This window comes from Apium graveolens, chromosome 2 (assembly GCF_009905375.1).
Source record: "Apium graveolens cultivar Ventura chromosome 2, ASM990537v1, whole genome shotgun sequence".
Classification (NCBI taxonomy): Eukaryota; Viridiplantae; Streptophyta; class Magnoliopsida; order Apiales; family Apiaceae; genus Apium; species Apium graveolens.
Genome location: NC_133648.1, coordinates 240710334 through 240782422, shown reverse-complemented (window position 1 = coordinate 240782422; position 72089 = coordinate 240710334). Strand labels below are relative to the sequence as shown.

At 35.4% G+C, this 72089-nt stretch overlaps 1 protein-coding gene across 1 annotated transcript; it reads left to right on the top strand.

The window, feature by feature from the left end:
* The first annotated feature begins 42245 nt into the window (after positions 1–42245).
* On the top strand, positions 42246–45626 carry LOC141698292 (uncharacterized). The gene is made up of 3 exons (XM_074502967.1): positions 42246–44692; positions 44802–44907; positions 44991–45626. The coding sequence occupies exons 1-3, from the start codon at positions 42246–42248 to the stop codon at positions 45624–45626; spliced, it is 3189 nt and encodes a 1062-aa protein (XP_074359068.1).
* The last annotated feature ends 26463 nt before the right edge of the window (positions 45627–72089 follow it).

Here is a 72089-nt window from a genome sequence, read left to right as displayed (position 1 = left end):
GTGGAGCCGAGGGTACTCGAGTGACTTAAGAGAATCAGTAAGCGCAAAACGAGCGTTAGAGTCTGAGTTGGTTAGAGTATAGATTTACAAGTGACTTTGGTTTAATTCTAACTTACTTGTTGTTTATAGGTTACCAGACTCGTCCCGAGCCATTCGTAACCCCCAGTCGCTCAGGCAAGTTTTCTACCCGATATACTGTTGTTGTGATGTAAATATATGTATATGCATTATCTTGTGATAGTGCATGATCGTTATTAGCAAATTTTGCGATATATTGGAGCATGCTGATATGGTATATATGCATGCCTGTTTCGCATTCTTTCCATATATATATCTGTTGATTCAGTTGATAATACCTATGTTAGAGGATAGCGGTAATTTGCATATACCCTTAGTATAGGGACCCAAAGGTGAAAATATTTCTAAAACCGGGAGTCGAGGATCCCGAGTAGATTTTGTATATATGGATATAAATATATATATATATATATTTATACTTATATATATATATGGTCATAGTTTTCAAAACTATTAATCGAATAAGGTTTATTCGATAACTTTAACTTTATTTTATTATTGAATATTATTTTGAATATTCATCCGAGGACTTATGACTCCTTTATTTTATTATTGAATATTATTTCGAATATTCATTCGAGGACTTATGACTCCTTTTATTTTATATTAAATGAATATTATTTTGAATATTCATTCGAGGGCTTATGACTCAGTTTATATTGTTTAATGAATATTTTGAATATTCATTTGAGGATCTATGACTCCGATTATTTGCTGAGATTTGTTCTTTATTTTATTAAAGAATAAGGTGTAAATAATCAAACTTATTTTCGATTATTTAAATAAAGATATTACTTTCGTATAAGTATATCTTTGATTATTTGCTATTCATTTCAAGTATAAGTTTTAATACTTCTACTTCAATTATTTTATAAAGATTATTCTTTATGGGAATATTATTTAAATAATAATATTCAGATATTTTCTAAATATTCTGGGGACTGATTTACTTCATTAAATCAGCTTCACTCCAAACATTCTTAAAAATGTTTTGCGAGTCTTCAAAATGATTTTTTTAAAAGTTAGAGCGGATCCCAAAACTCATTTTTTTAAGATCCTCCTTTCGAAGGGGATTTAAATACTCGCTCAAAACCTGAGGAATCCGGCTCTGTGGTGTGTTTTATATTCGCAACAAGGTTGCTATTTTGATAAATGAATTGATTACTTACCCAACACTCGGGAAGTAAAATTCTTGGAACAAGTTAATCCATTAACAGGCATCGCCTGGGAAATATCGGTGAGTTCTCCTTTCCAAATAGATACGACTTCTTGGTGGAGCCGTATCAACAAGTTTCTACTTGGGGAAAGTGGGGACAAGCTTTACGTTTCAGAGTCATGGATTTCATCTGAACTAGGAGTGGCGTAAGTGGCCGAGTAGCGCCGGCCCAGCCTTATTATATTGGCCCAAATGGCCTGGAAGTTCCGCTAAGGCGGTCCATTCCTTAGGAGTTCAGTGTTCGGTTGACAAGTAAATCCGACAGATTCTCCTCTACATGTAGAAAATGGTGGGGTTGTACTACTACGACTGATCATCGTAAGTGGTCTTCCTGGCGCGGCAAACTCCCGTAATGAGTTCATCATCCAATTGGATAATTTCTGCAACACTACCCAGAGCACTTCGATAGAAAGGCTACGGTTGGGCGATTGTTGAGTGTTGGCAGGGTCAAGTTTTCAAAATGATGTTTACATCAAATGAAGTATCTCGTAACTTCATTTTATTTTGATAATATTTTAAAGATTTAATCTATTCAAATCTTGCCTTATAGTCTCATCTATGTGATGAACTTTTGAAGCTAATTATAACTTGAACGGTGGTAGTTCAAGTAGTATTTGGGAAAGATATAAGTATATTGGGGTATCTTGTAACTTCATCTTTTAAACTTATATCTAATTAATAATTGTCTTATGAATGACAAAGATTTTCAGAAAAACGTTGAGACAAGGTTAGATATATGAGATCACCTTGCAACGATATTTTTTTTTATACAGTTATACACTGGGACTTCGTGTATATTGTGCATGGAAGAGGACTTCCAATATTTTGAAAAGTATATATGTATATATATATATAATGAATATTTTGCGACTTCATCGCATTAAGATATCAACTTGGTTCATTTTTTTGACCAAGACTTTCATGAGTACTATGAGAAGGCTCATATATTGTTAATCATTATACATATTATTTTGGTGGGCTTGCTGCTCACCCTTGCTTTCTTCTTTCATCACACAACATCAGATAGACAAGATGAACCGGACCAAGCTCCCGATTCGCAAGAGGTTAGGAGACGTTCCGCAGTTTTCTAGAAGCACTGATGCCGCCATAGCTGAGGTAGGAACTACCAATAGGCTAGGCTTTCAACTTTTGATGTATCAGATTATGTATATTTATGAATTGTAATAATGGCAAAGAAATGTAAATTTATTCAGAAACCTTTTAAGGTGTATTGGCAGATAATTGTGGAATATAAGGACTTGTGATTATTTTTTTTTTGGATGTTCATCTCTGAGACTATAACGTGTGGTGTGTGTGTTTATTGTGGGGTCACAGTGCAGAGTAGTTGAGTAATTATTAAGATTGGATGTTATTAAGGGAAATGGAACTCGTGACGACCCGGATCCCCGACCTCGGATCTGAGGGTGTTACAACAGGGCTATTACCTTTGGAAGAAGAGGCTGTCCTTAGGGGTATCTGGGCTTTTAGGGGGTCAAGTACCTTCACTTCAGAGCGAGTTCGGCCACCTACGGTAGAGGCTGAATATAGGAAGGCTTGGGATAAGTTGACAGGAACAAGGGCATCACTAGCTGTATTTTCAGAAGAGGAGAATACACCGCCCATGGCTGAACCCTTAGAGTTGCTGGAAGCCCTAGAGGTAGACATCTGCGAAAGAAAAAATAGAGTAAGTTATCCACTCTAAGATTTCTTACACAACGTGAAGAAGGGGCTTCCGTGTGACTAATGAGGGAAGGATATAGGGGTATCAAGATTGGTAAGGACCCAAGAAGGCAGACATGCATAATGGATATAGACTATAGGGTCCTAGGGGCCTAAAAAGGTATTCAAATACACCCCAATTATGGGGCATTAAGGAAGCTGGTCTAACCTCAGGAGGGGTATACCCCTAATCACGCCCTGAGCAAGGGACCTAGAAGTCTATGAGCCAAATATCAATATAGGGTATGGAGATTGGTTACGAATATACGGGATATGAAATAGTTGATTATGAGATCACAAACACAATCAATAGTCGATTTGCTCATGTATGTAAAAAAAAAAGATATGTATACATATACTAAGGGATAGGGGCGGAGGAAAGTGAATAGTCACCGGAGAATAGGGGCAATTCCGGCCAATGTCCACTACATCAAAACACGCGGTGAAGCAAATAACGACCTTACAGATTCAAACATGCACATCAAGTTTGGCAACAAATCGATACTAAGCATGTTAGGCGTTACGATTTTAGTCAAGCTAGGCGAGTACATAGATATATACATACGCATATATATATATATATATATATATATATATATATATGCATAAGGGTGTATATATGAATCAAAAATAGGGACATGAAGGGTTTGTACCTTTCAAACGGATAAGAAGGAGAGCTTGATTAGGGTTTTGAGGCTTCGAACGGAGATCGGCCTTCTTGTCTCTACACCCTCTCTCTCTCTCCTGCGTTGCTTTTGTGTTTGTGAAAGAAAAAGGAGGAGGGGGACGAGTGGGTTATATATATATGAGAAGGTGGAAAAGTTAGCAAGAGTGGGGGAAATAACCACTTAAATAAATTGATTAATGGATTACGAAAATCTAGATGGGTTTTTGATTTTTAATTTAGCTATTTCCAAGGAAAAAGAGTGGGATTAGGAATTGTTTAGTATATTTTTGAATTTTAAAATCAGGAATTTAAATGTTACAAGGACTCCAAATTGAAAGGGATTATGGGTTAATAAGGATGCAAATTCCAGTTTTGTAGTAAAATCAAGGGAACATCGTGGAATTATCGAGACTAAGTTATGTGATTGGCACGAAAACTAGTGCATAGAGAATAAAGGGGAATTGTCCCGAAACCTCTTAGCCTAAGGTGTATAAGGTTATACGCAGAATACCCTAAAGCCTATAACATGATAGGAAATTGTAAAGAGGTTAGGTAGGGCTAATTTAAGTTTCTTATCAAGGATATGGTCATGGGCTCGTGAGGGAGATCCTATGAGGCTGCATACAGTGAATCCCACAAGATCTTATGAAAAATAGGGCTGAGCAATGAGAAATATTAAGGTTCCCCAAGCATGCAATGACTATGGGGAACCGGGGGGTAGCTGTTGTGCCTAAAATCAGCCATGGGCCGGATTTATGACCCATAGAAAGAACTGGGCCTTGCGGATGGCAGAACAGGGGGTATTAGACGCGTATGGATTATTATTGTAGGGGTATAGGGAATATGGTGATTGCCTATCTGAAGGGGTGTTAGTGAAGGAAGGCTAGAAGCACACTTTGAGGATGCCAAATACCCTAGGGTTTCTGAGGTGTGCCGAGACACCGGGGTCTTCAGGGCATGCTGCTTAGCTGGGGCTATTCTAACAGTAGCAAGAGGCCTGCAGAAGTAGTGTCCTGGTCGAATACGAACTCTACAATGGGACAACAAGAAGGAAACGACTCCTAGTGACTTACAACTACTTACAAACGGATTTATTTGATGCATGTATGGAATATACATATATATAGTTGATAAATGCAATAATTACATGGATAAGTAAAGGTTAGTGGTGTATTAGTAGTAGGACTCTCTTATCCTAGCCTAAATCTAGCGGGATAAGGATCAAGAACAGCCCTAAGCTCGGGCAAAAACGTGGTTGGCAAATCTGATGAGGAGTCCTACAACAACTAGAACTACATGCGGACTTGATTCCTATAAATATAGGATATGTAGGCCATTTGCGGGGTTACACACATACACATTTCTCTACTAATAATTGAGTAGAAGCATTCTGTGAGATCTCTCGAGTACGTCTATGACTGAATAGGAATTATTCAGTCACCATATCTCGGGAACCTTGCAAATTCAATCCAAACACAGCTTTGCTCGCCACCAGATTCCGGCAAGCCGGGCGTATATAGCTGTCACGAATAGGCCGTCGATTAGGCCTAAATCCAGGCGTGCTTCCCATTATTTCAGCGATTTCCTCCAAAAAGTGTTGTACCATTTTCCTCTCACAACAAATAACAAGTAGATAATTCTAAATCCTTATTGTACAATTAAAAATAGTGCAATTTCACCATCAAAAGACAAATAACATTTTCTGATTTCCATAACATTTATCTATTGAGAATTAACATTAAGTTTTTGTGGGTTAACATTGTAACATTGTATAATTGTGATTCCAATTAGCGGAAAGTATGCCGAATGTCTATGTTTGTATATGGAAATAGAAATTAGAAATCTATACAATGCTGATTCTAGAGGATTTGGAAAAAGTGTATTATCTTTATACGATATTGTAAATCTAGTTTTTTGTTGGAAAATTTTGTTATCTTAACCTACATTTTAGAATTTTGAACTCGATATGAACACTCATTATTTTGAATCCTTTTTTGTTGTTCATGGTGAGGTTTAGTCTCTTTTTAGCGTGTTCTGCAAGTCCTAGTGTTTAATACCTATGTTGCGGACCAAGATCCTTGTACATTATATTTAAATTGGTCATGAAAGCGCTCATGCATGTGTTATGCAGAGCAATGTATGTTAACTTCTATATTTCTCCTTGTTTCCACTTTTTCTACTGGTTCAGATTGGTAGGCTGGAAGCTGGATATTGCTTGCTGTTTTATCATTTAATGAAAAAAAGAGAGGAAATTAAATTAAAACCTATTGTTCTATCAAATTGTGTGTTAACTTCAAGTCGGGAGTTTAAACGGTATTAAATTAAAACCTATTGATATTAATGAAGTTAATGACCGAGACCCGTAAACTTTGATCCTTTTAAACGGTTCTGATAATTTTATATGTAATTCACTTGAATACTTCAGTCATGATGCTTGTACTAGATATGCACTGTGTTCGATATTTGTTATGCCAAATTATCACCCCTTTAAACTTCTTATTCTTCGCATTTTCGATGGAGGACTTGCATTTTCTATAAACACATTTATAAAAAACATGAAATGAGTTTTAAGAAGAGTAGCCACAGAAACTCTTGTCACATTCGACTAGCAAAATTTAAGATTTAATGTATAAAGATCCAACAATTTCATACAAAATATGTATTTTTCATGTCTAAACGAGCGGATATTCATCTCAGTTATCCTGGTTTTGCTAACACGAGTAACATGTTTATCAAAATTTGGATTGTAGTTGAAGCTAAATTTTTTATATGTTTAGCTTAAAAAAATATAGCATTTTTGTTTGAAACTCTAAATCTTGGGTTAGTGTATGTGTTATTTAAATATTGGTCATAATCTTAACAAAAGTGACTAGTGACTTCTTTGAAGAAATTGTTGATTATTAGGAAATAGGCACAATCGCTGAAACCAACAACTTCTAATCCCGCGAGAACTTTACTTCAAGATACCAGTGACAAAGGTGAAAAATGCTTAAACTGGACTGAACAAATGTGTGACGGCCTCAACCCCGGGGTCAGGAGTTGATGTCATCAACAACAACCATAAGATAAACAATTCAATAATAAAATATAACTACGACCCCTTTCCCAAGATCTTTTCTAGGTTTAAGTATAATTTAGGTTACAACTAATTACAACACCAACTTACATAAGCCATACTGACACCACTAACTTAATACAGCAACTCGATAGACCATCTTTGGTCCAACACAACTATCTCAGAGGAGCCTGACATGGAAGGAACTGGAACTCTGCCTGACTATCGCGAAAGAATCTCCTAGGCATCTGCAATACAAATATAAAACAGTCTGCAAGGGTGAGCAATTAATTGCTCAGCAATACCTCTATGTGAATAAAAAGTAAAACAATTTATGATAAAACAATGATAGGATCAGAAATTATAGCTCATGTACAAAAGCAGAGTAAACATTCATACTCTGGATATTCAAAACTAGCATGATCCGAAAAATAACAATATCAGTCGTGTGTTGTGTATAATTACCAGAATCAAAGCTTAGCATGCTACTTCATTTTCAAATCATCTGTCTCAACAAGTTGAGTTGTTAATCAATTTCAAAACTGAATCAATCAAATCTATTGGACGTTCAACGGGTGAAGATAGCTGATCAGTCTACCCTCACCGGACAGTGAGTAACGGCCATCCAGAATAAAGAATATGTTCTGGAACTTGAGAAAAGACTAGCTAGGTCTTTCCCCCAATGCTGGACTAATCGGTTAAACAGAGCGTCCAACCGAATTAGCCTCTTACGCCACCACCTGCTGGGCCGTTACCGAATAACGGCCTCTTACGCAACTCCAATAGATTAACTGAATTCCTTATTTTTTGCCTCTTTCCAAAAATTCTACGACACAGGTGGATCAAAACATTCCACGACATAGGTGGATCAAAACCTTCCACGACATAGGTGGATTAAAACCTTCTCTTTTTATCCAATTTCCAAAATCACCATCACCTATCTCTTTTTAAAATCATTCTATCACAGCACACTATTCAAAACTTCTTTTCATTTAAATCATGCATAGAGATAGGTGCTTTCAGAAGTTACTTTTCACAAAAACATTTTAAACAACATTTTTAAATACAGGGGATACGTAACTTAAAATATTTCTGTTTCATTACGAGATTAAAACATTAGCTATTCACATATACTGAACCATAAAAGAATGGTCAGGGGTACTTGCCTTGCAGAGCTTTACGACTATCACTGACTGATTTTTGATAGACTCGGACGTTCGGGCTTTATCACTTAGTTAGCAGACTATCCTGGATCCGACCTCAATGCTCAGGTCCTTCGCTTGGAACCTCGCTGCGCTTGTCGACTGATCACTAGGTTATCCTAACTAGATATCAATTCTTGAGTCCTTCGACTAGAACCTATAGAGCCAAAATACCCTACGTTAGACGTCTAAGTATGCTTGACATATCCTCAATAACACATCTACCCTTCGATACCAAATCCCGACTCGTACTTATATACAATATTACAATACACGCATCAATTTAGGGTTCACATTCTCAAAAATCGGTTCGGTGTTTGTTTCCAGAAAATACGTATACTAGTTATTTTACGAAATTAGGGTTATTGGTTTTGGCAAAACAATTTACTACTACATACAATAAGGTTCCACACAACATATATGAATATACTTATTTATACTCACTCAACGTTCCGATAATTACAGGGTATGTCCCGCATTTTTGAATTTAATTTCCAAAAATTCAGGCAGCACCTCCTTTGTTTATCGGCCTACCCGTCGAACAACTCGACGTCAAATCACAAACACAACCAATCAATCCCACAATCCAAAATTCCATGAATTCCAAATGCCAACTTATATCAACTAATTATTATTATTCGTATTTTTATATTTATTTATTTTAAAATATTAGGACTCAGAACAAATCATCACAGTCCACCTTCAGCTCATCGAAATTCATCGCTGACGGCAGCAAAATTAACGGGTACCCATTTACTTCGGGTTTCCAGCGTGAATTTCGCCGATTAAATTAATAATTCCTGCACAATAACTTTTTATTTCACGAAACTATTCAATTAATTTCTGCAGAAACAAAAGAATTTCAAGACACCCAATTCGGAAAGAACAGAACAAGCAATCAGCGGACAAAGTAACAACCGGAAAACTAAAATCAACATCAAGGACACAGGGCACAAACGCGCCGCGCGCGTATACTAACAGGTTCACCACCATCTCGTCGGAATTCGGTGAGAGGCGGCAGAAAATGCACAGAAAACCATTCCCCGAACATATACATACCTATAGGTGTAAGTATATACATGAATATAAGCAAAACTGAACCCACGACTGGAACAACCGCGGCCAACTAGAGTCCGACGGCGACGGAAGTGACTTACCTGAGGAACCAGGCAGCGATCGGAGCAAAGAAAGGGGAGAGAGAAGCGGGTGAGGGGAGAGAACAGAGGGAAAGGATGACTGCAAAAGAGAGAGAGCCGAGAGATGTAGAGAGATTGATGTTGATGAAGAAACAAGGATGGGGGTTGATTGATTTTGATTTTTTTTCCTGAATAAATTGTTGTCCACGCCCTACATAACACGTGTATTCTAATTCATAAGAACTAGACACGTGTAATTGGACTGATAACAATTCCCGCGAAGACCGGTTTCGCTTACACTACGCTATTTTAACGACTGAATACACGGGTAGCGAAAGCCCGCAAAATTACCAAAATACTCTTAAAATTTTATAAACATCCCGAACTTTATAAAAACATAATTTTCAAGATTTTAAAATAATTTCTAAAATGCACTTTATACCCGTTTTTAACAATTAAACTAATCGACGTGCGGGTGAAATTAATCCCGAAAATTCCCAAAATAATTTTAAAATTCGCGGAATATTTCAAACTTAAATAAATATGAGTTTCATAATTTTTAGAAAATTCAGGAATTAAATACATATTGTACAAGTAAATGCAATTAGAAAATCATACAGGGTTAAATAATTGATTAAATATTAATTTCTAAATTTTATAAAATCCCAAAAATAATTATTATAATTATAAAACCATAAAAATAATTTTAGAGACATTCCAAATATTTATGCAGATAAATTTACGTTAAATTTACTTTTAAAGGTGAAAACAATTCAACACAACTCCATAATGAATTACACGATTAACCCGGTACCCCATAAATCACACATATATAATAATAAAACAACACCGAGCTGACAAAAGCTACACACATATTTTATTTATTTAATAATTCCATAATTACACATTTAAATAATACAAAATACACTAGTCGTTATATCCTTCCTCCCTTAAAAGGATTATGTCCTCAGAATCTGATCTAACTAAATAAGTGAGAATATTTGTCAAGCATATCTGACTTTAACTTTTAAGTAGATCCTTCTGCTCAGGCATTCTTTCAAAACATACTCATTATAGGAATAAACTTATTCCTGAGGTCTCGCTTCCTATGATCTAGTATATAGATTGGGTCATACACCTTGCTTTAATTAAATAAAGAATACACTACCTTGACACAAAGAGCCAAAATACTCTAGGAGTGTGCTGCCACTATGGAAACAACTCTAGCTCATAGACAACTTACAATATCTCACACGATCCCGAATTTCTAGGGCTTAGCTTACTTTGATGCTTAAATCTTACTATTCCTTTTCAAGGCAAAACTTCCAGCGATATCAACATTCCAACTTTTATCTTTATATCCTTCCGACACGAATCTGCATTCTCCATTGGTATACCATGAGTTAATTTTAATCTTTCTCAATCAATATTCCGTATTCATAATTTAGTGAACTGGTTCAGGATTCGATGATTCCTTTAACTCTTCAATCAATTTAGACTGAGGATGAACTTCATACAGAGGCTTCCTTTTTCACCTTCGATTGTTCAAACTTCAACCCTCACTCTTTACAATTCTTTTGTTAACTCCTCAGGGATCTTAATCACATATACTATTGCATGAGTGATTGTTAATAGGATACCATAATCTTTTGGTAATCTCAATCATAATTCATACCTTGAAATCTTAATATACAGTTGCTCCCTTTTCAACCTACATAGGGAAATTCTTGGGCGTTATATATGGATTCCCTAGAGTATAAATAGCTGAGGATGTTATCAATAAATACAATTACACTTATATAAGTACTCCTTATACACTTTGTTTAATAAACCTTCAAATGCGACTAGTGTATTTGTTAATCAGAATAATATCTTCAGAACTCATAATGTATATACTTCATTCCAGACACAATCTTTAGTATGACCTCATGCTTACCTTTAACTGTCGGTAACCTGATCTTAGGTCTTCCTCCAAGACCCGACACATTCTTTGTATTGAATCCTATAGATACTCAATCCTATGCAGGGATTACTTATTTCTTTTCATCAACTTCTCCAACTTCTGATAATCAGCACGTAACATCACACATCCATTCTTCTTTTTTATAAACCACATCAGTTTACAACACAGATTATACCTTGTTTCATTAGTCCTTCATCTCACAATCCTGAAGTTTCCCTTAATCGATTACTTGATTCCTATTGGGTCATCCGATACAGCTTTTGACACCAGTTCCAGTATCTTATACTCCAAGATTATTCTGGTAAGTCATTCGATAAAACCTTTGGGACCTCACTTGCTATCTGGATTCTTTCCAACTTAGGCGCTTCCTTCTTATAATACCTTGCATGCGCTAACCACGCCTTATATACCTGCTTATGCCCTTGGATACTCATCCTATTATTAGCTTTCGTAGATATTACTATTCGCTTCTTCTGGCAATCAATCATTGCTCTGGTTCTTTATGAGGGTTTTGAGCAGTTGATCCTTTACTCTTATTATAAGTCTTGGCCTTGGGTGCACTAAACGTCAACCCTTTTAATGCACTACCTCTCATGCTATCTCGGGAAACGCTTCTATAGTTCTTGGCAACATGCCCCACCTTTCCACAATTGTAACATGTGTCTCCTGGGTTTTCCACCTTACATTCTGACGCATAGTGTCCTTTGTCCACACCTGAAATATTCAGTATTTTCCTTACACTTTCCACTGTGCCTTTTACCACATTGCTTACACTCCGAGATAGGCGACTTGACCTATTTGGCTTGATTATAGCTGGCTGAGGTGTTACTAATCCTATTTAAAGAAATACTTTTCCCTCTAAATTCTTCATTCTTACTCCTTCCAACCTTTTTCTGAAACTTCTGGCTGGATCCTTCTTGACCTGATGCTTCTTCTATAATATTTATCTTTCGCTTCTTATATTCTTTTTCTTTAACGGCTAACTTCTGATTAAATTCAATTACTAAGGCGGCTTGAACTACGGAAGAATACGTCTTGAGTTGTAATGCCACCACTACCACTCCACTACGAATTTCAGGCTTCAATCCTTGTTGGAACTTCCTTGCCTTCTGAGCTTTAGAGCATACATAATCTGGTACAAATCTAGCCAACTCTGTAAACTTAGCTTCATACTCACCTACACTTCTGTCACCTTGCTTCAATTCCAAAAACTCAATTTCCATTTAATTCCGCACACAATCTGGGAAATACTTTTCCAAAAACAATTCAGTAAACTTAGCCCATGGAATAGTGCCTTCTTCTTCTAACGCCCTGGTTGACTCCCACCAATAATTCGCTTCATTTTTCAAGAAATAGCTTGCATAAATAGTCTTAAGATTCTCACTTACTTGAACAAGATTGAAAGTTTTCTCCATCTCTTTTAACCATGCTCCAGCAGCTACTGGATTAGGTTCACCTTTAAACTCAGGAGGGTTAACATTCTGAAAGGATTTGAAATTAGCACTTTGGTTCACTCCTTGATGTTGCTGCTGCTGAACCTGTTGGATTAACTGCAACTGTTGTTGCTGCTGCTGACGCAACAAATCTAGAATTTCATTTATAGTTGGATCATCCGCACCACTACTACTATTTTCTTTAGACTGGGTAGCTTTCTTGGGTGGCATCTTCCTGAAATATATAAATGAGTTTATTCAAAACAGAACAATATTATTTGACAAAAGGTATCACCGTTTAAACGGTGCACCGGTATCGGGAAAATGTTGCCCAATCACAGTACCCTGGTCTTTAATATCGGGGTCCGTTTATAAAAGAAATCTAGATTAACAACACTAGAAATCACAACAACAATGACAGTAGCAGAATCAACAACAGTTCAGGGAGACTAAAATACAAAGAAACTAAACACTGTTGCACGACTCCTTAATATAACAGCAACTGACTAACTCCCCGTCACTACTCAGTTACAACACCCACTTTAATATACTACAAGACTTGGCTGGCTATATCAACCACTAATTACATTGAACAAACTGATAGATCAAGTCAATTAAAAAAATGTTGGGCTCTTCTAGGCACCAAATTTCAACCACTGATTTACTTTTTCCGAAGCTATAATTCCCTCATTGGATCCTGAACTCTCGCGGTTACCATTATTCTTAAATGACACTCAGATATAGAGATTTTATTCTTCAAAACAATCAACTTTTGTTTGCTTCCAGTAACGGGGACCATCGAATCACAGAAATTCATTATCATAAAATATCATATAAAATTTCAAAATCAAGAGAATCGAATAGGAAAGAAGTGAAGAAAATGTAGGTATGACTGAGGGCAACCATACGAGTACATAAGATGGCCAATCTTAGTACCGCATAGCTCACAACACATACTTCGGTGGCATCCCACCAGACCCTTTTGTCACACAGACAAATGGTCAACTCATATGCATCATTTTCCCCAATCAACCGATAGAATCTCTGAGAAAAGAAACAATGTTTAAATAGAGATTTACAAATAAGGAGAGAGAAAATCTGATTTATAACTGAACCAACAGAACCCTAAGTGGCTTACTCCGAGTTCTCAATTTTCTCACAGGAAAAGTAAGCAACTTATAGGATAAGAAACAATGACTCTGGAAACAAAATACGTTTCAAGGAAGAAGTATAAAGGTTCAAAGATACCACCTCCCGTTCTGATCCACATTCACTATAAAACTTGGTCGTCATAGTGGCCACTGACTATTATCATACTATCTGAACTCACCAAGGTCACACAATCAGGCCAATAACATTCTTTGACATAGAAAAGGTAATATTTAGAAATAACATTGGCGTCTTCTCAACTGACACAAAAAGGGCCCGCTCAACGCTGAATCCTCGCAATCAGACTCGTTTTCTCGAGGGAAAACTAGAAATCTCTATCGAACATTACTAATAATACATATGCGAAGGAAACGTACTCTAGGTTAGGGAAATTCCAGTCAATCCTCAATAAACGTCAGGGTTACACTTCTGAAACCCTTGACTAAACTCATAGACTTGCTCCTCTGATTGAGTTGCTGACTCACATCTATATATAAACCTTCCTATACTCTTTTGACTCTACTCCTAACCTAAATCAGGGACTCAAACCTGTAGCTCTGATACCAACTGTGACGGCATCAACAACCGGGGTCAGGAGTTGACGTCATCAACAACAACCATAAGATAAACAATTCAATAATAGAATATAACTACGACCCCTTTACTAAGATCTTTCCCAGGTTTAAGTATAATTTAGGTTACAACTAATTACAACACCAACTTACATAAGCCATACTGACACCACTAACTTAATACAGCAACTTAATAGACCATCTTTGGTCCAACACAACTACCTCAGAGGAGCCTGACATGGAAGGAATTGGAACTCTTCCCTGACTATCGCGAAAGAATCTCCTAGGCATCTGCAATACAAATATAAAACAGTCTGCAAGGGTGAGCAATGAATTGCTCAGCAATACCTCTATGTGAATAACAATTAAAACAATTTATGATAAAACAGTGATAGGATCAGAAATTATAGCTCGTGTATAAAAGCAGAGTAAACATTCATAAACTGGATATTCAAAACTAGCATGCTCCGAAAAATAACAATATCAGTGTGTGCTGTGTATAATTACCAGAATAAAAGCTTAGCATGCTATTTCATTTTCAAATCATCTGTCTCAACAAGTTGAGTTGTTAATCAATTTCAAAACTGAATTAATCAAATCTATTGGACGTTCAACGGGTGAAGATAGCTGATCAGTCTACCCTCACCGGAAAGCGACTAACGGCCATCTAGAATAAAGAATGTGTTCCGGAACTTGGGAAAAGACTAGCTAGGTCTTTCCCCCAACGCTGGACTAATCGGTTAAACAGAGCGTCCAACTGAATTAGCCTCTTACGCCACCACCTGCTGGGCCGTTTGTGGCGCCCTCCAAACCCGGGTCAGAAGTTTGGGGTCCACACACACACCTTAATTATAATTTGCTTATAACAAAAATAAAGATAATAATAATATATACAGTAACCCTACTTATCAACCACCACGGACCGCGACAGGTTAAAGTATACACACAAGCCAACACACTAATATATTACAAACTGTTCAAATCCCAACTATTTCAAACTCACACTGAGTATCAAACATTATTACAAACTTTTACAAACTTAAATTATCCCAAAAGAAGCCTACTAGCTCAACTTCCTCAACCTGAACCCCTAGCTCTCGCGCTGGACTGGGGATCCTCGTTACCAACTGGTTCCTTTTTAACTGGAAAGAATATAAACAACATTGCACAAATGAGCTAACTAGCTCAGCAAGTCATAATAACAAAACTGAGAATAATGATCATCAGGTGACTATGATTATGATATCAAGTGAATATTGGATTATGATTTAGAATTGGATAATATACTTTTAATTTAAAAACCAAGGTTAGGCTGCTGATCAGTCACGCACTAACCCCGAGCAAGGCACACAGCATTGCTCTAACTACTGGATCCAAGGCACACATTGGCCTAACTTGACCATTATATGGTCTGACCACGAATCTGGTCTACAATTTTATAAAAACAATCCAATTCTAACATAATAACAGAATATGCAATAATTAACAATAACCAGAATCATTAACAACAATGAGTGTTTAGCAATGAAAGGGTTTCAATCTTTGTAAGGATCAATAAAGTAGTTTAAAAGCTTGAATGCTGGGTAATGAAAGAATTGGATAACAAAAGAATCAATATTTTAGGGTTTCAAAGATTTGGGCTCTCAAAGCATAGGATACAGTGGTTGAATGTACAAGTAATTCAGTTCAGTGTTTGGGATTTTGTTTGCATGTATTTATATAATAGTATCGTATATTTAAGGTTCGAGTTTGGGTTTATAATAATCAATGGTTTAGAAAGAATATGGTTCATGGCTCAAGAACAATAACTGAAATCAGGGTTTCGGTTTCCGTACTTCAAAGCACTTGCAATGTCAACAAGACTATCAAGATTTACAATATCTTGAGAAAGTTCAGAACACTTGCCTGGAATTAGCTTACTACTCTGTACTCGCTTCTAATCACAATCGTCTTACTCCTCAACTATCTGTTTCCCTTTCCTACGCCTTGCCTCTTCTGCTCACATATCATAAGCATCTATCAATTATCGACTCACAAGATTCTATTCAACGCACACTTCTATCTACCCTTCGTTTTACCCAAATCCGATTAACGGATTGAAATCTATGTAATAACCAAGTAAATGTCGAGTATATAGACTGATAGTCAAACACCCAGTCACGTATAACACATAATACATCACGTAATCAAAGACATATCATTTATAAAGAGGTCTCGGTCATAAATGGGCTTTCTGGTATTTTAAAATAATTTTTAAAATATTTTTCGGAATTAAAACGGGTCGTTGGATCAATTTCGGGTTAATAAACAGGGTTCGGTTGGCCAATTCTGGCTCCGAAACAATTTTAGAATAATTATCGAGCCTTGAAAATAATTTAGAATAATATTTTAAAGCTCGAAACTATTTTTCAGAATTTTTAAATCATTTTTTTAATAATTAAATCTAATTAAATAATTAATTAAAAATCAATTAATAATTAATTAAATCAATTAATCAATTAATTTTCGAATTAATTGACTAATTAATCAATTAAAAATTAACTGAAATTAATTAAATAATTAATTCAGATTTATTTGTGAATTAAAAATAATTTTCAAAATTAAAATAATAATTTTTAGAATTTTCAGAAATTAAAAACGAATTTTTATAATAAAAATAAATGAGAAATATGATTTTTAAATAATTTATAAACAGGAATCCAAAATATGCAAACTCGGGAAACCTGAGGGACTAAACTGTTTCTTCCCCAAAAGTCCAGGGGCCTGTTTGCAATTTTGCAAACCCCCGCCGTCGACTCGCCGGAGTGTGGCCGGAGAACACGATTCCGGCCACCTCAGGCCACCAAACTGTCCAGATCACAACTACACCTCACCAGGAACAAATTCATGCAATCAAATCATTATAATCATTCCTGAGTTGGCCGGAATTTGGCCAAGAACATCGCCGGTTTCCGGCGAACATCGAAAACTTTCAAAACACAACTCCCTTCTCTACAGACCTCGTTGATTCATGAAACTTATACGACTAGATTGCTAATTTTACAGAGAACACAACCCACTATAACACAACATCAATCTATCACAGAATAAGAAACCCCCAAATTTCAATTAAGAACATTCATACGGGTTATAAACCCTAATTTTAAAATTCGAAAATTAAACCCACTTTTGAGCATGTTATTGAACTCCAAATCAGACGTATGACATATGAAAATCATCAGGAAAACAAGCTCTACAACATGCAATCATCAAATCATACAAACAATCATCCGAACAAAAATTCATATTTTTAATAAATTTAATTCGAAAATAAATAAATTTCCAGAAAATAAACCTTTGATTCTGCAGTGAAACAAAGCTCAGAATCTGATAGAACACTTCAAATCCTTCGTTTTGGTTACTCAAGCTTTGAAAACAGAGATCGGTAACGCCTTCGTTTTGCTCTTTGATTCTTAGAACAGTTTATGAATATAAGATTTTTCTCTGTAAAATTATATATTTATCTGTCTGCAAATGATTTTGATACGAAATAAAATACGGTAAAAGGCTATTTATAATTACGGAAAATTAGTATCCCGTTGGATCATTCCGGATATAAAATGGTACGTTTATTTATAAAAACTGATCCAAACGGTATCGGTTTTCGGGATAGTTATCCAAATCAGTACAATTTGTACTGCGGTCTTGGTCTCAGCACCCAGTTACACGTACTACGAAGTGATAATTGGGATAGTTTAATAAAAAGCTCCCGTTTATCGAAAATACGGGTTTTATTAATTTACCGAAACGAATATTGTATCGAAAATGTTGTGCCGGGACCCGCGCAGGACAAACCGTACGCCGGATCGAAAAAGTCGAAACATGGAAAATGCTCGGAATATTACAATTAGGTTAGGAAGGAGTTCTCGGTAGAGTTTCGGGTTCCAAAAACGTAACAACGGTTGACATCGGTTGGTTCCCGTTTTTATAAAATAGATTTTAATTACCCGGAAAAATATTTTAAAAATTTCATATGATTCTTATAAATCTATAAATCAACATAAAAATAATTAGAAAGATATAACAATTATCTATATTTTATTTTGGACATATAAAAATTAAAATATTCAATTAACATTATTTTTGAATATTCAAGTACATATATCACTTAACAATTAACTCACAGAATAGGTACTGAACACACATATTAATTATTTAATAGTAAAAATAATTACACGTTATATCCCGGATATTACATCCTTCCCCCCTTAAAAGGATTCTGTCCTCAGAATCTCCTAAGAAAACAAATGAGGGTACTTTTCTCTCATATCACTTTCTAATTCCCAGGTTGACTCTTCAACCTTTGGGTTTCTCCACAATACTCTTACTAACTTTATCACTTTATTTCTCAATATTTTCTCTCTTTCCTCTAAAATCTCTATTGGATTCTCTACATATGATAAGTCTGCCTGAAGCTTTATTGGCTCATATTCTATTACATGCCTGGAGTCTGGATTATATTTCTTGAGCATCGATACATGAAAAACATTGTGAATGTGCTCCATGTGCGGAGGTAACGCCAATTCGTAAGCGACTTTGCCAACGCTCTTTAGGATCTCAAAAGGTCCGACATATCTTGGGCTTAGCTTCCCTTTCTTCCCAAACCTCGTTAGTCCTTTCCACGGTGATACTTTCAATAATACCAAGCTCCCTTCTTCAAATTCCATGTCTTTCCTTGACTGGTCTGCATACCTCCTCTGACGATTTTGTGCGGCTATTAATCTTTTCTGGATAAGTTCAACAACTTCCTTTGTCTGCTGTACCAATTCAGGTCCGAGTATTTTGCGTTCTCCTACTTCGTCCCAATATAATGGAGATCTACATTTGCGTCCATAAAGGGCTTCATAAGGTGGCATCCCAATACTGGCGTGATAACTGTTGTTATAAGCAAATTCTACCAGGGGTAAATGCTCGTCCCAACTTCCTTTGAAATCAATAGCACAAACACGTAGCATGTCCTCGATTGTCTGGATTGTTCTTTCACTTTGGCCGTCCGTCTGCGGGTCATAGGCCGTACTCATATTCAATTTTGTTCCCAAACATTCTTGAAAACTCTTCCAAAATCTTGAATTAAACCTTGGATCTCGATCAGATACGATAGATACTGGAACTCCATGACGAACTACAATTTCTTTTAGGTACATATGGACTAGCTTGTCGAGCGAAAATCTTTCATTTATAGGCAGAAAATGAGCTGACTTGGTAAGTCTATCCACTATAACCCAAATGGCATCATGATTAGCCCTTGTCCTTGGTAATCCAACTATGAAATCCATGGTAATATGTTCCCACTTCCATTCTGGAATCTCCAATGGCTGTAGCAATCCGCTTGGTCTCTGATGCTCCGCTTTAACTCTCTGACAAGTATAACATTTGCTAACCCATTCCGCAATTTCCCTCTTCATATTTGGCCACCAATAATTCTTCTGTAAATCTCTGTACATTTTGGTACTCCCTGGATGGATGGAATATCTTGAGCTATGTGCCTCTTGTAAAATTTCATTCTTTAACTCCGTCACTGGTGGAATCCAAACTCTTGAAGAAAACCTAAGAATACCTTGATCATCTTGTTGCGTGCATAATTCCTCACCTACCAAACTATTTATATCTTGATCCATTACCTCTTTCTGGCATTTCTTTATTTTCTCCAATAACTCCGGTTGGAAAATCATACTGTATACTTTTGCTTCCTCAGGTTTGCAAATTCTAACCTCCAATTCTAATTTCTGAAATTCTTTATATATTTCTTCAGGTACAGATAACACATTTAACCTTTCCTTCCGACTTAACGATCCTGCTACAACGTTCGCCTTACCGGGATGATAATTAATCGAGCAATCATAATCCTTGATCAATTCTAACCATCTCCTTTGCCTCATATTAAGTTCCTTCTGGGTAAATATATATTTCAAACTTTTGTGATCCGTGAAAATCTCACACTTTTCTCCATACAAATAATGTCTCCAAATTTTTAAAGCAAAAACTATGGCTGCTAACTCCAAATCATGAGTAGGGTATTTCTGTTCGTGTGGTTTTAATTGTCTTGACGCATAAGTAATCACCTTGTCGTGCTGCATAAGAACACATCCTAGTCCCTTATGAGAAGCATCGCTATAAATTACGAAATTCCCTTGATCGTTCGGAAGTGATAAAACAGGTGCCGTGATTAATCTCTGCTTCAATTCTTGAAAACTTTCTTCGCACTTGTCGTTCCATATAAACTTTTCATTCTTTCGTGTAAGCTTTGTTAATGATGTGGCAATCCTTGAGAAATTCTGAACAAATCGACGATAATATCCCGCCAATCCTAGGAAACTTCTTACCTCAGTGGGTGTTCTCGGTCTCTCCCAATTCGTAATTGCTTCGATCTTTGCCGGGTCCACTTTGATCCCTTCATTACTGACTATGTGTCCTAAGAACTGAACTTCCTGTAGCCAAAACTCACACTTCGACAATTTAGCATATAACTTCTTCTTCCTTAAAATCTCCAAAGCCGTTCTCACATGTTCCGCATGATCCTCTTTTGTCTTGGAATAGATTAAAATATCGTCTATAAACACAATAACAAACTTATCCAAATACTCTTTGAAAATTTTATTCATCAGGTCCATAAACGCTGCTGGGGCGTTGGTCAATCCAAAAGACATCACTAAAAATTCATAATGTCCATACCTTGTTCTGAAAGTTGTCTTTGGTATATCTTCTGGCTTGATCTTTAGTTGATGATATCCCGATCTTAAATCAATTTTGGAGAAATACTTGGCTCCCTTCAATTGGTCAAACAAATCATCGATTCTGGGTAACGGATACTTGTTCTTGATTGTTAGCTTATTGAGTTCCCTATAATCAATGCACAGTCTCATGCTTCCATCTTTCTTCTTGACAAATAATACCGGGGCTCCCCACGGGGATACGCTGGGTCTAATTACTCCTTTCTCTAACAATTCTTGCAATTGCCTTGCTAGCTCTTTCATCTCTACAGGCGCCATTCTGTACGGGGCTTTGGACACGGGTTCTGTTCCAGGTTCTAAGTCGATCGCAAATTCAATTTCTCTATCTGGAGGAAGTCCTGGTAATTCGTCGGGAAATACGTCTGGAAATTCATTCACTACTGGAATATCTTCAAGTTTTGCTGGCTCCTGACTCCTGTCGATTACATATGCTACGAAATGCTCACATCCTCGCCGTAATAACTTCTTGGCTTGAATCATTGTTAAGAACTTCTTTACTTGTTTCTGACCTTTGAACGTTACTATTCTTTCGTCTGGCGTTTTCACCATTACTTTCTTATTCCGACAATCTATCTGAGCATCATGCTTAGATAACCAATCCATCCCTAATATTACATCAAATTCTCCTAACTTAAATGATATCAAATCTACACAAAACTTACTATCAGAAATCTCAACCTCACAATTTTCACAAACTTGGTTCACAGTTACACGTTCTTGATTTGCTAATTCCACAGTCATTATTTCATTTAAGCATTCAACTGGACAATTTAATTTACTAACAAAGTCTTTTGAAACAAATGATCGAGTTGCTCCCGAATCTATTAACACTTTGGCACATAAAGAATTCACATTAAGCGTACCTGCCACGACATCTGTATCCTGGATAGCATCCTTCACTGACATATCGAAAACTCTAGCCCTTGGATTCTCATTCACTGTTGGGGTAGATCCCATAATCCTCAATGCATTACTGACTGGGGCTGGTGTCTTGCAATCCCTGGCCATATGTCCTGGCTTCCCACATTTAAAGCATGTAAATCCAATGGCTGAAACCTTTACTGCTGGATTCCGGATAGGCTGATCCTTATTTGCTGGCTGATTTCGGCACTCCCTTGAATAGTGCCCTTTCTGGTTGCATTTAAAACATACCACATTCAACTTGTTACAAACTCCTACATGCTTCTTTCCACAAATTTGACAATCTGGAAAAGTTAATCTCAACTGATTCGGCTGATTTACATTAGCTGGACGATTGCTCTGGCCTCCGTCTCCTGCATTTTGTCTCCTAAAATTAAAATTTCTCCCTGGCTGAAACTTGCCCTTCTTGAAGTTTGGAAACTTCCCTGTTTGTGACTGACCCTCACTTCCCTCAACTTTCCTTTTCTTGCTTTCCTTATCTTTCTGGAACATCTCACTCTCTGTCTCTGCGATCATAGCTTTCTGTACAACCCCGGCATAGGTATCCAATTCAAAAATAGCTACCTTCCCTCTGATCCATGGCTTCAAGCCTTGCTGGAATCTCTTAGCTTTCTTTCTATCAGTATCAACATACGACGGCACATACCTTGACAATTCCTCAAACTTCCCCTCATAATCTGTTACCGACATATTCCCTTGCTTTAACTCTAAAAACTTCAACTCCATTTGATCCTGAACAAACTGAGGAAAATACTTTTCTAGAAACAATTCCTTAAACCTTTCCCAAGTAATAACATCCGTACCTTCCAATGTCTTCACCATCTCCCACCAATAGGTGGCTTCATTCTTCAGATAATAACTTGCAAACTCAACCTTCTGTTCCTCCTTCACTTTCACTAAGGCAAATGCCTTCTCTATTTCCTTTAACCAAACATTTGCTTCAATTGGCTCTAAGGAACCCTTGAATTCTGGTGGGTTTATTGCCTGAAAAGTTTTGAAGGTTACCTGGGGATTGGTCTGTCTTTGTTGTTGTTGTGCTAGGTGAACTGTTTGTTGAGCCAAGATTTGAAGAATCCGGGCTACTGCTGGGTCCATAGGTCCTGGGTTCACATTTGGGTTTATATCATCTTGATTGTTGTTGTTGTTGTTGGTTTCTTCATTTCTGGTGTTGGTGCGGGTATTTCTTTTAGGAGGCATTTTCTGTAAAGAATCAATCAATTTATTTAGCTTTTAAATCAAATATTTGCATAAAAGAAAAGTTTTGTAAAACAGGAATATCTCTTTTTTTTTAAAACAGTTGTAACTAAGTAAATTGCATGCTTCTTTACAGAATATAAACAGTTATGGAAAACAGGGTACATGGTATCACAGGGTATAACTGGTGCAATAAATAAGATAAGGTAAAACAGGTGCAATAAAATAAATGACAGTGCTGGAAAGGAAAAAGGTACTGATATATATAGATCAAAAGTTTTAGGGTAGTAAAAGCGTAAAGACGCTTCGAAAGTAAAAACAAAAAGGGTACAACAACCTACTCACTAGTCAGCATAGCTAGTCTATAATTACAACTCAAAAGTGTACTGATACACACTACACACTACTGTACATACTACATAACCATAACAACACTTCTCAGCATCTCCATCTCTGAATCTCTGACTCAGCTCCAAGGAAACTCTGGTCCTGCCAGCCTCTCAAAGTCCTCCATCACCTCAGTCGCCCAGCCCATCAGTGCATCAGGGCCTCTGCCAGGTAGTGTAGCTCCATGTAGCCTAGCCTCAAGAATCCTCCGTGTCACATGAATCTCCTCTCGAAGCTCCCTCACACCACGATCAACATCTGTAGTCCTGATGATATGCTGTAACTCTCTGATCTGGGCCAACAAGGAATCACGCTCCAACAGAAGGGCCTCATATCGGTAATAAGGAACTGGGGGCAATGTAGACTGGAATGGGGCACTCGCTACTGAATGCCCAGTGGAATCTGAATCAGCTGGTGGGGGTCCTCTGATAGGTGGCCTCACGCCTGGAGGTGGAATAGCCTGCAGTGGTACGGGCTGCAACACCGGTGGAGGTAGAATAGCCAATGCTAGTGGAACAACAGGACGTGGATCCGAAAACGGCACTCCAACTGAAGGCTCTGAATGATCAGCTGATACAGGAATAAAAGAGTCGGCCATCTCTGCTATCTGAAATCATATCGTAATATAAGAATCTCGCAAACTATACTAATACCTGATATACAGAAACACTCACCCTCTCATCGTTCTCTCATCCTATGCCTTAATTCTAATCTTAACCCTCTACCCATTCCCGTTAACCTAGGCTTGTGTCAGTGACTTATAACCTGTAGCTCTGATACCAACCTGTGGTGCCCTCCAAACCCGGGTCAGAAATTTTGGGGTCCACACACACACCTTAATTATAACCTGCTTATAACAAAAATAAAGATAATAATAATATATGCAGTAACCCTACTTATCAACCACCACGGACCGCGACAGGTTAAAGTATGCACACAAGCCAACACACTAATATATTACAAACTGTTCAAATCCCAACTATTTCAAACTCACACTGAGTATCAAACATTATTACAAACTTTTACAAACTTAAATTATCCCAAAAGAAGCCTACTAGCTCAACTTCCTCAACCTGAACCCCTAGCTCTCGCGCTGGACTGGGGATCCTCGTTACCAACTGGTTCCTTTTTTAACTGGAAAGAATATAAACAACATCGCACAAATGAGCTAACTAGCTCAGCAAGTCATAATAACAAAACTGAGAATAATGATCATCAGGTGACTATGATTATGATATCAAGTGAATATTGGATTATGATTTAGAATTGGATAATATACTTTTAATTTAAAAACCAAGGTTAGGCTGCTGATCAGTCACGCACTAACCCCGAGCAAGGCACACATCATTGCTCTAACTACTGGATCCAAGGCACACATTGGCCTAACTTGACCATTATATGGTCTGACCACGAATCTGGTCTACAATTTTATAAAAACAATCCAATTCTAACATAATAACAGAATATGCAATAATTAACAATAACCAGAATCATTAACAACAATGAGTGTTTAGCAATGAAAGGGTTTCAATCTTTGTAAGGATCAATAAAGTAGTTTAAAAGCTTGAATGCTGGGTAATGAAAGAATTGGATAACAAAAGAATCAATATTTCAGGGTTTCAAAGATTTGGGCTCTCAAAGCATAGGATACAGTGGTTGAATGTACAAGTAATTCAGTTCAGTGTTTGGGATTTTGTTTGCATGTATTTATGTAATAGTATCGTATATTTAAGGTTCGAGTTTGAGTTTACAATAATCAATGGTTTAGAAAGAATATGGTTCATGGCTCAAGAACAATAACTGAAATCAGGGTTTCGGTTTCCGTGCTTCAAAGCACTTGCAATGTCAACAAGACTATCAAGATTTACAATATCTCGAGAAAGTTCAGAACACTTGCCTGGAATTAGCTTACTACTCTGTACTCGCTTCCAATCACAATCGTCTTACTCCTCAACTATCTGTTTCCCTTTCCTACGCCTTGCCTCTTCTGCTCACATATCATAAGCATCTATCAATTATCGACTCACAAGATTCTATTCAACGCACACTTCTATCTACCCTTCGTTTTACCCAAATCCGATTAACGGATTGAAATCTATGCAATAACCAAGTAAATGTCGAGTATATAGACTGATAGTCAAACACCCAGTCACGTATAACACATAATACATCACGTAATCAAAGACATATCATTTATAAAGAGGTCTCGGTCATAAATGGGCTTTCTGGTATTTTAAAATAATTTTTAAAATATTTTTCGGAATTAAAATGGGTCGTTGGATCAATTTCGGGTTAATAAACAGGGTTCGGTTGGCCAATTCTGGCTCCGAAACAATTTTAGAATAATTATCGAGCCTTGAAAATAATTTAGAATAATATTTTAAAGCTCGAAACTATTTTTCAGAATTTTTAAATCATTTTTTTAATAATTAAATCTAATTAAATAATTAATTAAAAATCAATTAATAATTAATTAAATCAATTAATCAATTAATTTTCGAATTAATTGACTAATTAATCAATTAAAAATTAACTGAAATTAATTAAATAATTAATTCAGATTTATTTGTGAATTAAAAATAATTTTCGAAATTAAAATAATAATTTTTAGAATTTTCAGAAATTAAAAACGAATTTTTATAATAAAAATAAATGAGAAATATGATTTTTAAATAATTTATAAACAGGAATCCAAAATATGCAAACTCGGGAAACCTGAGGGACTAAACTGTTTCTTCCCCAAAAGTCCAGGGGCCTGTTTGCAATTTTGCAAACCCCCGCCGTCGACTCGCCGGAGTGTGGCCGGAGAACACGATTCCGGCCACCTCAGGCCACCAAACTGTCCAGATCACAACTACACCTCACCAGGAACAAATTCATGCAATCAAATCATTATAATCATTCCTGAGTTGGCCGGAATTTGGCCAAGAACATCGCCGGTTTCCGGCGAACATCGAAAACTTTCAAAACACAACTCCCTTCTCTACAGACCTCGTTGATTCATGAAACTTATACGACTAGATTGCTAATTTTACAGAGAACACAACCCACTATAACACAACATCAATCTATCACAGAATAAGAAACCCCCAAATTTCAATTAAGAACATTCATACGGGTTATAAACCCTAATTTTAAAATTCGAAAATTAAACCCACTTTTGAGCATGTTATTGAACTCCAAATCAGACGTATGACATATGAAAATCATCAGGAAAACAAGCTCTACAACATGCAATCATCAAATCATACAAACAATCATCCGAACAAAAATTCATATTTTTAATAAATTTAATTCGAAAATAAATAAATTTCCAGAAAATAAACCTTTGATTCTGCAGTGAAACAAAGCTCAGAATCTGATAGAACACTTCAAATCCTTCGTTTTGGTTACTCAAGCTTTGAAAACAGAGATCGGTAACGCCTTCGTTTTGCTCTTTGATTCTTAGAACAGTTTATGAATATAAGATTTTTCTCTGTAAAATTATATATTTATCTGTCTGCAAATGATTTTGATACGAAATAAAATACGGTAAAAGGCTATTTATAATTACGGAAAATTAGTATCCCGTTGGATCATTCCGGATATAAAATGGTACGTTTATTTATAAAAACTGATCCAAACGGTATCGGTTTTCGGGATAGTTATCCAAATCAGTACAATTTGTACTGCGGTCTTGGTCTCAGCACCCAGTTACACGTACTACGAAGTGATAATTGGGATAGTTTAATAAAAAGCTCCCGTTTATCGAAAATACGGGTTTTATTAATTTACCGAAACGAATATTGTATCGAAAATGTTGTGCCGGGACCCGCGCAGGACAAACCGTACGCCGGATCGAAAAAGTCGAAACATGGAAAATGCTCGGAATATTACAATTAGGTTAGGAAGGAGTTCTCGGTAGAGTTTCGGGTTCCAAAAACGTAACAACGGTTGACATCGGTTGGTTCCCGTTTTTATAAAATAGATTTTAATTACCCGGAAAAATATTTTAAAAATTTCATATGATTCTTATAAATCTATAAATCAACATAAAAATAATTAGGAAGATATAACAATTATCTATATTTTATTTTGGACATATAAAAATTAAAATATTCAATTAACATTATTTTTGAATATTCAAGTACATATATCACTTAACAATTAACTCACAGAATAGGTACTAAACACACATATTAATTATTTAATAGTAAAAATAATTACACGTTATATCCCGGATATTACACCGTTACCGAATAACGAGCCCCTTACGCAACTCCAATAGATTAACTGAATTCCTTTTTTTTGCCTCTTTCCAAAAATTCCACGACACGGGTGGATCAAAACATTTCACGACATAGGTGGATCAAAACCTTCCACGACATAGGTGGATCAAAACCTTCTCTTTTTATCCAGTTTCCAAAATCACTATCACCTATCTCTTTTTAAAATCATTCTATCACAGCACACTATTCAAAACTTCTTTTCATTTAAATCACGCTTAGAGATAGGTGCTTTCAGAAGTTACTTTTCCCCAAAAATATTGTAAACAACATTTTCAAATACAGGGGATACGTAACTTAAAACGTTTCTGTTTCATTACAAAATTAAAACATTAGCTATTCACATATACTGAACCATAAAAGAATGGTCAGGGGTACTTGCCTTGTAGAGCTTTATGACTATCACTGACTGATTTTTGATAGACTCGGACGTTCGGGCTTTATCACTTAGTTAGCAGACTATCCTGGATCTGACCTCAACGCTCAAGTCCTTCGCTTGGAACCTCGCTGCGCTTGTCGACTGATCACTAGGTTATCCTAGCTAGATATCAATTCTTGAGTCCTTCGACTAGAACCTAGAGAGCCTAAATACCCTATGTTAGACGTCTAGGTATGCTTGACATATCCTCAATAACACATCTACCCATCGATAACAAATACCGACTCGTACTTATATACATTATTACAATACACGCATCAATTTAGGGTTCACGTTCTCGAAAATCGGTTCCGTGTTTGTTTCCAGAAAATACGTATACTAGTTATTTTATGAAATTAGGGTTATTGGTTTTGGCAAAATAATTTACCACTACATATAATTAGGTTCCGCACAACATATATGAATATACTTATTTATACTCACTCGACGTTCCGATAATTACAGGGTATGACCATCATTTTCGAATTTAATTTCCAAAAATTCGGGCAGCACCTCCTCTGTTTATCGGCCTACCCGTCGAACAACTCGACGTCAAATCACAAACACCACCAATTAATCCCACAATCCAAAATTCCACGAATTCTAACCGCCGACTTATATCAACTAATTATTATTATTCGCGTTTTTATATTTATTTATTTTAAAATATTAGGACTCAGAACAAATCATTATAGTCCACCGTCAGCTCATCGAAATTCATCGCTGACGGTGGTGAAATTCACGGGTACCCATTTACTTCGGGTTTCCAGCGTCAATTTCACCGATTAAATTAATAATTCCTACACAATAACTTTTTATTTCATGAAACTATTCAATTAATTTCTGCAGAATAAAAAAGAATTTCAAGACACCCAATTCAGAAAGAACAGAACAAGCAATCAGCGAACAAAGTAACAACCGGAAAACTAAAACCAACATCAAGGACACAGGCACAAACGCACCGCACGCGTATACCAACAGGTCCACCACCATCTCGCCGGAATCCGGAGAGAGGCGGCATAAAATGCACATAAAACCATTTCCCGAACATATACATACCTACAGGTGTAAGTATATACATGAATATAAGGAAAACAGAAGCCACAAATGGAACAACCGCGGCCAACCGGAGTCCCGTCGGCGACGGCAGTGACTTACCGGAGGAACCAGGCGGCGATCGGAGCAAAGAAAGGGGAGAGAGAAGCGGGGGAGGGGAGAGAACAGAGGGAAAGGTGACTGCAAAAGAGAGAGAGTCGAGAGATGTAGAGAGATTGATGTTGATGAAGAAACAGGGATGGGAGTTGATTGATTTTGATTTGTTTTCCTGAATAAATGGATGTCCACACCCTACATAACACCTGTATTCTAATTCATAAGAATTAGACACGTGTAATTGGACTGATAACTATTCCCCGTGAAGACCGATTTTTCTTGCACTACGCTATTTTAACGACTGAATATACGGGTAGCGAAAGCTCGCAAAATTACCAAAATACTCTTAAAATTTTATAAACATCCTGAACTTTATAAAAACATAATTTTCAAGATTTTAAAATAATTTCTAAAATACACTTTATACCCGTTTTTAACAATTAAACCAATCGACGTGCGGGTGAAATTAATCCCGAAAATTCCCAAAATAATTTTAAAATTCCAGGAATATTTCAAACTTAAATAAATATGAGTTTCATATTTTTAGAAAATTCGGGAATTAAATACATATTTTACAAATAAATGCAATCTGGAAAATCATACAGGGTTAAATAATTGATGAAATATTGATTTCTAAATTCTATAAAATCCCAAAAATAATTATTATAATTATAAAACCATAAAAACAATTTTAGAGACATTTCAAATATTTATGCAAATAAATTTGCATTAAATTCACTATTAAAAGTGAAAACAATTCAACACAACTCTATAATTAATTACACGAACAACCCGGTACCCTAGAAATCACACATACATAATAATAAAACAACACCGAGCTGACAAAAGCTATACACATATTTTATATATTTAAAAATTCCATAATTACGCATTTAAATAATACAAAATACACGAGTCGTTATAAAATGGATAATACTTATGTTATACATGAACAGCTAAAAAGCCTCGAGCTTTTACATGAAAATTTCTCTACACCCAAGTCCCCAGAATAGGGTGCAGCTAGAATAAATCTTAGACTTCCCGACCTTGTGAAATTTTCACTGCAAGGCATCACGATGAAGGCAACAACACTAATAGGGAACAACTACTATAATTCATTTTCTTCTCGGTTAATCATTTAGGTATTAATTGTATTGCTTTTTATCTAAAGAACTTGGTATGGTTGATTTTCTAGTCTCTTATGTTAAGGTTTATGGCTTATGCTTAAGTTTCAGATTATGATTTTGATAAAAAGCATGTTGTAGTAGTAGTGTTGATTTTGGTAGGTATAAATACTAGTGCTGACCATCACTAAAATTGGTAGGTTATAAATTTTATTGCAGACTATTCGACTATTTAATTACCATTCTTACTAAAAAATATTGGTTTGATGCTCTAAATTCCTACATAATTTAATTTCTTTATTTCCTTAATTTTTTAGGAATGGATATCGATCCTCCAGAATCCGGAGATACTACCTTGATATTTTGTGAGTCAATTGAAGCTGTTGATAGGCTTCATGATGAGCTTCTAAAGTTGCCATCAGAGTATTTTGTAGTACCTGTAAGAAGTTATTTCATTCAAGAGGTGCCATGTCCTGCTGTTGTTGGAAGAAGCAAAATCTATCTTCTTCCTCCCACCCAGGCTTTAAAGAAGAAAGTAATTCAGTAGTCATTTTTTTACTAACCATAAACTAAACTTGTTTAATCTTTTAAAATTCTTGTGATTTTTCCTCTACTTTCTAATTATGTATTAACATTTTTATGTTGAAGGCGCCTCTTGAAGATGAGTATAAAACTCGATTAAATAGGGATAGTACATAACTGTTTGTTGATGACAAATGTTGTGGAAATAAACAACCAGTTCAAGTTTATCAGCCCACCAGAAACATTCTCCAATTTCGAGTCACAAGTCTTTGCTATAATTTCACAATAAAGACAGCTAGCTGATCTAACTAACTACATTGTTTGGAAATGAGGAGTTGGAAAACCCTCTATACATGAACTTTAGGAGCTTCCTATTAGCTTGCAAAACCTTGTATGTGTTCAATAGGCTATTGGAGTATAAATAGTATCTACAGACTCCTCCTTAACATTTATAATTATATTCAAATATGGAAATGTAAGATACATTTAAGAGTCAATAAGATGTACATTATATTTACATCATATTTTGCACATTGCATGATTAGGGTTGGTTGTGACTATATCTATAACTTATTTTTAGGTTTGCATAATCACTTTTCTTTTTTATTTGTGACCTATTCATATTTTTATAGCAATATTCAGAGTGTTACCTTCAAGTCTTCTATTAATATTATTGATTATTATTATTGAATATTATTACAAAATATAGTAGAATTTACCTTCAATAAACAAATAAAAGAAAAAAGTTATATCCAAACTTTAAATAAAACTGTTTGTAGTACACATATTTACCTAGTATATTGAATATATGTAATAGTTAGATACATATTTTAAGTTGAGAACATCTGGAATATAATATACAATATTAAAAATTTAAAATTGTGCAAGTTTGCATTTTTCTAAGAGAGTGTATAAAACCATTAATTTGTCAAATACAAACTGTTCTCACTAAAGTTACAATAAGATAAATTTTTTTCACTAAATCTATAAACTCAAATAACAATATCACCAAATATTTGAAAGTTAAAAACTAAAATTAATGAAATACTTGCATTTAGTATCAAAGTAAATAACTTGAAATGATCAACCTAATTACTTAAACCACCAGCAACAAATTCATCTATATTTCTACTTCCATTCTCTTTGTAATGTATATATATCATCAATACATTACTAATTTTAGTAATCCATCTATATCTTTTAAAAAATATGGTATATATGCACAATGGGTTAAACAATATTTATTTGAGAGGTTTTATTGAAATATGCTCTTTTTGAACATGTCTATTTTGATTTTCATAAGTTATACATGGTGTTGTTTATTAAGTAAACATAGACATTATAAATTGTAAAATTGTGCTAGAATTTTAATGTTTTAATTTTTAATTTTAATGATATGATTAAGTTATAGAATATAAATTAAAATATAAAAATTGTCTTGGAGTGTTTTTGACCACTTGTATATGATTAAGGAAAATGCTCAATTATCCAGAACTGTAAAGACCTTCATGAACGTGTCTTCAATGAGGTATATTTCATTCCAAATCTAGTAGTAATATTATTGTTATTAGAAAATTGTTGAAATATGGAAACATAGTCTCGATTAGAGGTGAATATACGTGGGTATTTGACAAACAAGAAAGGTTTCTTAGGAAAGTTGAAAGATCATTTAATCATTTGTATAAATTAATAATTGAATATGGAGAACCTGAGTGCTTGCTGTTGAAATTAGAGGATGTGTCAAAATTATGGCATGCACGTTCGGCGTTCAGGACTTGTCAACCATCAGGCTTTCTCTCTGATGTGCAAAAAAAGGATGGTAAGGGATTACCTCGAGTTGTTAACCATAAGGATCTCTGCATAGGGTGTCTTATGTCTATGTAAACAAGGAAATATGTTCCAACTCAGTGCAAATTTTAATGCAAGCAAAGTGCTTATTTTACAAAATTTGTGGGTTAAAATCTAAGTCTAATATGATTTAGTATGTAAGTAATTAAAATAAGAAATTAAAAATAAGAACGATAAATGTAATCGACAGAAGTAAATGGTGACGCGGAAAACCCCTGTGAAAGGGTAAAAACCACGGGTGGGATGATACCTAACCGAAATAATTCCAATATAACGATGTCAAGATGATTACACGCTATTAGTTGAAGATACAGTACAAGAATTATGGAATATATGCTCCCAACGCCAAGTTCTTGTGTATAGTTGTAGAGATCGAGTATTAATGATGTTATGACTTATGTAGGTGATATATAATTTGTATAATTGTATATAATATATTATGCTGGATAATATATGAATTACCGTGGCTAGATGAGAAAATGAAGAGATTAATGGTAGAAGATGAAGTTGTAGAATTGTAGTCTAAATAGAAGTGCGTAGTGAAATTGTAGATAATAAATTAATAGTGTTTTCTCCTCTCAACCACTTGTGTGCGTTTTTTGATTATTCCCTCACATTCTTCACTCTTTCCTATAGTTTAGGGATAAGAAATAACCCCCTCCTAGCTTTTAGGAACGTTTTAAGACTAATTCTTCATGCAGTTCCGTTCTCGTCGAGTACCTTCACATCATGTCTTAACCAAAGCGTCGATCATCAGCTTTGTGTATAGCTTAAATATATCATGTGGAGAATGATTAATTAGCTTATAATCTGATGATATATTTCTCCCCTAACTGCCATCAACATGTGTCTTAATTGTAGGAGTCATATTCTCCATGATCCAATCTTTTAGGGATAAAATTATGATCACATCCTATTTTTTAGGACATTTGATGACCAATTCTTGAAGCTGTTATGTACACGTCCACAAGCTCTGCTTCTGTCATGTCCACTCAAGTTGATGTTGAGCATTCACGTGTTTGTCCCTTGTGTCAGCGGAAACTCTTCATGTCGATTATGTAGTCATCATGTCTAGAAATTTTCATGTCATGACGGATGAAAATATGGCCACAACAATTGCCCCAAATTTTATTGGGAGTGCTTAACCCAATGAAATTATCTTCATTGCATGTTCTTGTGAATTCTGATTTTCATAACATCATCTTCAAATGACAGTTCACTCTTAAACATACTTTTGTGGATCTGAATTCAGATTTACTCCTTGTCTTACCGGGATGCGAAATACTGCATGTCAAGTTGCTGTGAGGTTGACGCGTACAACTTCCATACTTGTTGATTCATAGAGGAATGATGTATTAACTTCTTTGGATTAGTCTTGTCTTGAAGGTCAGATTTGATAGTCCATCTGTCCGGCTTATGGCTCAAGTTGTATGTTCATTCTCTCCATCTATCGTTGTAATTTCTTGATATTCTTAGGTCATGCAGTTGCTGTCTTGATGTACCTTCGTATTGACTTTGTATTCTGATGAAGTAAATGAATCTTTTCGAGTAGACTTGCAGGTAGATGTGCTTGTTATTATTTAGTTCATCATAGACAAATTTTCCCGCCATTGTACATGTCTTGCCACGATTTGAACATTCTCGGTTGTTTGGAGTTACGGAAAGTTGTATCCAATTTGTTATCATATTGCGATTTGTAAAATCACCATGGGTGTGTACTCTTTGGTTCTTCGTTTATCACAAATTGTTGGACATTATACTTGTTGCCTCACTTTTATAGTCTTCATGATGTGGTTGATTAATTGTACTCATTTTTGTCTCATAGGCGTATGTTATTCAAGATACTTTACTTGCTTGCCATGTTCATTAATCTTGTTTGAAGGAAGACGTTGCTCTTAAGGTCTGATGTCATTATTGTTGCAACCCAAAGTAGCTAACATTGCTGAGAAGATTCGTGTAGTACAAGAGCATGTTGCTTCAATATTGAAGTCAGAAAGAGGAATGGAGATCCTTCTGAATTCTATATTGAGCACTTACACTACAAGAAATATTGAATCAGACAATGGTTTTACACCGTTGTCTAAAAGATGAATATTTCGTTGTCTATCCGGGGGCGGTGTGTTTGGTACTCATACAATGGTTACGCACCATTGTAACAAGTACATCACACAACTGAATATAAAGCCTTTATCTCATTTTATTCACACAACGGATATGACCCTTTCTAATATTCTACAAACAACAGTTTTCTAGCCGTTGTAACAATGTAGAGGCACAATAGTTAAAAATAGTGTTATGTGAATTGACTCCTACAACGGTTTATGTATTTATTTCATCTAGTTACACAATGGTTTTTATTAAGAAAACAAATGTATGACATACTTTAGACAACAGTTTTTTGTTTTTGGGTATTATGTTTTAGCAATGCTCACAACAGTTTTTGTAATGACCAAGATATTGTTAGAAGCTAATCTAACAATGGTATGTAGTGATCCCAGAGTGTTGTTAGGATTTGTACATACAATGGTGTTAATAATTTGATCTATTGTGCAAATCATTAAGGCACAATGTTTAAGTTCTACTATTCAGTTGTATAAGTTTGGTTCATACAAGTGTATGCCTTTTAAAACATCATTGTCGAATATCTTTAGCACAATGGTTTACTTTTGTGCCAAATATTGTCTGATATAGCTTAGGACAATGGTTTACTTATGTACCAACTGTTGTCTAGTATAACTTAGCACAATAGATATTTTTATTTTACTAAACAATTGTCTATCAAACATAGTAATGGTTCTATACCTATTCTATTTATAAATAAAGCCTTTACAAATACAAATTGCAAAATCAACTACCAAACCATTCAAAAACCAAATGTACCATGCGATAAATACCATAACATCTGATAAACTTCATAATTTACCAACTACACCAAAGATCCACTTCAACCATAAGTACATACATCCACCAAACTTCAACAACCATAAAAAGTTCAGAAAAACTCCACTTAAACACCATACCAACAACGTCAATATAACTTAAACTAGTTCATCTTACCATCACAAATTACATATAAACTATTCACGAGACTAACTTAACATGAATAGAACTTCATGAAGAATTTGGCGAAGTCCATCTTGATCACGTTTAAGTCATCCTCATTGTAAGCCAGATTGCCTCTACGAATCCACTGAAAATCAAATAAAGTTTTGACAGTTTTGTAAGCCACTATGTTGATAGTGAAAATAAAGTACCATCCGACATAAAGTTGTAATTTAAAATTAAAAACAAGAAAAAATCATACCTTAGTTGCAATTGAAGCTCTTTGTCATAACAAATTTCTTTCATATATCCCATGACAAAAAGGCCACAGTCTCGGACCCCTGTCTGCAAAGGAACTCCCTGAAAAAAAATAGAAAATAAAATTAATCACATATTTTACTTGCATATATGAGAAATTATAAAAAAATATTATTACCGCCATATTCTCCCAACAAATTTTCTTCCTGGCAACCTTATTCACCTTATTCAGCCTCTCTTTGTACATCTTTATCGAACTGTTAGAAAGTAGTACAAGTCAACAAAAAACATTTTGCGTAAATTACCTAAAGCAATTAAAAATATTAACTCACTTATCAACAACTTCTACCCATTCATCGCTTGCAATACGACGCTTAAGAGGATCCATGTGGTATACTACCTCCGTCGTTGGAACAACAACGGTTAGTGACCAGTGATTCCTATCAAAGCATGAGAAGATGTGTCTTTCAGAAATTTAATTATGCAGTTAGATGTTACCTCAAAAATAACCAAAGGTAACTTGAAGAAATAATTAAATAAATTACTTATATCTCATTTAATTATATATTTAACAATTTACAAGTTAGCAAATTAATTTACAAGTTACCAAATTTAAAGTTCCATCCATACAAATATATTCTACAAATTTCTAAAATTCACTAAAAATATAAAAAAAATGAAAATTAAATTACAAGTACTTAAACATCTTAATGAGATCATAAAATATGAAGTGTACTTATAAAGTGAGAAATGCTTACACGTCATTGAAAGGAATAAGAAAGCATTGTCCTTCCTTAGCATTCATAAAACGGTTGGCAAGCGCACGTGACCTCTCCCCTACATTGCCACAACCAATGGCTCCAACAATACCCGGATCCACAAAAGCAATCATATTCGTCATTTTATTCTTTCTCAAAAACTCATACAAGATGCTGTAAACAAATTAAACAATAGTTGGAATCTAATTTAATTTTATTTAGAGAACAATTAAAATAAGAATGCACTCATTTTTAATTCAAGATAATTAACAACAAATTGAAAAAGCTAATGTACGTGGAAACTTACTGAATGAATATGGTAATGATCGATCCGGATATTTCACCTCTACCACATAGGGAATGTATATCTTGCAGAAAGATCACCTGCTTCTTTGTGACAGCAAATGCTTGTTCATATAACTGAAAACTTACGGTTCTTCCATCGCTTAAAGCATCCTTAGCCCACATCCACAACCGTTTTAAAGATGATGGATAATTTACACCCATCTCTACATGAAGCTCATCCTCCACATCATCAGTTTCTATCACTACATGCTTCTTTGTTTTCTTGGAACCAACTTTCTTCGCACCACGCTTTTTGACATTCTGAAAATAAAAACATGCACGTCAACACAGTAAAAACATAACAAAATATATCAATTACACACACACTATCATCAATCTTTACCTTTGGAGTAGACAAAACTTGGGTACTGCTTGTGTTCCCCACCACGAGATCCCTTGGCCATGCAATAAAAGAACCTATTGCTTGTTTCACAGTTACAATTTCATCTCCTACGGGAAATGGGATCTTAGCATCCTCTTGAATTGCATAAGAAATTGACACTCTTGCATTTTCCTTCGAAAGGCATATTCCGTGAAGAGTCGGCTCACATCCTTCAGCAAGAGGGATTTCATCAACCCGGCCATATGCTACGATGTTGCTTACTGATCCTATTGCCAGTTGACAAACACCGGATAAACCATCCAACTTCAACCCTTTAGGATGATTCTCAATTTCAACAAACTCATTATCAGCGTCAACCATAAAGGCCTCCTCACCTTTGAAAAAAACATTATGCTCATTCTCCTCTTCAATATTTTTATATCCAATATTGTCCTTAGAAAAACATTCTACATTCTCCTCATCACCATGATCTGAACCTTCATCCCCAGATTTCACGTTCAGCTTTTTCCTCACAATATCATTCCTATCATTCTCGTTTACGAACTGAGGCACGCCCTTTAAATCTGAGCAGCTTCCTTGTTGGGAAGCAATGATTGGGCTACCCTTTTGACCAATACCTTTAGCCATTTTCAATTCTGCTCTGATCTTTTCAATTTCAGCAGTCCAAAATGCATCTCTCTGTTTTATAATTTTCGGAGTCTCCTCAGCCATAAAGTTTTTAACACCCTCATGTATCCTCTCCTCAATAGTCCTTAATTTTTTCTGTCTCGGCAGATCAAAATAGATAGACTGTTTCACGTGGCTCCCCTGCCCACGTACTCTGCCTCCATGCTCAGGCTTACCGAGCGCCATGGTTAACACATCATTTCTACCTTCTTCTACCAATTCCCCTTCTTTAACCTTCTTCTTGAGCAACTCCTAAAAACACCACAGTATAGAAGAAGTTATATATCAAATTGGAACTATGATGAATATTCTCGGTTGAAATATAAATGAATAACTTACTATTTTCTCAGCTTTTTCTTTAACATTCTCATTTTTAAAATTACCATATTTGTCTTTCCTTGCAAGGACCCAGGCATCCGATCGATCTATCGGTTCTTCTGGATGTTTTTTCAACTGCATGTACGACATGTTTTATTAATGATTCAAAGATACAAATTCATATTGACCACACAAAGTATATAAAAAGACTAAGTAGATTTAGGCTGTCATCACTAACCCATTCCATTTCTAGGTTGGCATAACCTTTTCGAGACATTAGATGATGATACTCATTCATCCGGCTTCTTTTCACCTGTTCTTCATGAATTTTCTGTAGAAAAAAGCACCAACAAGGTTAAAACATCACACTAAATACCTATCCAATTATTGAAATTGATAAATAAATAAAAATAATAAAAAGTTTACCTTAAAATCATCTCCGAGACGATCAGCAACAAACATCTCCCAGTGCGACTTTTCTATGAACGTGTAGTCAACCGGAGGAAAAGTGAGCTTTTCTGGTTGATTCCGGTGTGGAAGGATGTACTCTGTCGTGAGCCGGGATTTGAACTCTCTCCACTTTTGACAAGCGGATTCCCATACCAGTTTCCTTGCTGTCGGAGGTACAATAAAGGCCATCTACGTACATAAGAAACAAAAAAATTCAAATATGCAAGTTAACGAATGAACAAAATCTATAGAAAGAAAAGAAAAAAACCAATATTAAAGAGAAAGATAGGCATGTGTGTGTAGACAATTTACTATACCTGCACACAGTCCCAAATTTTATTCTTTGTCTGCTCAGGAACTTGCTTCCAACTATCATGCCAAATGGGGACTTTGGTCCTTGCCAAAACTCCAATGTACGACTGCATCTCTCCAGCTTCATCACCATACGGCTCCCCTTTTGCATTGAAGGTCACAGTAAGCTTTTGATTCATTATCTTCCGTCTCAGAATTCTGTGCATCGTGACACAACCACGTTTCAATAGTTTTAGTCCTTCCGGTATTTCTGGATTTTTCTTAGAATCCACTTGCTTTTTCTTAGAATCCACTTGTTTTTTCTTCTTTGACAACTTCTTCTTTAAATTTTCAGATATCGGATACTTCTTGACAGATATAGGAGAAGAACAAGAGGGGTTAACTTTGTTCAATGATTGTGTTTTCCTTATAGCCTTCACAACTCTCATCGCTGTTCTGTTTGGAGAAGACTTTGCTTTTTTATGAGAAGCTTGTGTCTTCTTCTTTGGAGGAGCCATAATCTGTGTACCACAAACCATTATAAGGAAGGATTTGCCAAGCTAAGAAATTATATGGGTTTTATGAGAAACAAAATCTAACCAGCAAAAAATCTCTAATAATGTGGGTTTTATGAGAAACAAAATCTAATAACTAACCAAGACATCATCAAAGTGAACCATTTAAATCAGTAGCAAGTAACAACAATTAAAAAAATACCAAAGAAACAAGTCATATGAGAGTTTTATAAAAATCCAACAAGAACTACATAACATACGAGGGTTTCACAAGAATCGAACCAAAATATAAAAGAATCACAGCAGAAGAGCATAAGAATCAAAACAAACAAGTAAAAACATTACAAATCAAGAACAAGCAAGAATTGAACATAACCAATAAAGAACAAGCAAGAGCAAACAAGAACTGAACATAACAAGCTTAATAAAGTAACATGCAACAACAACCAAGAACTGAACAGATTAAAATATGCAAGTACCTTTCTTAGATTTGCTTCGATTAGAAATTGAGAAAAGAAAATGGAAGAGAAATAAAAGAGGGGAATGAAGTATTATCGGGTAAGAAAAGAGAAATCACAAAGGGGGGAACAAAAGGGGGGAATGAAAATGAAAAGAGGGGGAAGTGAAATAATTTTGGGGAATAAACCAACGGCTTGGATTGTTAGTATTTTACCAAACCAACGGTGTATTTTAATTGATTGATGAGTGAATTATTCATAATTTTTAGAAATTAATTGAAAAGAAGAGAATATTAAATATTTTTTAAACAACGGTTACTATTAAATCTATTCTTAATCTACGATTGGGAAAATTTTGAAGTAACATTTTGATTTTTTTTCTAAATAATTTCGATATTAATTAATTCATAATTTTGAATTTTCTCAGTTGTGTATCTCGTGTCGTGTACCTTATTGTGTCGTCCTTATCATGTCGTGTACTCAAAATCCAAACTCAAATACTAAATTATCGTGTTGAGTTAAAAATTGTCGGGTGTAGCTTATATAAACAGCTTTTTAGATATACTTAATTTATACATGACCTCGTTTACTTACTAATTCATTGCCTTTTTCTAATTTTTGGAAAATTACTTTCGGGCATGATACTCAAGAATCCTGGTATGTTATGAAATATTCTCCTGGTATGTTGGCAAAATTTAGGGAATATTTCATAACATACCAGGAATCTTGAGTATCATGCCCGAAGGTAATTTTCCAAAAATTAGAAAAAGGCAATGAATTAGTAAGTAAACGAAGTCATGTATAAATTAAGTGTATCTAAAAAGTTGTTTATATAAGCTACACCCGACAATTTTTAACACACCACGATAATTTAGTATTTGTGTTTGGATTTTGAATACACGACATGATAAGGACGACACAATAATTTACATGTTCTTACAATGGGAAATTGCAAAAACCGTTGTCTTATGTAAGAAAAAATTATTCCACCAAACCCTAAACCCTAAACACTATAACCCTAGATCAAACAAAAATTAAAAAAAATTAAAGGCGAAATATTCAAATTTGTCGACATTAAAATGACTCGTTTCGCTTTTGTAACGGATATAGTGTCTATTTAAAAACTTAACAAATCCCGAATTTTTTATATAGAGTTATCGACTATATAGTTCGAAAGTAACCACTGAATGCACATATAGTATATGATTACAATGTAACAAATTAAAAGAAGACACTTGTAATTTATTTCATAAACAATTAGTGATATTTAAATATATATTTAATAATGTAAGTTTTAACATGTCAATTGTTCCTCTTGTTGCATGTCTTCGAAGCCTACAAAATCATTTATAGTCCTTGTGTTTGTCGAAAAAGTTGATATAATACGACAATGGTTTATTGAAAAAACACTTGTTTGTAGGTGTTACTACAATGATAAATTGTTGAAACCGTTGTCCAAGATTTTAAATAAACTATGCTACAAACCATTGTGTTTACATTTTTTTACAATGCAATATTGTTGAAACGATTGTCCTGAGTTTTAAATAAACCAAGAAATGAAATTCTTTTACTTTAAGAAAATTTCTATTTTTTTCAAAAAAAATATAAGTGGGAACACTGGTGAAAGAGGGGGAAAGTGTAAATAATTTTGACTAGAAATAAAGTAGTTTGACTAGCATTATTATACGTGATCATTGTCTGTCTGAAGTATCTATGTTTTATTATGCCTCTTTTACTGTCTCCTTCATACACCATTTCTTAACCATATATTTGTCTCAGTTCTTTGATGTCTGAAGTAATCCAGGGGAACTTCACTTTGCTGAACTCAGGTAAGTTTCTGCTGAATTCATATCAATTTGGGGATTTGGTGTTTATATCGATTTGGAGAACTTGAAATTAGGGTTCATATCTATTTGGAGAATTTTAATAAGGGTCTATATCGAGTTTTATGGAATATATATGTTTGTGGAATTTGAGCAAAAGAATGGGTTTAAACTTGGTTGAGTAAAAATGGATAGATCTTGGTTGAAAGCAGATAGAAGAACACAAGAATTTAAACTTGAAGTGGATGAATTGTTAAATTTTGCATTTCTGAATGGGTTTAAACAAAATAAAATTAGTTGTCCATGCTTAAGATGCGCTCATAGTAAATCTTGGAATGCTCAGACTGTTAAGGATCATCTTTATCAATATGGTATTGATCAAACCTATACGTGTTGGATATGGCATGGAGAGTCAAATTATGTACAGAGTCATGTAGTTTCTGAACAGGAATCATCCGTTGATCCTACAAACATGAGAATGGGGCAGGATATTGTCGATGATGAGGATATTTCGTTAGATTCTTCTGATTTTATGAATCATGTTCAAGGTGAAAATGAACCACTTTATCCTGGATGCGAGAGTTTTATAAAAATGAGAGCTTTAGTCAAGTTGTATAATTTAAAAGCAAAACATGGTATTTCTGATAAATGCTTTTCCGATGTCCTTCTTTTGCTTGCATCAATGCTTCCGGAAGGCAACAGTATGCCTTCATCTTTTGGTGAAGCCAAGAAAACTTTATGTACTTTAGGCATGGATTATGAAAAAATACATGTGTGTCCGAATGATTGTCTCTTATACCGCGGTGAGAGGGACGAAGATGAGACGATTTGCCGAATATGTGGGGCATCTAGATGGAAGTTAAACAAGAAAGGAGAAGAATTGGAAGGGATCCCTGCTAAGGTTCTATGGTACTTTCCATTGATACCAAGATTGAGAAATTTGTTCAATACAGCTCAGATTGCGAAGGACATGACTTGGCATAAAACCGAGCGACAAAATGATGGTAAAATTAGACATCCGGCTGACTCAAAGACATGGAAGGATGTCGATCAAAGGTGGCCTGAGTTTGCTGCAGAGGCTAGGAACCTTCGGTTAGCTTTATCCTCCGATGGATTTAATCCTTTCCATGGACCAGGAAGTGATCACTCAACATGGCCTGTGTTGCTTTCAATTTACAACCTCCCACCTTGGCTTTGTATGAAGAGAAAGTACATTATGCTAAGTCTATTGATATCCAGACCAAATCAGCCTGGAAATGATATTGATGTATACCTTCAACCACTTATAGAAGATTTGCAGAAATTGTGGCATGGGAAACAAGTTTATGATGCATTTAAGAAAGAGTCTTTCATACTAAGAGGAATTTTATTATGGACAATTAGTGATTATCCAGCCTTAGGAAACTTATCGGGTAACATCATTAAAGGATATAATGCTTGTGTAGTTTGTGTTGATAAAACAAAAGCTACCAGGTTGGCTACTTACAAAAAGACGGTGGTTATGAGACATCGTAGATGGCTGCCCAGAAATCATCCATATCGAAGGCAAAAATCAGCCTTTGATAACACCATGGAGAAGTTATCAGAACCTATTCCTTTAACTGGAGAGGAGGTGTTAGAAAGGGTACTACCACTAGCGGACCATGTTTATGGTAAGACACAAAACCAACCTCGGTGGAAAAAAGGGGAACCTCGACCAATTTGGAAAAAGATGTCTATATTTTTTCAGCTTGAGTACTGGAAGTTTTTGCCAGTTCGCCATACCCTCGATGTGATGCATATAGAAAAAAATATATGCGAGGCTTTAACCGGTACATTGCTAAATATTCCCGGGAAGACAAAAGATAGAGAATCTGTTCGTATTGATATGGCTGAAATGGGAATAAGAATGGAGCTGAGACCAAAAAATTCTGGAAAAAAAGAGAAGTTACCGATGGCATCTTGGAACTTATTGTATAAAGAAAAAAAGATTGTCTGCTCGTCCTTGATTGGCATGAAGTTACCTGATGGTTTTTGTTCGAACCTTAAGGGTATAGTATCAATGGACACTCTGCGACTTGTTGGAATGAAATCTCACGACTGTCACACAATGTTGCATCACTTGCTCCCCATCGCACTTCGGTCAGTACTTCAAAAACAGGTCAGGTGCACTATTATCAGGTTTTGCCTTTTTTTCAAGGCAATTTGTAGTAAAGTCATTGAGGTCGATAAATTAGAAAAAAAGCAGTCTCAATTGGTGGAGACCTTATGCCAGCTAGAAAAGCACTTCCCCCCTTCCTTGTTTGATGTAATGATCCATCTCTCAGTTTATCTTGTAAGAGAAGTTGAGCTTTGTGGTCCTATCTTCCTACGTTGGATGTATCCTTTCGAGAGATATATGAAGACGTTCAAGGGATATGTTCGAAACAGGGCTCATCCGGAAGGTTGCATCGCTGAGGCTTATATTGCAGAAGAGGCGGTTGAGTGTTTAGTTAATTTTGAAGAACCAACAGTTGGGTTACCGGGAAGGGATAAGAACAAGGAGAAATACAGACCCTTATCTGGTGCAACAATGATAAAGCCGAGCATCAAGGATTTGCACCAAGCACATCTGTGTCTTCTTCAAAACAGTAATGAATTGACCCCATATTTCAAGTAAGTTTCTTTATTTAGATTTTTGATTTTTCAGTAATAAATACATCTGTTTTTTGTTCCATGATTTTATGATTTTTTTCAACAAAAGCTGAAATTGATTTACTCACAGTGAACATATGGCCTTCTTGGTGGCAAGATATCCATTACATGAAAATGATGAAGAATGGCTTAAGAACAAGCAAAATGAAACATTCTCTAATTGGTTTCAAAAGAAGGTAATAGCTAGACAATAATTTTTTTCTAATTTAAAGAAATCAAGTAAATGTCTAATTGCTTTAGTATTTTATTTTTTGGACAGATTTCGTCAGAATTGCTTGATGTGAAAAGTATGGTATCTAAGGAGGTAATGTGGCTTGCAGAAGGGCCTAACAAGTATGCCCCGACATTCAGTGGCTACAAAGTCAATGGTGTTACCTACAGCACAAAAGATCGTGATGATACGCGACAAGTTCAATGCAGCGGTGTTTGTGTTCATGCTGATACAATGCTCGTGCAGGATAAGGATAAGAACATTGAGCATATTTCACATACATTTTATGGAGTAATCACAAGTATTTGGGAGTTGGACTATAACCATTTTCGAGTCCCTATCTTTCGGTGCAATTGGGTAGATATGAACAAAGGGGTTAAGATAGATGATTTAGGAAACACAGTTGTTAATTTACACAAGTTAGGTTTTCTGAACGACCCTTTTGTGTTAGGTAAACATGTCAAGCAAGTTTGTTACATTGACGACCCTCTTGAAAAATTCTGGTCAGTTGTATTAAAATTACCAAACAAGTTCGATGATCAAAGTGACGATGAAAATGAGGGATCCGTAGAAATTGAACTTGAAAATGAGGTAGATGTCACCATGTTCCCAACTGTTGATGAAGTCGAGGAAGAAAATAGAAGTTACATGCGGGAGGAAGAAGAGATGATTCAACTTCCATAATTATATCAACTGATCAGATGTTGCCTATAGGTGCCTATGTTATCCCCTTTGCTTATAATTTGTACTAAATCAAATTTGGTTGGATAGTTTATTGTAAGATTTGTTTTGGCATTGTTCCTGAAGGATTTGGTTTGATTTTTATCCAAGAATTGTTATATGTAATTTGTACCTTTCAGTTAGGTTGAGAAGTTTTTTGTACATCTGGTTTGACAACTTGTTGGAAGCATTTATTTGACAATGTTCTTAAAGCATTTGGTTTGCTTTTTGTCTAAAGATTTATGTTTTAGGCAATTTTTTTAAAACCCTCTGAAAATTAGACAACGGTTTTTCATAAAAGTTGTTGTAACATATTTTCTAATGCAGGTGATTTAGACAACGAGTAAGACACCATTATCTGAAACTCTTTTACTCAACAGGGGTGATAAACTATTGTCTGTTATGCTTTGTTTCTAACATTGGTTTTTCTGCACTATTGTCTCAAATAAATAACACATTGGTACCGGAAAACCGTTGTCTAAGTTGCACAACAGTCCTTAAAACCCATTGTGTAAAACCATAGAAAGCACACCGGTTTATTGTGACCTAAACAACACTTGTGCCAATAGATGTCACACAATAAGGATAAATACAACCATTGTCTCATTGGAGCACAGGGGCACCATTTAGACAACAATTTCGAATAAGTTGAATCACCATTGTGTGAAACAGAATGATACAAGGCTTTTTGGTCAACTACCAATTAATCGTTGTCTGATTTTTTGAGACAACAGTTTTATTGGCCACCATTGTGTAATAGGTGTTGTCTGATTCAGTTTCTGGTGTAGTGTTATCTTGAAGAGGTCAATGTCATTCCATGAACCATAGCTAGCTTAATTCTCAATTGCATCCATTCTTTTTCCGCATTAGTTTATCATGTCTTGTTCTTGTTCATTTGTCAAGTCATAACTTCGTTATACTATTTAACAAGTTTACCAGATGTAGTATTATAGTATGATTTAAAGTCCTTATGGACGTAAGACAATTGCAAAGTGCATGATCTTCAGATTACATACAAACGTGGTTTACCAAGAGAAAATACATTCTCCTCCAATGGGTATTTTGTCAGTGTATTCGATTTAATAATTATATAATCATGTTATCATCTCAAGATAGTGAAAAAATTGTCATAATGAGTCTTGTCTGCCCACTTATGTCGATTGAATAATTATTATGATGTGTCTTATTTTTTGTGTTTCTCGTTATGTATTACAACACGTGTCACGAGTTGATATGTCAGTTGTATTCTTTGTTAAAATATGTTGGTGCATGCACTCGCAAAGTGGCTAAGAGGCCTTTCCCTCTTAAAACTCACCTATTATTTGTAGTTTTTATGTTCAAAATCAGGAAACTATGTCCCTCGTTCTATTGTACGTAGGTAAGAGTTTGCCCCTGTTGATATATCGTAGTAAGATGATCAATCCTTTATAATAGGAGTGAAGATATGATGACCTTCGTATACTGTATAGGGTGTAGTCATGTGCATCATATTCATTGTGTGCATAGAGTATTGGACATATTATAATAATATACAATGCATATGAATTAACTAAATGCCACATGTAAAGGAGAAACAATAAATCTAGCATGAGTATAAAGGTGTTGCAGATAAGCTTATCAGACATTTATTATAACAAAAACACATAATCAAGCATACTTTCACATAAGTCATGAAAATCTATATTTACTTGTAAAGAGGACATCAAATAGTATTCGCAAAATACAAACATGTTGCATACTGGTTGAAATAAAAAAAAGATGAAAGTAGTTTAGAGAGAAATGTACCATATTAGAGTTATTGAAAAGATACTCAGAAGGACGTTAACCATGATACTCCTTCATCTGGATCACATTTTATTTTCCCAGAATTTGTTTCCCATCCATTTTTATAAGAAAGTAAGTTCCTCGTCTAGTTATGTTGTCAATGATGTATGGTCCGGTGTGGCTGTGATTTTTTTGAAACTTCTGTTGACTGTATCTAGGAATACATTTCTTATGATAAGGTAATCTTGTTGAAATCTTCTAATTCATAAGTTATTGTTGTCAGTTTTTGACACTTGTAGGTACGAGGCCTCTCGTACTTTTACCATGTCTCAACATTTGTCAATTGTGTCCAAGTCCTGGACGGGTTCTACTTTACTACCGCCATCTTCTGTCCAAGGGTCATAATACTAAGCTTGTTTTATTTTCAAACATCTTTGTAGTAATTCCGTAGTTGATTATATTCTTAGCACACTTGTTTCATCTTTGTTGATAGGTTGGAATTCATATTAAGTAATCTTTGAATTGTTGTATTCAAGTTATCATATGTTGTAACTTTTCTTATTTCTTCTAAGGTGTCATCTCTCTCAACGGTTGGTTTAGAGACGTCTATGATGGAAATGTTGAACATTTTGAGACGTCTAAATATTTCCCCTATTCCAGATTAGGCATCAAATTGTATGTTAGGACTCTCTTGGAACTTGTCGTATATCGAATACATGAAATTCAACTTGTAGAAAATTAAAATTTTAATTAAGCTAGATTATTCCCATCTTTTATTCTTCAAATTTGTTGAAATGATTCATATTTAGTGAAGGATCGCGACTGCATGTTGTCAACTTTCTGGTTTCTTGCGGTTCGCAAGCTGATTTTGAAAGTGTCCTACATGTTCCTGTTGTTCTTCTCCTTAAAGTCACGACATATAGAGTATTCTTTGGTGTCCCCTTGTGGTGATTTTAAGACAAGTCTCAATCATGTTAACTGACATTTGCAGCCGTCATGTACTACTTTACTTTTCCATTCAGTTGCGTCAAAAGATTTGGATTAAAATGAGCCACAAAATCATCAGGGCTTGTGAGATCATAGTTGTCAATTATACCTTTAATTGTGTGAAGGCTTCTTCATGTTGCTCCATTCGATGAATTTTTTTATTATGTTGTAGTATGTTGTGGAACAGTTCGCACTTATCTAATGACATTAAAATAAATTTATTCCAAGAAGTTCGTCAACATGTCAATATTTGGACGTCTTTGAATGATGTTGGAGATGTCAACTCAAGAGCTTCAATCAAATGTTCGACATGATCAACCGTGTTCCTAGAGTTCATGTCTTCATCAACACAACAAGTCATCGAAATGGTTTATATGCACTCTTTAGCCTAGATTGCATGGCCAAGTGAACATGAAGATTTTTATTTATTGTAGTTGAATACTTCTTTTAGCGTGAAGGTGAAGGTAGTCGTTTAAGAGGTGTCGTCTCCCTCTTGTCATACTCATCCTTATGTCTTTACATGTTCTTTATCAAGTAGCCTTTCTTGATGATTACTTATATTTCCCTCCTTAATATTATACATTCATGTGTTTTGTGTTCATAGTCATTATGAAGGTAATCCTATAGTTTTGATTTTGCGTACGCTCGTGGGTTGTCACTTTTCGGTGACCTCGCATAAATCAGCCTCATACTTTCTCATATTAATTTATTTAACTACTCGACATTTTGCATGCACTATTTATGTATAGAGACATCATGATGAATTTGTTATAAACATAAACTATTTTCGAAGGCATATACTCATGATAAAAGTATCATTCATTGATCGTAAAATAAGTACATTTTGCTATGACATAACAAAGATAACAAAAATAAGAGTTAAAATAACATTTGGACACGAAATATGTTTAATCAGAAATTACTTTGATTCATAACGCATAAACTAATTTACGTCCGGCCATTAGGTATCGACTGATTAAAATGACAACATTTAATAGTTATGACGTAATGACAAGAATTTGTGATCGTATGATGTATCCATAATAGTATAATAACTACTTGTGAATATAAGGTGAAATTGATGCGTATTGGAAACAAATATTTATGTCACATTATGTCATAAAAATTTAAGATCATAATACATGTTTGTGAAGTTTGAAGGGCAAACTAACAAGAATCAACATGGAATCATGATATGTGAACAACATGCATTAATGAAATGTCCAAAATATAGTTAACATAAATAAGTATGTTATTCCCAAACAATCTAAACAAAAATTACAAAAGGGGGGTTGAATGTAATTTTGGCTTCTTTTCAATTTTTAAGAACAGTTCTTGAATAAATATATATATATATAGCTGTGTTTGATTTTGCAATGGTGCGGAATAAAAGAAGTATAGAAATCAAAACACAAAGTATTTAAATACAAGTACTTCAAAACTTTCTGGTGGATTGAACTTTTCCACTAGAGAGATATATATTTAGTAGAGAACTTTGTGTTACAGAATTGTACACAGATGCATACAGGTTGAATCTACAAAATCCAGAGAAATTCTTTACAAATTTTGCCTTATCTATTTCTCTTATAATTTGCTTGCTAACTTGGATACTATTCAACTTGATACACTTGGTTTATATATTACCAAGTTACAAGATAAGAAGACAAACAAATAAGACAAAGTATTTCTAGTCTAACTTCATGCTTCTTCACTTCTCTTTCCAGCATCTTTGAATATCTTCAATTTAGCATGGAAATGGAAATGCTTCCTTGTTCTCTAAAACCTGAATTAGGCTGCCACATTCCATTTGTATACAACCAACGCATGTGACTTTCAAGTCACTATCACTGCTCTTTTTGAATTTGATCATCCGTTGAAACTCAGATTGATCATCCATTGAAACTCAAATTAATCATCCGTCGAGACTTAAGTTGATCATCCGTTGAAACTTTGTGAATCATCCGTTGAGACTGTCTTCTTGGCATTTGACTCCATTTCATTTATACAAGATTAAAAGGTATCTAATATTTACAATTGACCAATCAATCTTGCATATCAATCTAGTAGTCAACATAACTTAAATATTCTACAACATCTAGTTCACTAAGTTATTTAAGTATGCAGAAATGTGCTACTAATCTTATTGTTACATAAGCTACTCTTTCAACGGATGTTGAATTGATCATCCGTTGGGAGCTACAATTTCACTTAAATAAAATCTACTAAGTGTTTTGTTCAAGTTATCATCAAGTACACAATATATTCCTAACAATCTCCCCCAATTTATGTCTACTGGAATTATAGCCATAAATTAAGAGAAACTTGATGATAACAAAACACTCTATGAATACAGAATGAAATAAAGTAGATTAAAATTTACAAGTTCTATAGTTTATTTAAAATTCTCACAAAGAAGGATTTATAGAGTGTCTTACAGATCATTTTCAAGGTACTTCTTTAGACTGAGCAAATTTAGATCATTTCCTTGATTGCCTTGACTTCTTTCCCAGCTTCACATCATTCTCTTCAATCTGATATTGAAGTTGTCTAAAAAATTCTGATTCATCCTCATTTGTCTGATCCAGCTTTTCTTCCATCTCCTTGAGAGATTCATTGCTCGCAATCTTTAGCTGATCTTCCAATTTGAAGAATCTTCTGCTGTATTTTTCATCCTTGAACTTCATGATCCAGTATGGCCTCAAATGCACCCTGTCTCCAGTAAAAGGGATTTTCAATACTCTTGGAAGTGCATTTGATCCTCTCCAGCTATTCCTTATCTCCTCAATCTTGTTTAGGACCATTTTCTTGGCAACTATATTAAATCCAAAGTTTTTCTTAATTGCATAGAAGATGGTCACCAAAGTGGAATAACCTTCATTAAGAATTCTATGAAGTGATCATGCAATCTTTTTACCACCCTTGTACCTGAAGACTAGTCTCTCTGGAAGGTGCTTGTAGGAATCAATAGCCCTAACTTCTTCTAGCTCATCCAGATAGAGATTTATGTCTGAAAATTTTTTGATGTCACATATATAGAGTGATCTCCCTTGTTAACAGTATGCTTGGGTTTGGCCAAAGAGTTGGATTGAAGTTTAGCAGGCTTGACTATTTTGACTACTCTTTTCTTTGTCAATCTTGGTTTGGTAAGGATTGGAATGTTTAGATCAGGAAGAGACAAGTTGTCCCAATCTATAGGTTCGTCCTTGGGAATAACAGGTTCACCATGAAAGGTGATGTTAGGATCAACCTTGAATTCAGCCTCCTTCACAGTAGGTATGGTTGGTTATCTTGAAGTTCTAGATTGGGTTGGCATGTAGTCTTCCTTATCTTTATTGAAATCTATCTTCCTCTTTGCATGGATTTTGTATCTAAACTTCCTCTTAGTCTGCTTTGGTTCTTCTTTCTTTCCTTCATTCAGATCTTCAGTTGTCACAGCAGGAAATGTAACTTCTGTGGTTGCAGGCATCTTGGCTAGGTTCTTGGCTTCTAAAGCAGCTTGCTTTTGTTATTGTTTAAGCCTCACCTTTTATTCTTTCTTAGCCTCTGCAAACTGTGGATGTCCAGCCACTACACATATTATTTTACCAATTCTGTAGATCTTAGCAATTCTGTTCTTTGATACTGTGTCTCTGGGATCTTTGGATAAGGCAAGAGACCTTGCAAGCAGCTTCTTTTCATCTGGCCTAGGAGTTTCATAGGATAGGTCCAATGGATTTTTGTCTGAGCTCTTTGGATAATTTATTTTTGGCTGAAAAATCACGTTGGCCTTTGGAGACTTGATTGATGAGGTTTGACCCTGTTCCATGTTCCCCAGGCTCATTTCATTAACTGAAATTTATCTCAATTGAGAGAAGTAAGAAAATACCTTGTCTTGCTTCCCAATTGGACCAAATTTCTTCTTGATATTTTTATCAAGATTCTTCCATTTTGCATCCAGCTCTTGCTCAATTGCTGCAACATCAAGCTTTTAAAATTTTTCATTTAATTCCAACTTAGCAGCTACTATCTTGATCAGATCGATGTTATCCAAGGCTAGTGGCTTTGTAAAAGTAACTGTTGGAACGATCACTTTACTTACTTGAATATTGAGCACTTTCTCCCCCTCACTTGTTCACTCCCCCTGGCTATCTAGAATGATAAAGTCTTTCTCCCCCTTTTTGTTAGCATCAAGTTCAGTGGAGGTTGAGGTTTGTGCTGCCACTAGTTCTAAAGTAGAAGAGTTTGTTGAGCTTGGTGTAGATGGATTTGAGTAATTGAGGTTTCCAGGGTCCTGAGCCTGGTGTCCAAGGAGTTCACTTTGGTGCCTAGATCAGAATTTTTCCTTAGCTGTCTAGTGACATCCAACAGTGTTGGGGCAGGTAGCATGGACTCTAATCTCTCAGTGATGTCTTTCTTGACCTATCCAATCCCAGTCTTGATTTTAGACACATCTTACAAGTTGAACTCACAAGAACAGAGAAATTCTTTATAGATATTGGTTTTTTTATTTCTCTGGTAATTTCTTACTCACTTAGATTATTTTCTACTTGCGATACTCGGTTTATATATCGCCAAGTTACATGATAAAGAGACAAACAAATAAGACAAAATGTTTCTAGTCTAATCTCATGCTTCTTTATTTCTCAATCCAGCATATTTGAATATCTTCAATTTAGCATGGAAATGGAAATGCTTCTGTGTTCTCTAAAACCTGTAATTAGGCTGCCACATTCTATTTCTATACACTCAACGCATGTGACTGTCAAGTCACTATCAACTGCTCTTTTGAATTTGATCATTCGTTAAAAACTTCATTGGATCATCCATTGAGACTATGGTTGATCTTCCGTTGAAACTTTGGTTGATCATCCGTTGAAACTTTGGTTGATCATCCATTGAAACTTTGGTTGATCATCCATTGAAGCCTAGTAAAACATCCGTTGAGACTGTCTTCATGGCAGTTAACTCCATTTCATCTATAGAAGATTACAAGGCATCTTATATTTACAATTAATCAACCTATCTTGCATATCAATCTAGTAGTCAACATGACTTAAACATTCTACAACATCTAGTTCACTAAGACATTATAATATGCAGGAATGTGCTACTTAACTTATTATTACATAAGCTACTCTTTCAACGGATGTTGAAGTAATCATCCGTTGAAAGCTACAAATTTACTAAATGATATCTACTAAGTGTTTTGTTTAACTTATCATCAAGTTCATAACATATTCTTAACAATCTCCCCCAATTTCTGGCTACTAGAATTGTAGCCATAAATTAAGAGAAACTTGATGATAACAAAACACCCTATGAGTACAGACTGAAATATAGTAGATAAAATTAACAAGTACTGTAATTTATTTGACAAACATACAGCGGAAGGTTTGTAGAGAATTTTACAGGCCATTTTCAAGGTGCTCCTCTAGACTGAGAAAATTTAGCTTATTTCCTTGACTGTCTGAACTTCTTTCCCAACTTCACATTGTTTTCTTCAATTTGATATTGGAGTTTCCTGTAGAACTCAGATTTATCTCCATTTGTCTGATCCAGCTTTTCTTGCATCTCCATAAGAGTTTCATTGCTTGAAATCTTTAGCTAATCTTCCAATCTGAAGAGTCTTTTGATGCATTTTTCATCTTTGAACTCCATTATCCATTATGGCCTCAAATGCACCCTATATTCATTAAAAGGAATTGTTAATACTCTTGGGAGTGCATTTGTTCCTCTCCAGCTATTCCTTATCTCCTCAATCTTGTTTAGTACCATTTTCTTGGCAACTATGTTGAACCCAAAGTTCTTCTTGATTGAGGAGAAGATAGTCATCAGAGTAGAATAGCCTTCATTGAGAATTCTCTGAAGGAGCCAAGTCATCTCTCTTCCACCCTTGTACCTGAAGATGTCTGTAAGCATCAATGGCTCTAACTTCATCTATATATTCCAGATGAAGAGTTGATCTCCCGTGTTGACGGTTGGTTTGGGTGTGGTCAGTGATTTGGATTGAAGTTTGACAGGCTTGACCTTCTTGATTATTATTTTCTTTGTCCTTCTTGGCTTGGTTTGAATTGTAATCAATAGATCAGGAAGTGGTAGGATATCCCAATCTATAGGTTCATCCTTGGGAATTATGGTTTCACCATGGAAATTCTTGTTAGGATAAACCTTGAATCCAGCTTGTTCCATTGTGGGCATGGCTGTTTGACTTGAAGTAGTAGATTGGGTTGGCATGTATTCTTCCTTATCTTCATCAAAATCCAACATTCTCCTGGGTTTGAGTATGTATCTAATTTTCCTAGTCTGCTTTGGTTTTTCTTGCTTTTCTTCAATCAGATTCTCAATTGTCACAGTAGGCAAAGCAACTTCTGTGGTTGCAGGCTTCTTAGCTAGGTTCTTGACATCTAAAGCAGCTTACTTTTTTTGTTGTTTGAGCCTCACCTTTTCTTCTTTCTTAGCATCTGCAAACTGTGGATGTCCAACCACCACACATATCATTCTCTCATTCCTGTAGATTTTGGCTATTCTCTTCTTTGAGACCGAGTCTCTAGGATCTTTGAAGAAAGCTATAGACCTCCCATGCAGCTTCTTCTCATCTGGCTTAGGGGTTTCATATATTAGGTCCAATGGATTTTTTTTCTGAATTCTTTGGATAATTTCTCTTGGGTTTAAAATCACATTGGTCTTTGGAGATTTAATAGATGAGGATTGACCTCTTTCCATGTTCCCTAAGCTCATGTCATTTGCTGAAATGGGTCTCAATTGAGAGAAATGAGAGAAAACTTTGTCTTGCTTCTTAAATGGACCAAACTTCTTCTTGATGTTTTCATCAAGCTTCTTCCATTTTTCATTCAGCTCTAATTCAGCTGCTGCTATATTGATTAAATCAATACTATCAAGGGCTGGTGGCTTAGAGAGAGTAATTGGTGGAACAATCACCTTGATGACTTGTATGTTGTGCACTTTCTCCTCCTCACTGACTGACTCTCCCTTTCTAATTGAAATGATAGAGTCTTTCTCCCCCTTTTTGTTAGCATCAAGTTGAGTAAAGGTTGAGGTTTGTGCAGCCACCAGTTTTTGAAGAAGCAGTGTTTGTTGAGCTTAATGGAGGTGGATTTGAGTAATAGAAGTTTCAAGAGTCCTTAGCCTGGTATCCAAAGAATCCACCTTGGTGCTAAGATCAGAGTTTTTCCTGAGTTTCCTGTTGATATCTAACATTGTTAAGGCAGGAAGCATAGACTCTAATCTCTCCTTTTTGACCTATCCAATCTCTATCTTGATCTCAGACATATTTTGATTTTGCTTGAGAGATTGGATTTTGTGTAGTTGGAGAGATTCAAGGTGAGCTTGGAGAAGATTCTTGGTGTTGGCATCTGTAGTGGCTTCAATAACAGTCTGAGTCTAATGAATTAGATTGAAGAGAGTAGATTTGAAATGGTGCACATCACATTCTTTGCTAAACATCTAAGATGGAGTGTTTGTACTTGAGCCGAGGCCTGCTTCTCCCCCTATGTGCATGAAATCTCCTTCATCATCATCTTCATCCCCAAACATATCCTCAGAACCACCAGTTGGATAATCAAAATCATCACCTGCTGTGGTGGGCATGGCAGTGATTGCATCCTTGTCCTTTTACATAGAAGCAGTTATGTGCACCAAGTTTAGAATTCTCTCAGCAGCCTCATTGTCCTGTTCAGCCAAGACTTGATAAGCTGGAACAGGGTGAGTAAATGCCTCAGCTTCATAAGAAATAAGAGTCTAAGACAGCTTCATAATCTTGCTGAAATAGTTGTTTCTTTTCAGTCTCATTGACATCCCTTAACTCACTAACAATGGGCTCTTCCCATTCTTCAGTACCTACTTTTCTCTTATTTTCTCTATTTTCTTGCATCAAGGGCTCCCCTTGGCTTCCCACCCTCACACCCTCACCTTCACCTAATAAGGTGGGACTATACTCACTCACTTTTGCCAAGCTGGAAGAAATAGCTTGCAAATTTTCACTCATTTCCTCTCTTTTTTCTTGAGAGCAACTCAGCCTCTCACTCTGTTCACTCCCTTCCCCTCAATCCTAAGAGTGACTGTACAACTACCAGATCATCTGCACTTGTAACTGTAGTTGAAATTTGGAGTGGTGCAGTGATATTCAATGGATGAGAAACATCCGTCGAAATAGTAGTTGAAAGTTTCAACGGATGACTACTGTGAAGCACATCCATCGAGATACAGTCACTGGTAGACAGATGAACAATATCCATCGAGATAGTAGAAATGACAGAGTTTGGAGTAGAGACTACTGTAGAATCTGTGGAGATTGATTTGAGATTTTGCACAGTATTCTCAGTAGAATTAGAAAGGAATGACAAGTGAGCCAACAAATCATCTAAAAGATGATGCCCACTTGCTTGATATTTTGGCTTCTCAGTGAGAGTTAAAGATGGAGAATCAGGAATTGATGTGTGAATCTTTTCCACATCCAGAGAATTTGTGCGTGAGTTTTGAGTGTGAGGTGCTTCTATAACTAAAGATTTTGACTGTGACTCCTTATTTATTGAGCCACATCAATCTGACTTTGAGAAGGTGCATGAACTGAGTCTTTAACTGCAGTAGGCACAATGTATGCACCCTGTGTATCCCCAATGGTTTTTTATTTCTTCTTTCTGACATAAGTTTTGTGTGAGCTTGTGTCCCTAACCCTCTTGGCCTGTGCTCTTGGCTAAGAGCTTTGTTCAATAGTCACATCCTTTTTGGGAGGATGAAACTAACAATGAGCTTATATCCTTATTAAGCACTACAGTTTGTTGGAAAACTGTAGTGTGGCTGGGCTGAGATGCACTCACCTCTCCATCCTTATTCTTAGATCTTCTTTGATCTTCACCCTGTCCCTTACCAGTCTCACTTCCCTTCACACTCCCCTCTTGGCTTTTAATGGATTTTACAACTAGTTTCTTTCGAGAGAAACTAGAGGGGGCTTTTTTTGACTTGGATTTAGAAACTATTATTTTGATGGCTTGGGTAGGCACCTATTTGATCACTTTCATAGGTGCCATAACCACATTTGATTGCAAAGAAGTAATAGGTTGGGAAGTAGTAGGGACAAAAATGTTTATCTCACTTACTTGAGGCTGTTCCATGATTGGCATGTACACAAGGGGAACATCCTTGTGGTGATTTGTCCTGTTTAGATCAACAATAACTCTTCTCTCTTGGACCCAACAAGCTAACTTGTTTGTTGGGTTCTCAATTGAGAGATTCTCATAAACAAAGTTAGCTATCTTCATGAAGAATCTAGCATAATAAATATTTTTAGACCTCTTCTTAATATCCCCTAATTTACTCCCTAACTCATACATAACAAAAATGCTAAAATTGAAGTACTTATCACTAAGGAGCATATAAATCATGTGAACAAGTGAGTAAGATATATCATCAAAATTGCTAAGTTTGCCAGAAAACACTTTAATGAATGAATCACACAGAAAAATCCATTCTTTTCTAAGACCCAATCTCCTAACATCACATAACTTAGTGGCATCAAGAGCATAGCCCATTGGAACTAGCATGTTACTCACATCAATGTCAGTGTGTGGAGAAAGTATGGTATTTTTAGGTAATTTAAAGCATTTTTCAATAGAATCACAATAAACACAGTGTTCATTACCTTTGAGAGTGAAGGTAATAGTTTTTTCCTTAAAGTTGAACACTGTTGTAGTCTAAATTTCCTCGACAACTTCACAGTAGATGGTTGGAGACTCAAGCATGGCATAACTCAATTTGCAGTTCAATATGAAGTTCATCATCTTGTGATAATCTTCAGATTCTGGAATTTTCTTGATTACCAGAGCCACAAAGTTGAGGACATGATTTTGACTACAGGTGCCATTTCTGTGATTGGAGTTAGTTGCAGAAAGATAGTATTTACTTTAGGAAGAAGAGAGTTAGAGAAATTGCTTGAGAATGATAAAAGTGAAAAATAGAAATGAAATTAGCTTTTATACTTACTCAGAAATAAACTGTCAAAAATTAAAAAGTAAATAAAGTAACAAATCAAATTAGCCCAAAATAGCCGTTTCAAAAATAAAGAAAACTGTCAAAATTTTAACATTATCCGTTAAAATATACATACAGGCTGAAAGTAAATTCGACGGATGATGCTTAAAATTAACTGCTAAGATTAAGTGCAATCCGACGGATAATGATAAAAGTACCCAGAATAATAATTGATATTTCTACGAATAATAAAATTCAATGCATAATGAACATCTGTTGAGATATAAATTTTGACTTAGCCAAAATTTTATCTTTGACAGGAAATATCAACTTTTACTCTAGCTGCATTTCAATTTGCTTAGACATCAATATAGATTAAGAGTAATTAGGCATACCTAACTCACTTACCAACCTAGTGAAGGTGGATTCATCAAGTGGCTTGGTAAATATGTCTGCAAGTTACTTCTCACATGGAACAAAATGAAGTTCCACAATACCATCCATAACATGCTCTCTAATGAAGTGGTACTTGATGTCAATGTGTTTGGTCCTTGAATGCTGTACTGGATTTTCAGTAATTGTAATGCACTTGTGTTGTCACAAAAAATAGGAATCCTATTCACACCATAGTCCAACAGTTGATTTTTCATCCATAAAATCTGAGCATAACAACTACCAGCAACAATATATTCAGCTTCAGCTGAAGAAGTAGAGACTGAATTTTTCTTTTTACTGAACCAGGATACTAGCTTGTTTCCCAGAAATTGACAGGTTCATGTTGTACTTTTTCTATTAATTTTATAACCTGCATAATCTGAATCTGATTAGCCAGTTAGATCAAAACCAGAATCTCTAGAATACCAAATGCCAAGTTTTGGTGTTCCTGTGAGATATCTGAAAATTCTCTTAATAGCTATTAAATGAGATTCTCTAGGATCAGCCTGAAATCTAGTACAAAGACATGTAGCAAACATTATATATGGTCTACTAGCTGTTAAATATAAATGTGAGCCAACCATGCCTCTATAACTTGAAATATCCATAGACTTTTCAGTAGTGTTTAATTCAAGTTTAGTAGTAGTGGTCATGGGAGTTTTTGCAGATGTGCAATCCATTAAGTCAAACTTCTTCAAATGATCATAAATGTATTTGGTTTGACTAATAAATATTCCATCACTAACTTGCTTAACTTGTAAACAAAGAAAGTAAGTTAGTTCTCCTATCATGCTCATTTCATATTTATTTTGCATTAGTTTGGCAAAAATTTTACAAACTTTTTCATCTATAGAACCAAATATAATATCATCTAGATAAATTTGAACAAGTATACTAGATCCATTAACATTTCTAAAGAAAAGAGTTTTGTCAACAATACCTCTTGTGAAGTGATTTTATAAGAGAAACTTTGACAAAGTATCATACCAGGCTCTAGGTGCTTGCTTCAATCCATAAAGTGCTTTCAAAAGATAGTAGACATATTCTCGAAAATTTGGGTCTTCAACAGAGCTTCCTCTACCTTTTTAGGCTCTTCCTGAGATAGAAAGCTGCTATATAGACATTCCTCTCATGTTGCTTTTCTTGTCTGCATACTAGAAGATACATCAGCAATAATTAGTTCAAATGGGTGATCTCTAGTCCATCTCCTCTGTTGTGGTAGATTAGCTCTAGATGAAGAGGCGTCATTGTTGTCTTGATGTGTGACAGAGTTTTGATTAGTAGAAACTCCCCCTGAGTTTGTGGATCTTTGACTTGTAGTTGAATTCCATTCTAATTGTGATGTGTATTGGCCCTCAATTTCTATTGATGGTTCAACGGATGTTGAGTTTTGCCTTTCGACGGATGATGCATATTATATTTCAACGGTTAATATAATATCCGGGATATATCGTGTAATTATTTTTGCTATTATATAATTATTATGTGTGTTCAGTATCTATTCTGTGAGTTAATTGTTAAGTGTTATCTGTACTTGAATATTCAAAAATAATATTAATTGAGTATTTTAATTTTTATATGTCCAAAATAAAATATAGATAATTGTCATATCTTCCTAATTATTTTTCTGTTGGTTTATGGATTTATAAGAATCATATGAAATTTCTAAAATCTTTTTCCGGGTAATTAAAATCTATTTTATAAAAACGGGAACCAACCGACGTCAACCGTTGTTACGTTTTTGGAACCCGAAACTCTTTCGAGAACTCCTTCCTAACCTAATTGTAATATTCCGAGCATATTCCATGTTTCGACTTTTTCGATCCGGCGTAAGGTTTGTCCTGCGCGGGTCCCGGCGTAACATTTTCGATACAATATTCATTTCGGTAAATCAATAAAACCCGTATTTTCGATAAACGGGAGCTTTTTATTAAACTATCACAATTATCACTTCGTAATACGTGTAACCAGGCGCTGAGACCAAGACCGCAATACAAATTGTACTGATTTGGATAATTATCCCGAAAACCGATACCGTTTGGATCAGTTTTACAAATAAACGTACCGTTTTATATCCGGAATGATCCAACGGGATACTAATTTTCCGTAATTATAAATAGCCTTTTATCGTATTTTATTTCGTATCAAAATCATTTGCAGACAGATAATTATATAATTTTCAGAGAAAAGCCCTAATTACATAAACTGTTCTAAGAATCAAACAGCAAAACGAAGGCGTTACCGATCTCTGTTTTCAAAGCTTGAGTAACCAAAATGAAGGATTTGAGGTGATCTATCAGATTCTGAGCTTTGTTTCACTGCAGAAATCAAGGTTATTTTTCTAAAAATTTATTTATTTTCGAATTTATTTTATTAAAAATATGAATTTTTGTTCGGATGATTGTTTGTATGATGTGATGATTGCATGTTGTAGAGCTTGTTTTCCTGATGATTTTCATATGTCATACGTCTGATTTGGAGTTCAATAACATGCTCAAAAGTGGGTTTAATTTTCGAATTTCAAAATTAGGGTTTATAACCCGTATGAATGTTCTTAATTGAAATTTGGGGGTTTCTTATTCTGTGATAGATTGATGTTGTGTTATAGTGGGTTGTGTTCTCTGTGAAATTTGCAATCTAGTCGTATAAGTTTCATGAACCAACGAGGTCTGTAGAGAAGGGAGCTATGTTTTGAAGTTTTCCGATGTTCGCCGGAAACTGGAAAACTTCACGGCCAAATTCCGGCCAACTCGGGGATTGTTAGGTTGTTTTGATTGCATGATTGTATTCCTGGTAATTTGTAGATGTGATCTGGAGCTTGTGGTAAGGTGAGGAGGTCGAAATTGTGTTCTCCGGCGAACCCGACTGTTTTCCGGCGACGGGTGTAAAATTGCAGTTTGGTCCCTAGACTTTTGGGCACGATACAGTTAGGTCCCTGAAGTTTCCAGACTTTGCAAATTTAGGATTCCTGTTTATAAAATGTTTAAAAATCATATTTCCTATTTATTTTTAATATAAAAATTCATTTTTAAATTTTGAAAATTCTAAAAATTATTATTTTAATTCTGAAAATTATTTTTAATTCACAAATAAATCTAAATTAAGTAGTTAATTAATTTCAGTTAATTTATAATTGATTAATTGGTCAATTAATTCGAAAATTAATTGATTAATTGATTTAATTAATTATTAATTGATTTTAATTAGTTATTTAATTAGATTTAATTATTTAAAAATGATTTAAAAATTCTGAAAAATAGTTTCGAGCTTTAAAATATTATTCTAAATTATATCCAAAGCTCGATAATTATTCTAAAATTATTTCGGAGCCAGAATGGGTCAACCGAACCCTGTTTATTAACCCGAAATTGATTCAACGACCCGTTTTAATTCCGAAAAAATGTTTTAAAAATCATTTTAAATACCAGAAAGCCTATTTATGACCCGAGACTTCTTTATAAATTATATATCATTGATTACGTGATGTATTATGTGCTATATGTGACTTGTTAATTGACTATCGGTCTATATATTCGGTGTTTACTTAATTATTGCATAACTTTCAATCTGTTAATCGGATTTGGGTAAAACGAAGGGTAGATAGAAGTATGTGTTGAATAGAATTCCATGAGTAAATTATTGATAGATGCTTATGATATGTAAGCAGAAGAGGCAAGACGTAGGAAAGGGAAACAGGTAGTTGAGGAGTAAAACGGTTGTGATTGGAAGCGAGTGCAGTGTAGTAAGCTAATACCAGGCAAGTGTTCTGAACTTTCTCGAGATATTGTAGTACTTGATAATCCTGTGATATTACAAGTGCTTTGAAGCACAGAAACCTAAATCCTGATTTCAGTTATTGTCCTTGAGCCATGAATCATATTCTTTCTAATCCATTGATTATTGTATACCCAAACAAGAACCACAAATCTACGATACTACTCTACAAATACATGCAAACAAAATCCCAAACACTGAACTGAATTACTTGTACATTCACTCATTGTATCCTATGCTTTGAAAGCCTAAATCTTTGAAACCCTGAAATGTTGATTCCTTTGTTATCCAATTCTTTCATTACCCAGCATCCAAGCTTTTAAATTGCCTTATTGATCCTTACAAGGATTGAAACCCTTTCATTGTTAAACATTTATTGTTGTTAATGGTTTCGGTTATTGTTTATTATTTCATATTATGTTATTATGTTAGAATTTGATTGTTTTTATAAAATTGTGGATCAGATTCGTGGTCAGACCATATAATGGTCAAGTTAGGCCAATGTGTGCCTTGGATCCAGTAGTTAGAGCAATGCTGTGTACCTTGCTCGGGGTTAGTGCGTGACTGATCAGCAGCCTAACCTTGGTTTTTAAATTAAAAGTATAATATCCAATTCTAAATCATAATCCATTGTTCACTTGATATCATAACCATATTCACCTGATGATCATTATTCTCAGTTTTGTCATTGTGACTTGCTGAGCTAGTTAGCTCATTTGTGCGATGTTGTTTATATTCTTTCCAGTTAAAAAGGAACCAGTTGGTAAAGAGGATCCCCAGTCCAGCGCGAGAGCTAGGGGTTCAGATTGAGAAAGCTGAGCTAGTAGGCTTCTTTTGGAATAATTTAAATTTGTAAAAGTTTGTAATAATGTTTAATACTCAGTTTGAGTTTGAAATAGTTGGGATTTGAACAGTTTGTAATATATTAGTGTGTTTGGCTTGTGTGCATACTTTAACCTGTTACGGTCCGTGGTAAGTAGGGTCATTGCATATATTATTATTATCTTTATTATTGTTATAAGCAGGTTATAATTAAGGTATGTGTGTGGACCCCAAACTTCTGACCCGGGTTTGGAGAGTGCCACAGGTTTGGTATCAGAGCTACAGGTTATAAGTCACTGACACAAGCCTAGGTTGACGGGAATGGGTAGAGGGATAGGATTAGAAGTAAGGTATAGGATGATAGAACGTCGAGAGGTTGAGTGTTATGGTATAACCGGTATTAGTATAGTTTGTGTCGTGGTACGAGATTCTTATATTACGATATGATTTCAGATAGCAGAGATGGCCGACTCTTTTATTCCCGTATCAGCTGATCACTCAGAGCCTTCAGTTGGAGCACCAGCATCGGATCCACGTCCTGTGATTCCACCAGCATTGGCTATTCTACCTCCACCGGTGTTGCAGCCCGTACCATTGCAGGCTATTCCACCTTCAGGCATGAGGCCACCTGTCAGAGGATCCCCACCAGCTGATTCAGATTCCACTGGGCATTCAGTAGCGAGTGCCCCATTCCAGTCTACATTGCCCCCAGTTCCTTATTACCGGTATGAGGCTCTTCTATTGGAGCGTGATTCCTTGTTGGCTCAGATTAGAGAGTTACAGCATATCATTAGGACTACAGATGTTGATCGTGGTGTGAGGGAGCTTCGAGAGGAGATTCATGTGACACGGAGGGTTCTTGAGGCTAGGCTACATGGAGCTACACTACCTGGCAGAGGCCCTGATGCACTGCTGGGCTGGGCTACTGAGGTGATGGAGGATTTTGAGAGGCTGGCAGGACCAGAGTTTCCGTGGAGCTGAGTTAGAGATTTTGAGATGGAGATGCTGAGCAGTGTTGTTATGGTTATGTAGTATGGACAGTAGTGTGTAGTGTGTATCAGAAGACTTTTGAGTTATATTTATAGACTAGCGATGCTGACTAGTGAGTAGGTTGTTGTACCCTTTTTGATTTTACTTTCGAAGCGTCTTTACGCTTGTACTACCTAAAACTTTTGATCTATATATCAGTACCTTTTCCTTTCCAACACTGTCATTTACTTTATCGCACCTGTTTTACTTTACCTTATTTATTGCACCAGTATACCCTGTGATACCATGTACCCTGTTTTCCATAACTGTTTATATTCTGTAAAGAAGCATGCAATTTACTAAGTTACAACTATTTTCAAAAAGAGATATTTCTATTTCACAAAACTTTTCTTTTATACAAAGATTTGATTCAAAAGCTAAATAAATTGATTGATTCTTTACAGAAAATGCCTCCCAGAAGAAATACCCGCACCAACACCCAGAATGAAGAAACCAACAATAATACCCAAGATGATACAAACCAGAATGTGAACCCAGGACCCATGGACCCAGCAATAGCCCAGATTCTTCAAATCTTGGCCCAACAAACAGTTCACCAGGCACAACAACAGCAGAGACAGACCAATCCCCAGGTAACTTTCAAAGCTTTTCAGGCAGTAAACCCACCAGAATTCAAGGGTTCCTTAGAGCCAATTGAAGCAAATGTGTGGTTAAAGGAAATAGAGAAGGCTTTTGCCTTGGTAAAAGTGAAAGAGGAGCAGAAGGTTGAATTTGCAAGTTACTGTCTGAAGAATGAGGCCACCTATTGGTGGGAGATGGTGAAGACATTGGAAAGCACAGATGTTATTACTTGGGAAAGGTTTAAGGAATTGTTTTTAGAAAAGTATTTTCCTCAGTTTGTTCAGGATCAAATGGAGCTGAAGTTTTTAGAATTGAAGCAAGGGAACATGTCGGTAACAGATTATGAGGGGAAGTTTGAGGAATTGTCAAGGTATGTGCCGTCGTATGTTGATACTGATAGAAAGAAAGCTAAGAGATTCCAGCAAGGCTTGAAGCCATGGATCAGAGGGAAGGTAGCTATTTTTGAATTGGATACCTATGTCGGGGTTGTACAGAAAGCTATGATCGCAGAGACAGAGAGTGAGATATTCTAGAAAGAAAAGGAAAGCAAGAAAAGGAAAGTTGAGGGAAGTGAGGGTCAGTCACAAACAGGGAAGTTTCCAAATTTTAAGAAGGGCAAGTTTCAGCCAGGGAGAAATTTTAATTTCAGGAGACAAAATGCAGGAGACGGAGGCCAGGGCAATCGTTCAGCTAATGTGAATCAGCCGAATCAGTTGAGATTAACTTTTCCGGATTGTCAAGTTTTTGGAAAGAAGCATGGAGGAGTTTGTAATAAGTTGAATATGGTATGTTTTAAATGCAACTAGAAAGGGCACTACTCGAGGGAGTGCCGAAATCAGCCAACAAGAGAGCCAGCAAATAAGGATCAGCCTATCCGGAATCCAGCAGTGAAAGTTCCAGTCATTGGATTTACATGCTTTAAATGTGGGAAGCCAGGACATATGGCCAGGGATTGCAAGACACCAACCCCAGTCAGTAATGCATTAAGGATTATGGGATCTACCCCCAACAGTGAATGAGACTCCGAGGGATAGAGTTTTTGACATGTCGGTGAAGGATGCGATCCAGGATACAGATGTCGTGGCAGGTACGCTTAATGTGAATTCTTTATGTGCCAAAGTGTTAATAGATTCGGGAGCAACTCGATCGTTTATTTCACAAGATTTTGTTAGTAAGTTAAATTGTCCAGTTGGGTATTTAAATGAAATAATGACTGTGGAATTAGAAAATCAAGAACGTGTAACTATTAACCAAGTTTGTGGGAATTGTGAGATTGAGATTTCCGGTAGTAAGTTTTGTGTAGATTTGATACTGTTTAAGTTAGGAGAATTTGACGTTATATTAGGAATGGATTGGTTATCTAAGCATGATGCTCAGATAGATTGTCGAAATAAGAAAGTAATGGTGAAAACGCCAGACGAAAGAATAGTAACGTTCAAGGGACAGAAGCAGGTAAAGAAGTTCTTAACGATGATTCAAGCCAAAAAGTTACTACGACAAGGATGTGAGCATTTCGTAGCATATGTGGTCGACAGAAGTCAGGAGCCAGCAAAACTTGAAGATATTCCAGTTGTAAATGAATTTCCAGACGTATTTCCCGATGTGTTACTAGGACTTCCTCCAGATAGAGAAATTGAATTTGCAATCGACTTAGCACCTAGAACCGAACCAGTATCCAAGGCCCCGTATAGAATGGCACCCGTTGAGATGAAAGAGTTAGCAAAGCAATTGCAAGAGCTGTTAGAGAAAGGAGTAATTAGACCCAGCGTATCCCCGTGGGGTGCACCGGTATTATTTGTCAAGAAGAAGGATGGAAACATGAGACTGTGCATCGACTATAGGGAGCTCAACAAGTTGACGATCAAGAATAAGTATCCGTTACCCAGAATTGATGATTTGTTTGACCAATTGAAGGGAGCCAAGTATTTCTCCAAAATCGATTTAAGATCGGGATATCATCAACTGAAGATCAAACCAGAAGATATACCAAAGACAGCTTTCAGAACAAGGTATGGGCATTATGAATTTTTAGTGATGTCTTTTGGATTGACCAACGCCCTATCAGCGTTTATGGACCTGATGTACAGAATTTTCAAGGAATATTTGGACAAGTTCGTTATAGTATTTATAGACGATATTTTGATCTATTCAAAGACGGAGGAGGATCATACGGAACATTTAAGGACAACTTTGGAGATTTTAAGGAAAAAGAAGTTATATGCTAAATTGTCGAAGTGTGAGTTTTGGCTACAGGAAGTTCAGTTCTTAGGACACATAGTCAGTAATGAAGGAATCAAAGTGGACTCGGCAAAGATTGAGGCAATTACGAATTGGGAAAGACCGAGAACACCCACTGAGGTAAGAAGTTTCTTGGGATTGGCAGGATATTATCGACGATTCGTTCAGAATTTCTCAAGAATTACAACACCATTGACAAAGCTTACACGAAAGAATGAAAAGTTTATATGGAATGACAAGTGTGAAGAAAGTTTTCAGGAATTAAAGCGGAGATTAATCACGGCACCTGTTTTGTCACTTCCAGACGATCAAGGGAATTTCATAATTTATAGCGATGCTTCCTACAAAGGATTAGGATGTGTTCTTATGCAGCACGACAAGGTGATTGCGTATGCGTCAAGGCAATTGAAACCACACGAACAGAAGTACCCTACTCATGATTTGGAGTTAGGAGCTATAGTTTTCGCTTTGAAGATTTGGAGACATTATTTGTATGGAGAAAAGTGTGAGATTTTCACGGATCACAAAAGTTTGAAATATATATTTACCCAGAAGGAACTTAATATGAGACAAAGGAGATGGTTAGAATTGATCAAAGATTATGATTGCTCGATTAATTATCATCCCGGTAAGGCGAACATTGTAGCAGATGCGTTAAGTCGGAAGGAAAAGTTAAATGTGTTATCCGTACTTGAAGAGATATATAAAGAATTTCAAAAATTGGAATTGGAGATTAAAATTTGCAAACCTGAGGAAGCAAAAGTGTACGGTATGATTTTTCAACCGGAGTTATTAGAGAAAATAAAGAAATGCCAGAAAGAGGTAATGGATCAAGATATAAATAGTTTGGTAGGTGAGGAATTATGCACGCAACAAGATGATCAAGGTATTCTTAGGTTTTCTTCAAGAATTTGGATTCCACCAGTAACGGAGCTGAAAAATGAAATTTTACAAGAGGCACATAGTTCAAGATATTCCATCCATCCAGGGAGTACCAAAATGTACAGAGATTTAAAGAAGAATTATTGGTGGCCAAATATGAAGAGGGAAATTACGAAATGGGTTAGCAAATGCTATACCTGTCAAAAAGTTAAAGCGGAGCATCAGAGACCAAGTGGATTGCTACAGCCATTGGAGATTCCAGAGTGGAAGTGGGAACATATTGCCATGGATTTCATACTTGGATTACCAAGGACAAGGGCTAATCATGATGCCATTTGGGTTATAGTAGATAGACTTACCAAGTCAGCTCATTTTCTGCCTATAAATGAAAGATTTTCGCTCGATAAGTTAGTTCATATGTACTTGAAAGAGATCGTAGTTCGTCATGGAGTTCCAGTGTCTATTGTATTTGATCGAGATCCAAGATTTAATTCAAGATTTTGGAAGAGTTTTCAAGAATGTTTGGGAATAAGATTGAATATGAGTACGGCTTATCACCCCCAAACGGATGGCCAAAGTGAAAGAACGATCCAGACAATCGAGGACATGCTACATGTTTGTGCTATTGAATTCAAAGGAAGTTGGGACGAGCATTTACCCCTAGTAGAGTTTGCTTATAACAACAGTTATCACGCCAGTATTGGGATGCCACCTTATGAAGCCCTTTATGGACGCAAATGTAGATCTTCAATATATTGGGACGAAGTAGGAGAACGCAAAATACTCGGACCCGAATTGGTGCAGCAGACAAAGGAAGTTGTTGAAATTATCCAGAAAAGATTAATAGCCGCACAAGATCGTCAAAGGAAATATGCAGACCAATCAAGAAAAGACATGGAATTTGAAGAAGGAAGCTTGGTATTATTGAAAGTATCACCATGGAAAGGACTAACGAGGTTTGGGAAGAAAGGGAAGCTAAACCCAAGATATGTCGGACCTTTTGAAATCCTAAAGCGTATTGGCAAGGTAGCTTACGAGTTGGCGTTACCTCCGCATATGGAGCACATTCACAATGTTTTTCACATATCAATGCTTAAGAAATATAATCCAGACTCCAGGCATGTAATAGAATATGAGCCAATAGAACTTCAAGCAGATTTATCATATGTAGAGAGTCCGATAGAGATTCTAGAGGAAAGAGAGAAAGTATTGAGAAATAAAGTGGTAAAGTTAGTAAGAGTATTATGGAGAAACCCAAAGGTTGAAGAGTCAACCTGGGAGTTAGAAAGTGATATGAGAGAAAAGTACCCTCATTTGTTTTCTTAGAGATTCTGAGGACAGAATCCTTTTAAGGGGGGAAGGATGTAATATCCGGGATATATCGTGTAATTATTTTTGCTATTATATAATAATTATGTGTGTTCAGTATCTATTATGTGAGTTAATTGTTAAGTGTTATCTGTACTTGAATATTCAAAAATAATATTAATTGAGTATTTTAATTTTTATATGTCCAAAATAAAATATAGATAATTGTCATATCTTCCTAATTATTTTTATGTTGGTTTATGGATTTATAAGAATCATATGAAATTTCTAAAATCTTTTTCCAGGTAATTAAAATCTATTTTATAAAAACGGGAACCAACCAACGTCAACCGTTGTTACGTTTTTGGAACCCGAAACTCTTTCGAGAACTCCTTCCTAACCTAATTGTAATATTCCGAGCATATTCCATGTTTCGACTTTTTCGATCCGGCGTACGGTTTGTCCTGTGCGGGTCCCGGCGCAACATTTTCGATACAATATTCATTTCGGTAAATCAATAAAACCCGTATTTTCGATAAACGGGAGCTTTTTATTAAACTATCACAATTATCACCTCGTAATACGTGTAACCAGGCGCTGAGACCAAGACCGCAGTACAAATTATAATGATTTGGATAATTATCCCGAAAACCGATACCGTTTGGATCAGTTTTTACAAATAAACGTACCGTTTTATATTCGGAATGATCCAACGGGATACTAATTTTCCGTAATTATAAATAGCCTTTTACCGTATTTTATTTCGTATCAAAATCATTTGCAGACAGATAATTATATAATTTTCAGAGAAAAGCCCTAATTACATAAACTGTTCTAAGAATCAAACAGCAAAACGAAGGCGTTACCGATCTCTGTTTTCAAAGCTTGAGTAACCAAAACGAAGGATTTGAGGTGTTCTATCAGATTCTGAGCTTTGTTTCACTACAGAAATCAAGGTTATTTTTCTAAATATTTATTTATTTTCGAATTTATTTTATTAAAAATATGAATTTTTGTTCGGATGATTGTTTGTATGATGTGATGATTGCATGTTGTAGAGCTTGTTTTTCTGATGATTTTCATATGTCATACGTCTGATTTGGAGTTCAATAACATGCTCAAAAGTGGGTTTAATTTTCGAATTTCAAAATTAGGGTTTATAACCCGTATGAATGTTCTTAATTGAAATTTGGGGGTTTCTTATTCTGTGATAGATTGATGTTGTGTTATAGTGGGTTGTGTTCTCTGTGAAATTTGCAATCTAGTCGTATAAGTTTCATGAACCAACGAGGTCTGTAGAGAAGGGAGTTGTGTTTTGAAGTTTTCCGATGTTCGCCGGAAACTGGAAAACTTCACGGCCAAATTCCGGCCAACTCGGGGATTGTTAGGTTGTTTTGATTGCATGATTGTATTCCTGGTAATTTGTAGATGTGATCTAGAGCTTGTGGTAAGGTGAGGAGGTCGGAATTGTGTTCTCCGGCGAACCCGACTGTTTTCCGGCGACGGGGTGTAAAATTGCAGTTTGGTCCCTGGACTTTTGGGGACGATACAGTTAGGTCCCTGAAGTTTCCAGACTTTGCAAATTTAGGATTCCTGTTTATAAAATGTTTAAAAATCATATTTCCTATTTATTTTTATTATAAAAATTCGTTTTTAATTTTTGAAAATTCTAAAAATTATTATTTTAATTCTGAAAATTATTTTTAATTCACAAATAAATCTAAATTAATTAGTTAATTAATTTCAATTAATTTATAATTGATTAATTGGTCAATTAATTCGAAAATTAATTGATTAATTGATTTAATTAATTATTAATTGATTTTAACTAGTTATTTAATTAGATTTAATTATTTAAAAATGATTTAAAAATTCTAAAAAATAGTTTCAAGCTTTAAAATATTATTCTAAATTATATCCAAGGCTCGATAATTATTCTAAAATTATTTCGGAGCCAGAATGGGTCAACCGAACCCTGTTTATTAACCCGAAATTGATTCAACGACCCGTTTTAATTCCGAAAAATGTTTTAAAAATCATTTTAAATACCAGAAAGCCTATTTATGACCCGAGACTTCTTTATAAATAATATATCATTGATTACGTGATGTATTATGTGCTATATGTGACTTGTTAATTGACTATCGGTCTATATATTCGGTGTTTACTTGATTATTGCATAACTTTCAATCCGTTAATCGGATTTGGGTAAAACGAAGGGTAGATAGAAGTATGTGTTGAATAGAATTCCATGAGTAAATTATTGATAGATGCTTATGATATGTGAGCAGAAGAGGCAAGATGTAGGAAAGGGAAACAGGTAGTTGAGGAGTAAAACGGTTGTGATTGGAAGCGAGTGCAGTGTAGTAAGCTAATACCAGGCAAGTGTTCTGAACTTTCTCGAGATATTGTAGTACTTGATAATCCTATGATATTACAAGTGCTTTGAAGCACAGAAACCTAAATCCTGATTTCAGTTATTGTCCTTGAGCCATGAATCATATTCTTTCTAATCCATTTATTATTGTATACCCAAACAAGAACCACAAATCTACGATACTACTCTACAAATACATGCAAACAAAATCCCAAACACTGAACTGAATTACTTGTACATTCACTCATTGTATCCTATGCTTC

Bases quoted from the DNA above. Each gene is read 5' to 3' on its own strand.
- LOC141698292 (XM_074502967.1), top strand. From the start codon at position 42,246: ATGGATAGATCTTGGTTGAAAGCAGATAGAAGAACACAAGAATTTAAA. The intron at 44,693-44,801 runs GTAAGTTTCTTT...ATTTACTCACAG, and splicing joins GAATTGACCCCATATTTCAA to TGAACATATGGCCTTCTTGG. The intron at 44,908-44,990 runs GTAATAGCTAGA...TTTTTTGGACAG, and splicing joins CTAATTGGTTTCAAAAGAAG to ATTTCGTCAGAATTGCTTGA.